Raw genomic sequence first — 72,089 nt, forward strand, 5'->3', positions numbered from 1 at the left:
TTCACCTGGTCTACCATCTGAATTTGCTTTCTCCAGCATTATGAATGAACGGTCCGCGATAATGTGACTTCAGCACATATGCACAGGAGTCATCATCAGGGCACAACAGTCTGCCTTAATGGCACACTCAGAAACATCTCAGAGCATCACTGTGCATGTGTAGTGACATCATCAGCTAGAGACGATGTGAATATCATCTAAATGCAAGTTTAGGAGATATTCACCTTAACTACAGGTAAGACTTACTATAAGCTTACCTCTAACTATAAATTGTAAATCAGAGTATACTATCACTGTAATTATTTTTGAATTTATGGTTCTAAGAATTGTGTACATCTATTCTCAAAGCTCTAGATTTTTATTTTACAATTTATTACAATTATAATGGGCAGATTGGTTCATGAAACAAGGAATCTAGCTTTTTGTTTATGAACTGCTGACTTACCGATTCTTATATACACACATTTCAGAAAAAGGATACTTTCCTAATATGAAGTTTAAGTACTGACATCCCACAGATAAAGCCATAAACTAAATAGAATTGAGAGGCTGTAATTTCAGTGCTAACACCAAACATAAATATATCACCCAAAAATCCTACAATTTTAAAATCAATAATTCATATAACATGCATAAAAGATAATTAAAGTAAACATGTTCCAAATAAGTTGTAATACTGCATGTGGACATATGTATGGCAAAATGTAAATACAAGACCAACAATATTATTGCATAATGGTATGCTAATAGAGTAACGCAGGCATACAGGTCTGTAGGCTTTGCAATCTCAACCAACTTCTCTAAGACTTTTATATGATAGGGCAACTAATAATGAATTCCATTGACAGTGGTTATCAATCCTATTCATAAATCTGCAGTAAGTCAGATAAATTAGCATTAACTCCTCCACTTAACCTCTTCTTTTGCACTCACACAGTGCACACAGTCCTCCACTCACACCGATGGGAACACCCTGGACCTCGTTTTCTCCCATTTCTGCACCCCCCACAACCTCACTAACACCCCTTTCCCTCTCTCTGACCACAACCTCATTACGTTCTCCATCTTCCCATCCTCTAACACCTCCCCCCGCAAACGTCAAACCATCATCAGCCATAACCTCCACAACCTGAACCCAGCCCCTCTCCATTCTGCAGCTGACCGTCTGTACTACAGTATCCTTCCACTGTCATGCCCTGACCTGGCCACTGCTGCGTATAACAACTCGCTATCAGCTGCCTTAGACTCTTTAGCACTCCTAACCACACATAGCATTAGACCCCGACTGCTTCAACCCTGGCAGAACGACCACACTAAAAATCTTAAACTACGCAGTCGCGCGCTGGAGCGACTATGGCGCAAAACCAGATTCCCTCAAGCGTTCTCCCTCTACAAATCCGCCTTCCTCACCTATGCCTCCTCCCTCCATGCCGCCAAACAAGCCTACTTCGTAACCCTCATCAACACCCTCTCCTCCAGTCCTTGCCGGTTCTCCCACTTTCAACTCCCTACTCTCTCCCCCCCACCCAGTACCTCACTCACCTCCCACGAGATTGCCAATCACTTCCAAAATAAGATCGACACAATCCATCAGGACATCGCCGATGCTCAACCTACCTCCCCACCTAGCCTCCCTCCCACCATAACCCCACCAACTCTCCCCTCCTCTGACCTCGGAACCGCCCTGCCCCCCACCACATCTAACATCCCACACACTATAACCTCCACCACTGAGGAGGTCACCAAGGTCTTCTCAGAAGCCCACCTCACCACTTGCCCCCTTGACCTTGTCCCCACACAACTCCTCCGGGCACCCTCCTCCTCCATCCTACGCTCCCTCACCCACATCTTCAATCTCTCCCTCTCTACTCATGCATTCCCCTCCCCCCCTAAAGCACACGCATATCACCCCCATACTCAAAAAACCCTCCCTGGACCCCACCAACCTGAACAACCTTAGACCCATCTCCCTGCTGCCATTTACTTCCAAGCTCCTTGAGCGCTTAGTCTACAATCGCCTAAGCGCCCACCTCACTGACAACAACCTCCTCGATCCACTACAGTCTGGCTTCCGTTCCCTACATTCCACCGAAACTGCCCTACTCAAAATCACTAATGACCTGCTAACCGCCAAAGCTAATGGCCACTACTCAGTCCTTTTACTCCTTTTACGGACACAGTTGACCACCCCCTCCTCCTTAATAAACTACATTCCCTCGGCATCAGAGACTCCGCTCTCTCCTGGCTCTCCTCCTATCTATCCCAACGCTCCTTCAGCGTTACCTATAACGCTACCACCTCCCCCTCTCTCCCCCTCTCTGTTGGAGTCCCCCAAGGCTCTGTCCTCGGGCCCCTTCTCTTCTCCATCTACATCTCCTTCCTCTGCAAACTGATACACTCCCACGGCTTCAACTATCACCTCTACGCCGATGACACGCAAATTTACCTCTCCACCCCTCACCTCACCCCTTCAGTCTCCGCCCGTATCACCCACCTGCTGAACGACATATCAGACTGGATGTTGCTCCATTTCCTCAAACTGGATCTTTCCAAAACCGAGCTCCTAATCTCCCCCCCCAGCCTGCCCCCCCCCCTCTCCATCATGACCAACAACGCCACAATCAGTCCCACCCTGCAAGCCAAAGTCCTAGGTGTCACTCTAGACTCAAACCTGTCCTTCCAACCCCATGTCCAATCGTTGGCAAACTCATGTAGTCTCCACCTCCGCAACATCTCCAAAATACTTATGTTCCTAACCCCAGACACTACTAAACAACTCGTTCAGTCCCTCATTATTTCACGTCTGGACTACTGCAACTCCCTTCTCACCAGCCTACCTCATCACAGACTATCCCCACTTCAGCCTATCCTGAACTCAGCGGCCAGACTCATCCACCTTACCAACCGCTCCTCTTCTGCCACCCCCCTCTGTCATTCCCTCCACTGGCTCCCGATTGCCCAAAGCATTAAATTCAAACTACTAACACTGACATACAAAGCCATTCACAACGCTGCCCCAAACGACCTCACCGACCTGATACCCAAATACCACCCAACCCACAATCTTCGCTCCTCACAAGACCTCCTACTTTCTAGCTCTCTGGTCTCCACCTCCCATGCCAGACTGCAGGACTTCTCCAGGACTTCCCCCATCCTCTGGAACTCCCTACCCCAATCCATCAGACTGTCACCTACCCTCCTCACCTTTAGGTGCACCCTGAAAACCCATCTCTTCAGGGAAGCCTACCCCACCCTCACCTAACAGCCGATCTCCTCCACTCCGCCTACCACTCCATCCCCCACAGCTACTTTCTCCTGTACCACTTTCCCCTCCCTCAAACCCCTCGTGTATTGTTTTGTTACTGTATTGTCTCTTGTTCTGTCCCCCACTATAATGTACAGCGCTGAGCAAACCTTTCTGGCGCTATATAAATACTGTATAATAATAATTAATACATAATAAACCATAATAAAGAATCCGTTTCCATTAATTGCAAATAATCATCATATGTACTCATTGGAGTTGATGTACTAAAGGTAAATAGTCTGTGCACTGCAAGTGCAGTTGCTTTAGATCCGAGGGGAAGCTCTGAAATGAGGAAAATCTTTGCTGCTTTCTTGAATTAAATCATATGCAAGCAAAAATGCTTTTTTATTTTCCTTACATGCTCCCCTCAAATCTAGAACAACTGTACTTTCAGTGCGCTTGCAGTGCAAAGCCTATTTGCCTTTAGTAAATCAACCCCATAGCGTTAGTCCAATGTGACCGGTTTCCCTGAAACAATAAGTAACAATTACAGCACAGATGTGCCCCAGGCTATAGCAGCATGGACATCCCACCACATGTACCTGGGAAAATGTAGACAGCAAAGGAACCCCACAGGCATAAGGGACAAAAAAAAATAATTGGCAAGGCATATACTGTATACTTCCTGGCAACTACAGCTACATGTGTGGGCCACCGAGTATGCAGTCTCATGCTCCACTCCAAACATGTCCTACAGGAGACTCCACCTCCTGACTTTGCCTAATCTCTCTCTCATACTTTACTGTGCCCACCCCAATTGATATATACTGTACACTATATTGCCAAAAGTATTAGGACGCCTACCTGTACACGCACATGAACTTTAATAGCATCCCAATCTAAGTCTGTAGGGTTCAATATTGAGTTGGCCCACCCTTTGCATATAACAGCTTCAACTGTTCTGGGAAGGCTGTCCACAAGGTTTAGGAGTGTGTCTATGAGAATGTTTGACCATTCTTCCTGAAACGCATTTGTGAGGTCAGGCACTGATGTCGGATGAGAAGGCCTGGCTGGCAATCTCTGCTCTAATTCATTACAAATGTGTTCTAGCGGGTTGAGGTCAGGACTCTGTGCAGGCCAGTCAAATTCCTCCACCCCAAACTTGCTCACCCATGTCTTTATGGACCTTGCTTTGTGCACTGGTGCGCAAAGCAAGATCTGCAAAGCTGGTGTGTAAAACAAGGTGTTGGAGTGTTGGCCATCCCCAAATTGTTCCCACAAAGTTTGAAGCATGAATTTGTCCAAAATGTCTTGGTATGCTGACGCCTTTAGAGTTCCCTTCACTGGAACTAAGGGGCCAAGCCCAACCCCTGAAACACAACCTCACACCAACAAACTTTACACTTGGCACAATGCAGTCAGACAATTACCGTTCTCAAAACCCAGCCGCCAAACCTCACTCCAGAGAATACATCTCCACTAGATTCCAGTGGAGGCAAGCTTTACACCATTGTGTTTGATGCATTGCATTGCACTTGGTGATTTAAGGCTTTTGATACAGCTGCTTTGCCATGGAAACCCATTCCATTAAGTTCTCTACTCACTGTTGTGCTAATCTGAAGACCACATGAAGTTTGGAGGTCTTTAGCTACTGATTCTGCAGACAGTTGGAGACTTCTGCGCACTGTGCACTTCAGCATGCGCTGACCCCGCTCTGTAATTTTACATAACCTACTGCTTCGTGGCTGAGTTGTTGTTGTTCCACTTTATTATAATACCAACCTAACAGTTGACAGTGGAATATTTAGTAGCAATGAAATTTCATGGATGGACTTGCACAGATGGCAACCTATCACGGTACCACACTTGAATTCACTGAGCTCCTGAGAGCGGCCCTCCCGGCAAAATCCCCCCAAACCCCCCTCCCAGCACAAATCCCACCCCAATCCCTCCTCCCAGCACAAATCCCCCCAAAATCTCCCCTCCCAGCCCAAATCCCCCCAATCCTCCCTCCCAGCACAAATCCCCTCTAACACCTCCCCAGCACAAATCCCACCCCAATCCCTCCTCCTAGCACAAATCCCACGCAATCCCTCCTCTTAGCACAAATCCCCCCCAATCCTCCCTCTCAGCACAAATCCCCCCAATCCCTCCTCCTAGCACAAATCCCACCCCAATCCCCCCTCCCAGCACAAGTCCCCCCCAAATCCCTCCTCCTAGCACATATCCCCCCAATCCCCCTCCCAGCACAAATCCCCCCCAATCCCCCTCCCAGCACAAATCCCCTCAAACCTCCTCCTATCACAAATTCCCCCCAATCCCTCCTCCTAGCATAAAAATTCCCCCATCCCTCCAAAAATCCACAGCCCCTCCCAATTAACCTTCCTAGTACAAATTATTCCTTTCTACTCTAATCCCCTTTTTCAGTACAAATCCCCCCAATGCCCCCTCTTTGCACAAATCCTCCACTCCACTTCTAGCACAAACATTCCTCCCAATCCCCCTCCTGGCTCAAATTCCCCAAACCTGCCTACTAGCACATATTCCCCTCATTCTTCATAGAAAAATACCACCCCCCCAAATCCCCATTTCACTTCCCAGAAATGATGGAAAGGAAATAACCAGAAGGAGGTGCACTGCGTTGTGCTCGCCGGGCTCTCCCTCCTGTCAGAACAGTGCTCGTCCAACACACAGAGTATAATTACCACCCCCTACCTCCTCCAAGGGCTGCTCATCTCCCGACAGCAGGAAATGTCTGTAGGGAGCGGTAATCATATTGTGTGTGTGTGTGTGTGTGTGTGTGTTTGTGTGTATAGTCTGATATGATCTAACAGCAATCCTGTCTCATGTGCTGAATGGATGAGTGCTGTTGTAACAGTGATCCTGTCTCATGTGCTGCATGGACAAGTGCTGTTCTGACAGGATGAAGATCATGGAGAGCACAACACAGCACACCTCCTCCTGGCTTTTTCCTCTCTGCCATTTATCCTCTCCCTGCTCCAGGCTGTCCCCTTGTGCTGGCTCTAAGTGGGGGCAGAGGAACGAGCTCAGTGGCCACTCAGGAACAACAGGGCATTCCCTCAATCTGGCCAGGTCTGTCTCTCCCTCCAGGAAGGGAGAGGGGGAGAAACCAGCTTTCAGCTGCTGGAGGGAGAGATACACACTGCATCGCTCTGCAATTGACCTCCCTCACCGATCCTTCTGCTGTCCAGGCCCCCTGTGTGCCCGGGCCCCATAGAGGAGTACCCCCCTGATGGCGGCCCTGCATGGGTCAGTCTGCCCCTGCTCACCAGGTCCCTTCTTCCCCCCCACCCCCCTAAAAATTGCCGCCCTAGGCAAATGCCTCACTTGCCTTGTGGTATATAGACCGCTGCGCACAGCCATTCACTGGAAAGTTCAGAGTGCTGTTGTTTTTCCTTGCTGAGCTTCTTATGCAGCTATGCAGGTATGTAATTATCTATACACAAATGTTTTGCCCGTCATTTCAATTTTAAACTAAATGAGTTGTTTTAAAAGGTGAGGATTAGTAAGAGGTGAATTGCTTGAGGTTTTATTTTTTTACCACAATTCTTTGGAAAATGCAGTCATAAAATAAAATATGTTTCTTGATATTTTAACATAGTAAACAAGGTAAAAAACGAGCGCTAGGTATCAAGCTGCTTGCATCAAGGTGAAACCTCTTACCCTCTGAATAAATATGTAAACAAAAATGCAGCACTATAAAACTATAATAAGTAATAAAGTGAGATACATGCAAGCGCCTTATAGCGCTCTATGTGACACATTATAAAGTGGTTCGTCCAAATATGACGTATTGATATGGTGAATAAATACGTTAATAAAGTTCAAATGAAATCGAGTGACTTGGGTGGTTATTAATAAATATCATAAAGCCCAATAAAGGAGTAATTCGTATTGGTGAATTCCCTGACTAGGTGTCTGGGAGCTGGTAATATGATTGCACTCACTAGAAGGGGCGATCGTGCACAAGCACGCTGCTCTGGGATACAGGAGTGTAAACAAAGCGTTACAGCTCAACCTTGTGGAAGGCGATGGCGAGATTCTAGGGAGCCGGTGCTGAACTCAGAGAAGGGCTGTCTCAGCATACAATAGAGGACATTGGTTGTCCTGACACTGAAGGGGAGAGGTGACATCAGCTTTGTAGAAAGGTGCCCAGCATAATGGTGAAACTGTCTACAAAGTGCATAGTAGCCGTCCCCAAGGTGGAGTTCTTCATATGCCCACTGTGCTCCCATCCAATGGTCAACGATATCTGATGAGATGTCCCTGGAGATGGTGCGAGAGGTCTGCTAATCACCTTGTATGCTGACGTGTGCCAGATGATTTCCCACATCCCTATCCACATCCAGATGACCATGACGGGATAATTATATATGCAAGTGAGCTTTAATATTGCGCTTCTGGTGAGTGCATCATATTACCAGCTCCCAATCACCTAGTGACGGAATTCACCAATACGAATTACTCCTTTACTGGACTTTATGATATTTATTAATAACCACCCAAGTCACTTGATATCATTTGAACTTTATTAACGTATTTCTTCACCATATCAATATGTCATATTTGGTTGAACCACTTTATATTGTGTCACATAGAGTGCTATAAGGCGCTTGCACGTATCTCACTTTATTACTTATTATAGTTTTATAGTGCTGCATTTTTGATATTTTAACATGTTATTTCTCACAAACGGCATAGGCATACTTCCAGTTACACCCCAAAACACATTCCTCCTGAGCAAGAGGATACCAAATATGTGATACTCTTTCACGGCCTAGTCACATAGAGTGGCCCAAAATCTTAGAATGCATATAATTAAGTGACTACCTATTGCATTTTTGAAGGTCCTGGAGCACTAGGACAATGGAAACACCTACAAAATGACCACATTTTGAAAAGCAAACACCACAATGTATTTTCTAGGGGAATCATTGTTATCCATCACCATATCATATAAAATAAAAAGACAATGTTGTCTAGTCATCACAGGCAACTGTACAGCCAACAAACATCCATATACCACACGCAGCAACACACTATGAAAATATCCTACTACAAGGCCAAAGAGTGATAAGGCAATAAATAGTGTTCAGAGGGAGCAATAAACTCTGACTTAATCTTATATATTAAACATAGAAAAGTATCTATGAAAATAGTCTGCCTCAGTCATTCATTATGCTCCCTGGTGTGCACGTAGCAGTTGGTGCAGTAGATATAATAACCTGCATGTGTAAATGGATGTATAAATTCATAGTGTGTGGCTGCGTGCGGTGGTATGGATGTTTGTTGGCTGTACAGCTGCCTGTGATGACTAGACAATGTTGTCTTTTTATTTTATTTGATATGGTGATGGGTAACATTGATGCTCTTTAATATTTTTGTATGTTTTTGATATTAATAAAGCAATGGTTTTGTAAGCCGCTTGATATGCATAGTAACATCCTTCGGGGCTCTTTTTAGATCTTTTTATTAGAATTGTTATGAGTTACACGGATCTCACCATTTGTTATTTTGCAAGGAAAGTCAGCTGGTAATACGTGGTGGTTATTATGGTATTACTATACCACGCCACGCTACCAAGGCATTAGGTGGGTGTTGGTCCTTGGCATCTTTTTATTTTTAAATTGGTATTTTCTAGGAGGCATAATGAGTTTTTTGAACATGTTTTTTTCGCCACACGTTTTTGTAAAATGTGGAAAGAAAATGAAAACGTATATTTTTTAACATAAAGTTGTGCATGTAAAAAATATTTCTAACAAAAAAAATGAACATAATTAGAATTACACCCCAAAATACATTCTGCTATTCCTCCAGAGCATGGGGATACCACATGTGTAAGACCTTTTCAATGCCTGGACTGATTATGCACCCAACATTGCAACCTGTGTAACACAAAAGTCTACAAACACTGTATAGAAAACAATGTGCTGTAATGGTCGCCTCTGTAAGAGCAATCAGGGAATATAGCATAGTGTAGCCTCACCTACAGCAAATCCTGATCTTAAAAGACAAACAAGCCTAACCTACTGTCCCCATAGCACAATACTATGTTCACTGGCCAGGAAGTACAGGAGGCTGAACAAGGGATAAAACAAAAGATTACCTGTGGTTTTAATAGTGCATTTGTCCACAGAGGTTCAGTGGGACATGTAGATGGGTCAGTACTGGTGCCAGGCAGAGACAGGCAGCAAACAGGCAAAGCATTGGTCCATGAAGCAGCTGCCTGTAACAGCCAAAGGAATTGTTAAGTCAGCAAGGATTGGTCCATGCAGCAGGCAGGAACATGATCCATAAACAGGCCATGGGCAGTACAGGCAGCAGGCTGACATCCAGGCAGCAGGCAGGAACATAATCCATGAACAGTCCAGAATCAGTACAGGCAGCAGGCAGCAGGAAGAGACATGGTCAGCACAACCAAAGTGTTGGTCCAGGCAGTAGGCAGGAACATGGTCCATAAACAGGCCAGGGTCAGTATAGACAGCAGGCAGAGGCTTGGTCAGTTCAGAGTCAGACAGCAGCATTCAGAAATGTCAGGATTAGGGCCTTGGGCAGGGAAGATCATGGAACAGGGGTAGAGTCTTCTTCACCAGACAACACTTTTCGAAGCCTCCAGACTCCAGATCCTGAATTACAAAACTTAGAGGAAAACAAAAACAGTTTTTCTCTACTCATAACACTACTCTGAACCCCCTCACATACGTGAGACCCCAATGTTATCTTGAACCCCACTACTGCAGTGGCAGGGCAAAAGATCAGTCTAGGAGGCAAATTAAAAACATGGTCGATTGACAGACCAATGTCAGTTCAGGTGGGAGGCAGAAACATGGTTGACAAGTAAGGAGGCAGGCAGAGGCATTATTGATAAACAGAGGCAGAGGCATGGTCAGTTCAGGTGGCAGAGAGAGGCATGATAAGTTCAGGTAGCAGACAGATGCATGATCAGTTCAGGTGGCAGACAGAGGCATGATCAGTATGATGGCAAATGGTCAGCACATTAGATGGACATTAGATGCAGGGAAATTGTAGGAATTCAGAATTACATTCACAATAATAATGTTTTTTGCATCTAACTCTCCCCCCGGAGCATACCTGACTTTTTTGGTGTTTTGGGACAGTTTCTCTGTGAAGGATTATATCTGGGAAATGTCTTTCATGGAGTCTGCTCACTGCATGTGAGTGAATGCTATCTGGTGGAAAGCCTTCCTGGTACACAAGGGCAGTGACAATATCCTCCTGATATCAGAGAAAGGATCCAGGTCTTTCAGTGCATTTCTGATACATAACATTGGAACTATACATAGCAAAATTGAAGTGTTGAATGGAAACCTGGTTGTACCTGTAGTAGGTTATTCTTGTTGCTAGATAAGGCTGTATCATCTGATCATTAATCTACACCCCCCATGAACAGATTACACTGATGTATACAGTTGGGTTTCTGAACTGGACCATTCTATCTTTGGATTTTCATGGAGGTGTCATTGTGGATGGAAGAAATCATATATATTGTACATCTTGTTTGTCCCTCCACTTCGTAGCAAACACTGACTCCCTTCTTTGTAGCTTTGTAATCACCAGCCTTTGTTGGAAGCCCTTCCTATTAGCTCTCACTGTGCCACATGCTTGTATTTGTTTTAGATAAACATTGCGGAAAATTGGCAGGCTGGTGTAATAGTTATCTACGTACAGATGATACCCCTTATTGAACAGTGGAAATGCAAGGCCTCAAATTACTTTTCCTCTGATCCCAATATAGTTTGGGCAGTCAGGGGGTTGCAGCTGGGTGTCCTTTCCTTCGTACACAGGGAATGGCTCTTTCACACAGCTTGTTCAGCTTCACCCCATATGTGGCCCTTTTACTGGGGATGAACTACTTGATGCCTACCAGTGAGATGGACAATGGCTCATCAACTCAGAAGTGTTTGTCTAAGAAATGCAACTGGGAAGATTTCTCAGTAAAACAAATTGTAAATGAATGAAGTTTATAAAGTTTATCATATCCAGGATGATTTTATGGAGTGCATCGTGTTTTATCCCTGAAATGGTTGAACACAGTGATCATTTCATATTGTGTTCTTGCCATAGAGGAAGAATACATGGAAGTGTGATGAATGGGGTGGATGGACCAGTTAGCATGTAGTTTTTCTTGAGCCCAATATTTAGTGTAAGGCCCAAAAAAATTTTGAACTCCCCACTGAATTTGGGTTATTGGTGATGTATTGTCAGCCATAAAGGTTGCACTGGTCCACAATTAAATGGAATAAATCAGATAAAAAAAATAAGTTTGTGAAAATTTTGTTGGCCTGAACACTTGGCTGTACAGTAAAAGTGGGGATATTAGCTGATCCTAAATTAGAGGAAGTCATACCTGGTGCACTGTTGGTGCTCATCACAGCACTACTGGTAGTTGCCTGTTCCTAGCCAGAATGCCTAATCCTTTTACGAGCACCCTTTCCTCCTCCTCTGATTCTGTTACTGGCCCACTACATTCTCAGATTCTTACTCTGAATCAGACAGAGAGAGCTCCTAGCTGCTCTTGTCTGTTATGCTGAGGATTTGAAATGCCTCCTTGCTATTGTAGATTTTTTTAAACATGGTGTACACCGGCTCGTGTGACACTCTACTGCTGTGATAGTTGACCAGGGCACTGATGTGCATTTATGAGGCTGCACTGATGGGCACTGATGATCAGGGCACAGATGAGGCTGTGGATGATTAGTGCACTGATGAGGCTGCGTTGATGCGGATGATCTGGGCACTGATGAGGCTGCACTTACATGCACTGATGAGGTTACACTTATGTGCACTGATTAGGCTGCATTGATGGGTATTGATGAGGCTGCACTGATGTGTGTTGTTGAGGCTGCACTGATGGGCACTGATAACCAGGGCACTGATGAGGCTGCCTCAATGATCTGGACAATGATAGGCACTGCTGTGTGACACTGTGAGGCACTGTGAAACACTGTGAAATCACTGTGAAGTAAACACTCAGTGCTTGCCTCACAAATCTTGGCTCTTCTTCCCTCACACATGGTCTCTGGCAAGGACTCTGGCAAGGACCTGTTTTGTTTACATTTGTGATTGAACATAGCCATCACATGGTAAAGGGCCACTGTAATTGGCCCTGTACACTGATCTGTGATCTGCTGTGTCTAAGGCACACAAAGTTTACAGAGCATTCTCAGTGCATGCTCCTAGGGGTGTGCGGGAGATGCGCACATGGGAAGATGCCCAGGGATGCCCATTCAGAAGCAGAGAGCCACCCTGAGGCTGTATAATTAATATACAGTGGGCAGCAAGTGGTTAAGCAGAAGAAGGGGCTAGTAAATTGCATAATTACTGGCCCCTTCCACTGCTCTCCATCCTGACACATCCCCTGCAACAGCTGACGGGAGAAGCCTGCAGCACTGAAGGGATGGAGAGAGGAAGAACAGGGGAGCACACAGGGGCCCTTGTTAGATAATGAGTTTATGTGAAATCTCCATTACCACTGTAAATAATATTGTAATTATGAATATATTTCAGTTAGAGCTGTATCAGTGTGGGTGTATAAATTATCTTCCCATAAATCGCTGTTCTACAGATAGTTGGGGAAGGTTTAAGTTGGCAGAGGGAATATTCTATAAATTACACCGTCTTTACTGTGTAACAGAAGTCTTGACACTCCTTTACTGAGAATGCTCTTTTAGATGGTTCAGTGCCAGAGTTAGTTTTTCTAACAATGGGACCCAAACCTGTTGGCTTCACAAATATCCACTTCAAAGGATCCCTCATTTAGCTATGCAATGAAGGTGGCCAGCCTTTCATGAATACTTAATTTCCCAGGAAAAGGTAATTAACTGGCATACTTAAATTCCATAAAGGGTGTGCCAAGATTTGCCTTAATGGGGGTTGGTGTATGCTAAATACAGGGGATTTGAAGTTAGTCAATTATGAAAGGAAATAGATGTGCCAACCAATCAGAGCTACTCCATGAAAACTAATGGAGGAGAGGCCTATAACAATGCACACTAGATGGAGTGAGAGTTTCTCTTTGGAACACCAGTTAAGAGAATGGAACAGTGGAGTTACATGGTAATTATTGTTAAGCTTTCTTAATAATGTTTCTTTTATGTAACTAGATAGATTGTTTGTATTAGTTTCGAGCTCCATACTATTCACCAATACATTTTGGTTGTTGTGTTAAACCTTTCACTTCGGGGTAAGAACTTATAATTTACCAAATCATATCAGAGAAATATTGTATTTCAGAATCTATAGATTTGGTCAACACCCTGGGGAGCAAGAGGAACAGGGATAAGAGGGTTGGTCAGAGCAGCATTTACGGCCCAATTAGCTGTATTTTCTTGCAGCAGCTGAGTGCCGGCCGGAGGAGGAGGAGAAACAAGCTTTCAGCTGCTGCAGAAAAATACAGCTGAAAATCTAGCAAATGACTCCCAGGCCACCCCTCCTGTCCCTGTTCCTCTTGCTGCCTGAGCCCCCTGAAGCGTGAGTAGGGTGACCATTGTGACCCCCATTGCTATGCCCATGACACCCCTGCTTTACATCAATATCCTAATTTCTGTCTGCATGCACTTTCGAAATGTTTTCCTGAAAGAACACTTCATACAGTAAATGTTTGCTTTCTTGGTGATTTTATAAAAAATACTAAATTCATATTCTAATACTGACTGTTCAGCCTTATCCCATTTAAAACCATATTCTAATATTTGCAACAATGTAATCAATTTTGGCAGGTTACAGACAGTTCACAGCATTAAACAAATAATAAATAAAAATAAACAAAATATCAGGGAGAGTGTGGAACTCCTTCAAAATAATCGTACCCATAAATATTGATTTAGAGGTTAAAGTGGAGCTCTAGTCTTTGGTGAAAAAAAGTTGTGAAAGGTCCCGCAGTCCTCTGGGACCTCTCTCATGTCCCAGAAGCGTGCAGGGCAGGTGGGACAGGGGGAGGAGAACTTCTTCTTCTGATCACCTAGGCGAAGTGGGAGCAGCTACCTGTCAAAATTGAGTACCCACTCCCCAAAGGTAACAATACCTGACTGGGAGCAGGGGACAAGGCCGCAAAGTGGAGCTTACTCTTTTGGGTGGAGCTCCACTTTAACTATCAATAATAATAGTCTAGGGAAAGTGGAAGTTGGATTCCAGGGAGATAAAGTATACATTATTCAGTCTAGTGTAAGACAGATCTACCAGTCTCACCTCAATTACTCTGTGTGCTGACACTTTGACTCTAAATAGTACACAAAAATACAGATTGTATTAAAGCTACTTAATCAGGTGTTGGGTATTCATCTAAATGTCCAATAGTATAATGTTTCGTTTGATTAAGGTATAGATTTTTTTTTTTCTCAAAATTTGGTGTTCTTGTACATACAGAATCCCACAACATTTCAGAAGATGTTTAAAATAATTGTACTAATCTAGAATTTAACAACAGAACACATTCAGCAAACTTGATAGCTTCAAATAATGATGCATCATTAGTTCTTACCTTCTGTCTCTATTTTGTTGTGTTTAGGGAGTTCAGTATCCAAAAAGGTAATTTGACAAGACTATAACTGAAATCATCCCCTAGATACTTAGAAGTGACAGAAGGTGAAGTACCTTCAGTTGAAATCTACTTTAATATGAACCATTAATAAATATTTACAATTCATATTCCGATGATGTCTATGTCCTTCACATAAATAATTCTGAGTACTTGAACTGAGTTTGTTTAAGGTCTTTACATGAATAATCTAAGGCAGCAATTTCTTATAAGAGCAATTTAAATAAACTTAATAATTTCCAGACTTTAGCAAGAAATTATATGAATAGTGGAAGAATGCTAAATTAATTCCTAATAAATATACAATATATAGGTACAAGTGATACTTTATTCCCAATTTAAGATAGTTTGATAGAAATAGATCTTCCACAGTACATTTTTTCATATTAAGACAATGGTTGTGCAATGTGCATGTCTTTAAATTGTGATCTTTAAGGATTAATAAACCCAAGAACAAAAACTTAATAAATTGCTGCTTACCTGCCCTTAGATGCAGTGCCTGCATTAATTTAACTTTTTCAGGCTAAAAGCATTTTCAGCAAGTAAAGTAAATATCTGTTGCTCTTTCCAGAAATTCAGTGTCCTTATCAATTCCTGTGAGCTGAACTGAAAGCAATTTTATCTTATATTCTTTCTATAAACTACTAATCTCCCCCCCCCCCCCCAAACAAAGGCAGACATGCTCAAAGATCAGCCTGGGTGGCACTCATGGGTTCCTCTGTAAATATATAGTGGAGGAGGAAGCATTGCTACTCAGAGAAAGGAGGTCGGTTGTTTACAGGATTACCAGTTAAAAATAAAAGCAAAACAGACTGGAAAATGGAAAATAATTTAGCTACCATATCTAAGAATTGGTAAGCTTCAATATATTAAATTTTTGCTCTGTTATTTAGAAAAGCTTTAACCATTTTACACCCAGTGCTTCCAAAATGCTTTATAAAGAAGCTTGTAAATATTTAATTGCATGACCCTTTCAAAAGCAAGTTGCAAACTCTATATTCTCCGGCATGTACTGTATGCAGATTTCTCCGTTTCCCAGGGAATTATATAATTCATTAGCTTCATTAGTTATTATTTCTGTGTGTGAAGGTTCTCATTTATCCCATTAGCTAGTAATATTCACATCTAACTAGATTTTTTTCTGTAATGTTGAAGACATTTTGTACCTTATTGCAGCCAAATCTTCAGTGTCATAATCATACCCCAGCTTAAATCCACACTGTTAGTGTAATCCAATCAACATGGAACATGTCAAGGTAGATGTTGACATTTCTAGAACAGAATTTCTGGGATTCCTAAACTGCTTGATCATCTGCAGCTCAGATAGATCTACAGGTAAATATTCAAGATAATCAAAGACATCATTTCTTTATCATTTTAACTCATTGCACTATATTATTGCTGTGATTAAATTGTCACTGAAATTACATGGTTGAGCGAACTCTTAGTAAAATCAATCAGTATAGCTCCATATACTGTTATAGCTGTTCTGAAAGCATTAATGATTTCAAACAAGGAATATTTTTTTTCTGAGGTAAACTAGCAACAGTGCTTAGATTAAAGATCAGGGTTAAGATATAGAGTTTTAGACTAGAGCTAAGGTTAGAGCTATGGTAAGGACTAATATTAGGACAGTATATGCTCGGTTTTTATTGGGGGGCATTCATTTTATTTTTGATAATTTAGCTAAATAAACCAATAATAGTACATTCAAATAAAATATTAAAAGAAAACTCCATCTCTGCTGTAACATATAATTCCAAGTATATGAAATATGTAAGATTTAATTTTAAGATTTTTTTTTAAGATTTGTTTTCTGTACTTGTATTAGGCTATCCATCTCCTATTAGTCATTGCAAAGCAATTATTTGGTAAGCCCTGGTCCAAAGCAATCCATTACAAGTAATGTAAAGTAACAACCGCAATTCATTTGTTTTAGTAATGCCCATGTTGAGGGTTAGGCCCAAAAAAAAGTTTAATTCGGAAACCGTAATGCGAATGGTGTGACAAGGTTTGAATTTGGGTCGGCGCATATGTTGTGCATATAAATTGATTTGATCCACAATCAATGCATGGAGATCTTCCATGAAAAACAGCTCCAAAAAATCAAGGGGAGTAGTTACATTTGCTGTTTCCACCTTAATTCTGGGTTGGGCAGTAAATGGGGGAATTACGGGTGCTGCAGAATTTGTGGGCTGCCAAAGGAAGGATACTAGGGGCTCTACGGGCCTGTGTTTGAATTCTTGATGGTTACGGGACAATACTTGTGCTTTCCACCACCAGCTTGTACTGCACTTATGGGACTCGCCACATCACCAAGTGATACTGCAGTGCTGGTATGTAAAAGACCAGGATGTACTAGGCCGCTGGTGCTCGCCAGTTCACCAAAAGGTAGAGCGACACTAGTACTGGCACTTTGCTGCATATGAGAGTCATCAAAATTTACTGACAAGTGCTAGTAGAGATCAGGCCTGATTCTGCAAACACTGTGGTTTTGTATGCAATGTATCAAGTGACAGTGACCTACTGATACTGCATTTGCTGTGGGAGAAGGGGGGGGGGGCTGATCCCGCTAATGCTGTGTTTTTTGGGGACACTATACTAATGTGAACGCTGGTATAGTGCTGATCTGATCAAAGATATTGATCCGGTCAGACACTATACTAGCAATGGAAGTTTATTGTGTATGAGCGTGTTCCTGGCAATCAAGGGGTTAAATGTGATTACTGGTGTACTAACGGGCAATCTGACGCTATCTGTGAGGGGCATGAAAACCACGGGAGAACGAATCACATATATATACGTGATTTTGCACACCCGTGCCACCCTGTAGCAGTATTTCTGCTATAGGGCGGTCAGGAAACAGTTAAAGAAGCAGTTTGCATTACGGCGCTGCGTTACTTTAAATGACAATTGCGCAGTCATGCAATGCTGCACCCAAATTAAATTTGCACCCTTTTTTTCCCACGAATTTAGATTTCTTTTGGCGGTATTTGATCACCTGTGCATTTTTTATTTTTTGCACTATAAAAATAGACCCACAATTTTGAGAATAAAACAATATTTTGGACTTTTTGCTATTAGACATGTCCAGTAAAAAAATTAAAAAATCTAATTTCATCATATATTTAGGCCAAAATGTATTCTGCGACATCTTTGCTGAAAAAAAAAATCCCAATACGTGTAAATTAATTGGTTTACGTGAAAGTTATAGCGTTTACAAGTGGTGGCATAGATACTGGAATTTTTTTTATACTAATAATGGCAGCAATCAGCAACTTATGGTGGCGATCAGCAACTTATGACAGCGATCAGCAACTTATAGCAGGAATGCGGGACTGTGGCGGCCATTCTGACACTGGGGGGAACTGACTTGGTGTCATTGACATCCCGAGTGACACCAATACAGTGATCAGTGCTAAAGAAAAGCACTGACACTGTACTAATGGCACTGGGCAGGAATGGGTTAACATGAGGGGCAATCAAAGGGTTAACTGTGTGATGGGATTGTTTTACTAGGGGGTGGGGGGGTGTAAGCACACTGCTCTGGATGGCTCTGCTCAGCCATCTAGAGCAGTGTGCCCAAACTGACAGGGAGGACGGCTGTTGGTAAACAATGCAGCCCTCCTCTCTGTCAGTGATTACCGATAATCATCGGGCGCCGGCGGGTAATCACCGGGGGCCGCGATGGGCGGTGCAAGTAGGGCGAGTGCCCCTTACCCGGAAATGCAGATTCAAGTATATATATATGTGATCCTGCACATAGGGGCCACCCTGTAGCAGTAAATATACTGTGGGCAGTCCTTAAGCGGTTAAATACATTATTATGTTTATAGTATTGCCTGCCAGGTGTAATTTTGTCCAGCCATGCTAAAGACATTTCTGCTAGAAAGTTGCTACTTCCTGGTTTAGCGTTACTGTTTGTTACATCAGCTCTCTGCTCATTTGCCAAAAGCAACGATGCTGACTCAACACCCAGTGAGGAGGATGGAGGTGAAGATATGACATAGGAAATTGATTTTCTAAAACACAAATAGGAATTGTTTAATTTGGAGCTCCATATGTCTTCTATCAGGTTTTGCAGTGGGGAAAATGTGTGTAAATCACAAGATTGGCTGTACATAATTTCAATCCTCTGGAAGATAAAACAGTTAACATACAAATCTATATTTAATCTCTGTGTGTAGGTGATTGCCTAGGGTTTTGTGGTAATGTCATTATAATTACCCAGGAATACCATAAGAAAATAAGAGCTTTAACAAGAATTTAGGTAAATTGGATCATGAAAATGAAACTCTAAATTATTTTGATACAGTGTATTAAGAATGTTCAGCTAAATATAGTTTATTAAATAAATTGCTTTCCAACTATAATTTTCCTTTCCACTCAAATACAAAGAGGCACCTGTGAATGGATTAAAGATATTAGCAAAATACTGCAGGCAATAGAAACAAGAAATATTTTCCTTGACAACAAGCTGAAAATGAATGAGCTGCATCCTGACGGCATCCTTCTCATTTTTTATCCTCAATTTTCAGCTTTATTTGAGCCACAGGTACCTGCATTTAGTAATTTATTTTGTACTTTATTGTTGGACCTTGCATTACCTTTAGAACTTTACCACATCACCAGTGAAAACTATACTAACCAGTGCCATTTATATAGTATACTGTATAGCAGGGCTTGAAAAAGCCACTCGCCCACTCACCAAATGCGAGGAGAAATTCTTGTGTGGCGAGCGGCGAGGACAGATGATGGATGGAGCGGCTGCACCTGCACTCCAAGCCTCATTGTGAAGCCGAGTTCCAGTTTCCAACTTCCGGTTTCTGGCTTCTTCAGCACCGCTATTACACTGGCAGCACCGCTGAGGGGACAGGTGCAGGAGAGGTCCGCTCTCCTCCGCTGAGAGGAGACACCCTCTCCACCGCCGCGGGGGACTCGAGGAGAGGTCCGCTCTCCACCGCCGCGGGGGACACAAGGAGTGGCTCGCTCTCCACCGCCTTGGGGGTCCTTGAAGTATTTTTGGGTATGGTCTGTGGAAATTTTGTTCAGTTTATGTATGGTTATTTGTACATTCTTTGTGTACGGTTAGAGGTCCATCCTCTACTCCTACAGTTTTTATAAAGTTTAATCTTTTATTAAACACCCTATTGTACATGTTGTATAGCTTTTAGTAGTACCTGAAAACTTGCATACTGCTTTCTCTTGGTGTCTGTACTCAATACGGTAATAATAATATGCCACGTTAGCCATAGATAGTAGAAAGGATGTGAAAATGTAAGCAACACCTTTTTGCTAGCTAACCTAATATAATTTAATGCAAGCTTTTTAGAATACTGAGTTGTCTTCACCAGACATGGTGTCATACCTTTACACATCAGTGACATGAACATACACATAGTATATGTAACAAATGGTCACCAGGGGATGCCTCTGGCAGTTTGCCAGGATTCGGTGACAATTTTCCTATGTCTATGGATAGACCTTACATCCAGTTATTAACACGTTGTGTCCTTTTTTAATACTTTAATGGCAGAAAATGTGTTATGTGAATTTCTAATATAATAACAGAGATGCTGTGAATACACATACATGTTTACATAGGTTTCATAAATTAGGTTCTAGGCTCAGTCTGGCCTCTTATCCACTATGAGACTTGATTATGTAAACCAGCTTTCTATTAGACTCTATTCTAAAGAAAAATGTAATTTCATAAGCTTTAAGTGGCTGTGGTTGGGGGCAGGGCTGGGGTGGGGTTGGGGGCGGGCCAGGGGTGGGGTTGGAGATGGACCTGGGCAAGGTTGGGTGGGGCAACTGGTGGAGAGTAAGGTTTGTGCATGGCTAGTAGGTCTAGACTCGAAATTTTAAGCCCTGCTGTATAGAGAAAAAAAGTGAAATTTACAATCATTTTATCACACTCTAAACTATGACACATTGCACGGTTTGACAGATCATTAAATCTAAAACACAAATTACTTTGCTTCCTAAAACTAACAACAAAACAAAGTGTAGTGCTATTGAAGACAGTGCAGTTGATTTAGTAAGAAATCACTTTTTAAAGTAAATGTTCACTGAGCTAAGTAAATAAAATGAAGATCTGTTCACTTCATTTGATTATGTGCAAGAAAATATCTGGGTTTTTCCCTTGGTTATGATTGGGTAAATGAGCATAGCGTATTTATTAAGCACAAGACACATTCACTTTACAAAGTGAACAATCAATTTTAAAGTGAACAGGATTTTTGAGTAAATCAACCCCAATGAAGACTCTCTGCCAGCACTCCTTCTTCTTCAAGGTCCCTCAAAAGTGTCCACCAGAAAATAAGTAACACCCACTGGATAAGACGTCATGCAATAAAACACCAATCAGTTTCATGAGATAAATACCATACATTTTGAAGGAATAATGCATGCCTCATTTGTGTTTTTCGATGAAAGGTAAACATTTTTTGAAAAAACAATATACGCTGTTTTTTTTTCAAAATTTTTGGTCTTTTTTTTTGTTAATTTAGCAAAAGATAAAAAAAAAACAAAAGTGGTGATTAAATACCACCAAAAAAAGAAAGCTCTAGTTATGTGAACAAAATTATAAAAATTTAGTTTGGGTACAGCATTGTATGACCACGTAATTGTCATTCAAAGTGCAAGAGCGCTGAAAGCTGAAAATTGGCCTGGGCAGGAAGGGGGTATAAGTGCCTGGTGTAAGTGGTTAAATACACTACTCAAAAACAATTAATGGAACACATTTTAATCAAAGCATAGCATCAAGTCAATTAAAATCCTGGGATATTGATCTGGTCAGTTAAGTAGCAGAGGGGGTTGTTAATCAGTTTCAGTTGCGTTGGTGTTAATGAAATTAACAACAGGTGCACTGGATGGGAGACAATGAGACGATCCCCAAAACAGGAATGATTTTACAGTTGGAGGCCACTGACATTTTTTTCCCTACTCATCTTTTCTGACTGTTTTTCACTAGTTTTGCATTGGACTAGGGTTAGTGTCACTACTGGTAGCATGAGGCGATACCTGGACCCTACAGAGGTTGCACAAGCAGTCCAATTCCTCCAGGATGGCACATCAATACGTGCCATTGCCAGGAGGTTTTTTTTGTGTCTCCCAGCACAGTCTCAAGAGCATAGAGGAGATTCCAGGAGACAGGCAGTTACTCTAGGAGAGCTGGGCAAGGCCGTATAAGGTCCTTAACCCATCAGCAGGACCAGAACCTGCTCCTTTGTGCAAGGATGAACAGGATGACCACTGCCAGAGCATACAAAATGACCTCCAGCAGGCCACTGGTATGAATGACTCTGACCAAACAATCAGAAACAGACTTCATGAGGGTGGCCTGAGGGCCCGACATCCTCTTGTGGGCCCTGTGCTTACTGCCTATCACCATAGAGCTCCATTGGCATTTGCCATTGAACACCAGAATTGGCAGGTCTGCCACTGGTGCGTTGTGCTTCTCAAAGATGAGAGCAGATTCACCCTGAGCACATGACATGAAAGGGTCTAGAGAAGCTGTGGAGAACATTATGCTGCATGTAACATTGTTCAGCTTGACTGTTTTGGTGGTGGGTCAGTGGTGGTCTGGGGAGGCATATCCATGGAAGGACACACAGACCTCTACAGGCTAGACAATGGCACTGCCATTAGGTATTGGGATGAAATTCTTGAACCCATTGTCAGACCATACACTGGTGCAGTGGGTCCTGGGTTCCGCCTGGTGCATGACAATACCCGACATCATGTGGCAAGAGTATGCAGGCAGTTCCTTGAGGATGAAGGATACCATTGAATGGCCCCCATGCTCGCCTGACCTAAATCAAATAGAACACCTCTGGAATATCATGTTTCGGTCCATCCAATGTCGCCAGGCTGCACTTCAGACTGTCCAGGAGCTCAGTGATGCCCTGGTCCAGATCTGGGAGGAAATACCCCAGGACACCATCCGTTGTCTCATTAGGAGCATGCCCCGACGTTTTCAGGCATGCATACAAGCACACGGGGGCCATACAAACTACCGAGTACCATTTTGAGTTTCTGTAATGAAATTTCAGCAAAATGGACTAGCCTGCTGCATCATTTTTTCACTTTGATTTGTTGGATGTCTTTGAATTCAGTCCTCTGTAGTTTGATCATTTTCATTTCCTTAGCCTTACTTTTGCAACGCATTACCCAGTCCATATCAGTAAGACATCCAGTATGATATTTTTCCCCATTGAGATCTGATCTGTTTTCAAAGTGTTCCTTTAATTTTTTTGAGCAGTGTAATATGTTTGGGAGATGCTTTAAAGTGTATTTACACTTCTGCATTAAAAATTGAGAAACCCCCACAATATGTTTGTTATGTGTTCCGATTCACACAGCATGCCTAAAAATAATTTTTAAAAATGCTTACCTTTCTAGTTCTTTCTTCGGAGCAGGAATATACACAGCTATTCTGAACAAGTTCACAGTGACAAGGTGTGGATAGAGTTTCCCCTCATTAACATACAATGCAGAATCCAAGCCTCAAAATCTATATTTCTTTGTCAGGACAGACAGTACTGAAAATCTAATTTATACATTAACTGATAATGAGTTCTGCCAGCACAGTACACAAAGGGTTAATTATGGTAAACATTAACTTCAGGGCCCCCTCCTTTACATTATAAAGGGGAAAGCTAGGTAGCTAGTTCAAGCAAGTAAAACACTTCTAAAAAATTAAGTTGCAATAAAAAAACATTTTATAGTTATGCTGTATAAAGTTAACCATTTAAGAAAAATAAAGTATTTTGATGCAAAATTACAAAAACACTTTTGGTCTGCACCTGAAGTTGCAAACCTGTATGATGTACTCCAGCAAAGAAGAAAACAAAACTTTTCACTAAATTACCTTTCCTATCCAGCTTTGGAAGATCTATCCTCTTTTCAAAAAGTTACAAATATAGCATGCATGCATGCAGGCTCGGGGACGGCCATGAGCTGACTGAGAACATATTAACTGCAAATAGCAACAAGAGGGCTGGGCAACCGGACCTCACGATGCAGCCGAGGGCAACAGGTCGGTCCAAAAAAGAAGCCCTATCAGCCTGGGAATCAGTTCTGGTTCGTGCGGCCTTCCCCTGGGCAGACTCACTCTCTCAAGATGGTGCTGAGAGGGAAAGAGATGAGCAGCAGCCTCATGACCTCGCAGCCATGATCACCTTACATGGGGCAGAAGGAGCCAGAGGGAATCCTTTCTCCTCACAATCACAGGGAAATCAAGAGGACACTATCCAGGATGAGCAGTCTCCCTATGTCCCTTCTCAAGCTTCTCCCTTGGGTGTTTTAGAGTCATGGGGGTCCCCAGCATCCTCAATGGACAGACATATGACAGAGCTAGCATATGACCCACCAGCCCAGCAGAAAAGTGATCTATTCGGTTGACTCAGTGCTTATCTCCCATTTCTCAGCCCTCTTACAGCAGAAACTGTCAAAGGCATGCACAACAATTACTTCTGACCTTAAGCAGGACTTTCAGAGCATTGGGGAGAGACTAAACACCATTGAATCTAAAATGGACGGTACAGTCTCCAGGGTTAATCAAAACTCCACAATGATATGTGAACTTTAAGACAGATTGGAGGAGGCGTATGCTAAAATAGAAGATTTGGAGAACAGGTTATGCAGGTATAATGTACATATATGGGGACTTCCAGAATCCACCACCTACCTGGAGGGCGTGGTCCACACACCAATGAAAGATCTGATTCCCGATATATCACCACATCAGATGGAAGTGGACAGGATCCACTGGGCCTTAACGGCTCCCTGATTAGATGGTCTCCCATGAGATGTCATAGTCAAGCCACATTTGTACAGAATCAAAGAAAAGCTGATGATGATGGTTCAAATTCGATCTGAGCTATCCTTACAGGGTTTAACCATTCAGTCTTTAGCAGACCTGGTGCCATCCACGATCCAGAAATGAAGAAACCTGAAACCACTTCTCCAGCCACTGATGAATCAACAGATCAAGTATTGGTGGTCCTTCCCTTTGTGCCTTTTTTTTTCACTTATAGGGGCAGATCTTATTCGTTCTCACCGTGCATGCCAGGTGGCTGTTGTGTGCCAACCTCTAGATGGGGATCTCTGGGCGGATGGGGAGTTGGCAAACATGCCGCTTGGTGGGAGTGGTGCACCTTTGTGCCCTTCCCCATGGCAACACTTATAGTGGTGGGATAGTAGGCGGGTGCTGCTTTCTGGTGCTCACCCCCTCCCCTCACCTTTACGGTGTGTCCTATGGGCCAGCAGTGGTGTGTGCTGGTGGACTCAGGGCATGTGATGCCCCTCTGCAGCTTCGGTGTGATGACGCAATCATGTCGGATATTGGGGTGGGGCGACAACCCATGCATGAGCCCAAGGGGCCATCTTGGATATCAGGCAGCAGCAGACTCCGCAGCAAACATTAGTTTCAGGTGTTGGCAATTCTTAATTGACTCCCTTTTACTTAAGTGGTACAGCCAGGCAGTAAATTGTACCTGTTGTTTGGAGAGGCTGCAGAGGCTACTTTATGCTCCATTCTATGCCATGTTTTTGCATTCATAGGTAAGATAAACTCATGAGCTATAATATCATTGATTGAATGCTTTGACATGACACAAGCTCAACAAGTGTAATTATGATGAATCTAGTTGCGAGATCTTTGTGTTTTTTCCACCTTATTTACACATAAAAGATTTTTAATGCAATCTATCTCATATTTATCAGTATGTGGCATAATGGGGTTTGTGCTATTCTTTGGAACACTGTACTTTGCAGTTCCTTTGATGTCTATAATCACCTAAGCTCCCACCTCAACGACAACAACCTCCTTGATCCCCTGCAGTCTGGCTTCCATCCCCTACACTCCACCAAAACGGCCCTACTCAAACTCACCAACGACCTGCTAACCGCCAAAGCTAATGGCCACTACTCAGTCCTCCTACTCCTTGACCTCTCCGCAGCCTTCGACAAAGTTGACCACCCCCTCCACCTTAATAAACTATACTCCCTTGGCATCAGAGACTCTGCTCTCTCCTGGCTCTCCTCCTATCTATCCCAGCACTCCTTCAGTGTTACCTATAATGTTGCCACCTCCCCCTCTCTCCCCCTCTCTGTTGGGGTCCCCCAAGGCTCTGTCCTCGGGCCCCTTCTCTTCTCCATCTACACCTCCTCCTTTGGCCAACTGATACACTCCCATGGCTTCAACTACCACCTCTACGCCGATGACACGCAAATCTACCTCTCTACCCCTCGCCTCACCCCTCCAGTCTCCGCCCGAATCACCTGCCTACTGAATGACATATCAGACTGGATGTCACTCCACTTCCTCAAATTAAACCTTTCCAAAACCGAGCTCCTAGTTTTCCCCCCAGCCCACACCCCCCCCCTCCCCATCCTCTCCATCACGACCAATAACGCCACCATCAGTCCCACCGTGCAAGCCAAAGTTCTAGGCGTCACTCTAGACTCCAATCTGTCCTTCCAACCCCATGTCCAATCGCTGGCAAATTCATGCAGGCTCCACCTCTGCAACATCTCCAAAATACGTTCGTTCCTACCCCCAGAGACTACTAAACAACTCATTCACTTCCTTATTATCTCACGACTCGACTACTGTAACTCCCTCCTCACCGGTTTACCTCATCACAGACTATCCCCACTTCAGTCTATCCTGAACTCAGCTACCAGACTCATCCACCTTACCTACCACTCCGTATCCGCCACCCCCCTCTGTCATTCCATCCACTGGCTTCCGATTGCCCAACGCATAAAATTCGAACTACTAACATTGATGTACAAAGCCATTCATAATACTGCCCCAAACTACCTCACCAACCTGATATCCAAATACCACCCAACACGCACTCTTCGCTCCTCACAAGACCTCCTACGCTCTAGCTCCCTGGTCTCCTCCTCCCATGCCTGACTCCAGCACTTCTCCAGGTCTTCCCCCATCCTCTGGAACTCACTACCCCAATCCATCAGACTATCACCTACCCTCCTCCCCTTTAGGCGCACCCTGAAAACCCATCTCTTCAGGGAAGCCTACCCCGCCCTCACCTAACAGCCGATCTCCTCCACCCCTTCTACCACTCCATCCCCCACAGCCATTTCCTCCTGTACCACTCTCCCCTCCCTCCTAGATTGTAAGCTCAAAGGAGCAGGGCCCTCGAACCCCTTGTGTATTGTATTGTTACTGTATTGTCTCATGTACTGTCTCCCACTATAATGTACAGCGCTGAGCAAACTTTTTAGCGCTATATAAATACTGTATAATAATAATAATAATGTAAACTGATTCAAATTTTTTTCTATTTTTTAAAGACAATTATGCCATGCTTGGCGATGATTTTCAGTGCTGAAACATACACTTTTTGATAATGCAAATGTATGCAAACATATAATGCTGAAGCTTGAAAAAAGTTTATAAACACACCTTAAGGAGTTTTTATTTTATTTGATTGTTTGTGCTGCTGGGAGTTTAGTGAACTAATAGGACTATCCCCCCCTTTCTTTCAAGTAGTATGGCAATCTGATTAGAAATTACCATTTTGTTTTACTATAGGACATCCTCTAGGCCCCAGTGGTCTTTGGGTGCCTCTTATCCCTCCATGCTGTTCATGAGCCCTGGTCATCTATACACCTCTTGGTCCACACAGCTTAATTAGTGATGTCTATACTTGTTTTTATATATTACAGCTTTCTTCATATGCAATAACTCATTTTTGTGAGTAGCACATAAATACAATTCATCGTATTATGTATAAAATAAAATATATATTTTTGTGTTTTCAATGTGTAAAATTGTATTGTAGAGATGTGGAATTCCTGATACCCCTGAGGAAGGAGTTGTGTATCTCAGAAACCCTTCGGGTGAATGGAAACACATCACAATTACCATATCTGCTATGACAAGCTATGATGTACACTCTTTGTAATGGCGCTATGTAAAAGCCATATATTTGTGTCCTTCATTCTTTTAAACTTGTATAAATAAAATGTATACCATATTTTTATTATAAGTTGTGATATTGAGTGAGTTGAAAGTCCCATAAGGTGATTTAGCAATATATTCGATTTAGCAAACAGGGACGTGACATTTTTTGTAGTGCACCCACAAATCTTCCATGGACTTTTGCTGATATGTTAAGATTTTCATTGCATTAGGATTTCTAAATTTAGTAGCCCGGATGGATTGTACCTTGATTTATGTCCATTGAACCATTTGTATAGGCCATTACAAATTTCTCTGGTCCTTTTGATCCTTCTCGAATGGGCTAATGGGAGTGATTTAGGGCCTAGATGTCACCTTTATGTTTCCACATGATAGTTTTCTAGCCCAACCTCTTAGACATGAGCAATATGGATATGAGCTACGACCTGTGACCTTGCCATCATCATTTTGATGGTGCCAACATCACTCATTTAGATAGGGGATTGTTTCCCTTCTTGGATGCAGGTCTGTTCCTACATACAGTAGATGTAGTAAATACATACCTAAATTTTATATTTGGCCTTTGGCCACATTGTTGGTTATTACTGAACCTTATTTTTCTCTTCTTTTACCATTTTACTTTTTTATCTATTTTTCTGCTCTAACTCTTCTAGCCCAGATGAGGGAAGAGGGAATACTGGGATCCTTCTGGTGGGATTCTCGGGATGGATGAAGCCAACCACAGGTGAGTATATTCTTGCAAATCATGATGCATAATACTCCATTGACTAGACATAATGCTCTATTGCCACGCATAATGTGCAAGGACTCAGTTTCCCCGTGAAGCGCAACAAAGCATTCCAGTATTATTATAAACAGGGCATAGATATTCTGATGCTACAGGAAACTCATTTCACCTGAGCATCAGCCCCCAAACATCTTCATGCCAGATACCCTGACTGTTATATGTCTAATGGCTTGCTAAAGAAATGAGGGTTGGAAATCTGCTTTTTGAAACAAATACGGTATCTTTTACACCTTCCCAGTGGTTAAAGGTAAGGAGGGCAGGTATCTAATGGTGGTAGGTAAGATAAACAATCAATCTGTTACCTTTATATCATATTATGCTCCAAATTCGGGTAAATTAGACTTTTTTAGACACATGTTGGCAATACTGCTGCCTTGAGTGTTGGATCATGTGGTGATGGGGGGAGACAGCAATATTCCACTTGAATGTGTTTTAGATAAATCAAATGCTCATAAAGCAGTTCTTAAAAATATCCCCAAACAAAGATATGAAAATTGGCGATGCTATTCCATCAATGATTTAATTGACACTTGGGGGGAACTTAATCCACCAACCTGTGACTTTACGCATTACTCGCATATACATGGCACATACCCAGGGATAGATCATATCCTGGCCCTTGATCTTCTGCTGCCATTTGCAACCTCAGCCAAGATCCTCCCCACACCAAGGTCAGACCATTTCCCTGTTAGATTGACTCTGATAGACTTATGGACTAAACCTCCACCTTCTACATGGCATCTAAATGCTTCGCTACTTAATGATCCAGTTATATTTAAAGAAATAAAGGTAGAATTGCATAATTTTTTCAAGAGAACACAGTATTGGCAAAACAGCTGGCAGAAGTGTGATGGCTGCAGCAGGAGTAAATGGAGGAACCCCCAGATAGACCTTATATATAGAATTGACCAGCATTGAATCTGAGTTTTACCACTCCGGCAGAAAAATATCTTCGCTGGTAGTGTCATCGATATTATACTATGGTGCACAAGCCTACCACTCTCCTTGTGAGAAAGCTCTCTCCTTGTGTTTTTACCCCTGCACTACTGAGACTACATTAGAAAAACTAATTCAAAATCCACAACATGTTTGTGCAAATTATTTTATCTCTTTTCTACGCTATACGCTAAACCAGCCCCATTTCAAAGAGCTGTGGCGGATACATTTTTTCATGTATTACTTTGCTGACATTTAAACCGACACATAGTTGTACAAAGAGTTCATGAAAGTGGAGGTTCAGAGAGCCATTAAAAGTCTGAATCCATCCAAAGCACCAGGCCCGGATGGCTTTACCAGACACTATTATAGAAAATACCATGAAATTCTGACTTCTCATCTCTGCTCTTTCTGTAATGCGTTACAGCAGGGTATATACCCCTTCCAGCTCAGGAGAATATGGCATTTGTACATGCTATACTGAAGGACCATGGAGACTGTGCTAATTATAGACCAATCTCGTTAATCTATGTGGACTTGAAAATATTGATGAAAGTTCTTGCTATTAGGCTAAACTTTTTCCTTGCCCTATATGTACACCCTGATCAAGCTGGCTTTGTCCCTAATAGACAAGCCTCAGACCAAACACGACGAGTCATAGATATAATTTCAGTCCTCCACTCAGACTGAGATATGAAAGGGGTCAGGACAAGGCATGCTTTTGTCACTGGACATGCATAAAGCTTTGATTTCCTTTCATGAGACTATTTTTTATACGTTATGACTTGCTATGGGTTTGGTCTGCGGTTTCTATAGACACTTTATGATTCTCCCACAGCAACCGTGATGATTAAGAACTATAGATCTCAAGGGATAACAATACACAGGGGCACTAGTCAGGGTTGCCCCCTGTCCTCCATATTGTTTATCTTAGCTCTACAGCTTCTGGATTTCAAAATTTGAGATTGCGTAGACATATGGGCATAGAATGCAGGGACAGGGAACACTAATGCGGTCTCTTTGCGGATGACATTTTGATGTTGCTGTCTTTCCCAGTCACCTCTATTCCAAATTTACAGGTGAAATTGTAACTATTTGCATTAATATCAGGACTCAGGGTAAACTTAGCTAAATCGCAAGCCTTAAATTTATGATTGGAAGATCACGCAGTGACCACCCTTAAGCAAACCTACGTTTTCAGTGGCAATCCGAGGCCCCTCCGTACTTCGGTATCTTCCTTAAGCCCTCTCTACATACTTTCCACATGAGGAATTACCCACCATTATATAAAAAACTCTCCGAAGAGCTGACTAAATGGCAAAATAATCCCCCTTCCTGGTCTGTCAGACTATATTCATTGAAGAAGAACATTCTTCCAAGGCTATTATATTTGTTCCATACAGTTCCTGTAGCAATTAGCATGAGCGATCTATATACATTCCAAAAGAAAATGTTGTCCTTCATTTGGGAGGCCAAAAGGCCTAGGGTGAACAAGTGTACCCTATAAACCCCTAGAAAGAGGGATGGATTGGGAACTCCAGATCTAGCTAAATATTTTTATGCTGCCCAAATAGCACAATTGATTACATTCAATACTATGAGGCCCTACGCCATATGGATGCGGGAAGAGTCCTGTTCCTTTCCGGAGAGGCCCATACCTCACCTGATGTGGCTATTGCTTAAAGATAGGCCTACTATCTTATGCCCGTCCCTGTCATTCTCTCTCGGAGTGGGGGATAGACTAATAAGGGCACACAATTTTAAATTCCCGTACAATCCCTTGGCACCCCTCTTGGGGAAATTGGACTTCAAGCCAGGGCTTCCACTCTGAACCTTTGAATGGTGGACCAATAAAGGAGTAAAACATATTGCAGATCTATGCGACTCTATCAAAGCAAGTATTAAAGGAAAAGTACGAGACGCCAGAGGCTGAAAGTTTTTGTTATAGCCAAATATCTCATGACTTTAATACTTTAAAGAGTACATCTGATCTTGGGACCATGACATCTATAGAATACCTGTGTAATAAATATGATAAGTTAAAAGGCTTCGTATCTAAAATATATCCTATCCTGACCTCTGTGAATACAAAACAGTTTTATATGCATCAATAGAAAAAATATTGGATTTGTATGATTGGTATAAGATGGTTCACTCTACATCTAAGTCTTTATTAAATACCTCCATAATCATAGCTAATTTAAAAGGCCTTTTTTGACGGTATATGGTCCCAACTAGGCTTGCCTCTTATGTCCCGGAAGCTTCCCCATTCTGTTTCAGGGACTGCAGAGAGAAAGGGACCTCATATCACATTGGTACAATGTCCCGAAGTGAAAAGTTTCAGGATTAGACTCTATAATTTTTATGATTCTCTTACTCAAATTAATCTAAAAAAAATCACCAACAAAAGCTCTACTGTGTTGTCCCATGGAGAGCACTCAGAGACATTCACGCAGGCAAATTTTATTTGTTTTTGTGGCTGTGAAAATTGCAAAAGCTAGATCACAGAGGTCGGCCGTGCTACCTCTAGACTTGGTTAAGACCAAACTGGCATGCCTCATGATTAATATGCACTTATCTGCTATATTGAATGACAACCTTAAGCTCTTTGAAAAAACTAGAATCCCTGGATCCAATATCTGTCAGAGGACACTTGGACCCTTTTCAACACAACAAACACTTTTCTCCTGCGCTAGGAAAGGACTCAGTAGACCCAATAGGAATGTTCTGGAATTTTCTGGAATATGCACTGCTTGCTGCCCTCAACAGACCGGGGTGGTCCAAATACACTAGATGCAAATCGATGCATACGATGGAACCCTGGATGACCAACTGGCTAACGCGTTTCGAGGACACAACCTCTGCCTCAGAGACTGGCTAACGCGTTTCGAGGACACAACCTCTTCCTCAGAGCCTGGCTCAGATGCTGTTTGGATCATACATCTTGTTCAGTTTGAAATGCCTGTGTTTTTATGTCTATTGTAAGTATGATACTTACTTTGTTTCTTCAATAAATATTTTAAACGATAATGCATTAGGTCGGTGTGCCCTTTTTCTGTTTCTCCATTTGCAGCTTGGACCCTTTTAACTTAGATGAAAATCTGGACCCAGGCAGTTGGCACCTATCCATCCATCCTTTTTTTTCTTCCTTTTTCCTTCCTATTTGTCTCCTGCCCCTTATTTTACCCCAGTTCTTAACAATCAATTTATTTTTTGGGGAGAGTAACATTCCCATGCCAGAGTTTTGGGAGACCCACTCTCACTCAGAGAGGCGAGGTCATTCCATTCACAGAGTATAAGATGCGAAGCAAGCACTTTGCTAGTGCACTGTGTTTCTCGTCTATGGTTTAACTATTTTCTATTGTAATTCTTTTGCACAGGATGCAATGTGCCTGAGTCATTTACAACGGGCGGAGCAGGAGTTCTGATCACGAGAACACCAATATTGCATTGAACCGGGCGCTATGATATCACTACCTTTGTGAACAGGGTTAGACTCAGCGCACTTGTGTCTGTTAGTAGTCTTGATCTTTCATACCACGTCATGTTGTTTCTTGATCTCACATGTTTATGCTGATGTATGACTTGGCAATTTTATCTTACAGGGAAGATAACAATCTACTTCTACCTTTTTACCTAATAGCAATAATTCACCTTTGACTTTGAAAACTGCTCTGAACTCTTCTTGCAATACTATCTTGCTTGAAATAGAGGCCAATAATCTTTTGCTCTGTTAGCAACATGACAGAGAAGCTGACAATTAGGTTTAAGATTTAGGTTCAGTTCGAATTTAGATTTGAGATAAATCCAACCCATTTGCAGTTTTCTGAAACACCAACCTTATGGGCAATTTTGCCATCATAGCAACAGATTACTAATAACATACTTTCTGGCCAATTAGTCAGTCAAATAACTGGTGTTTTGTACTCTTTTTTTTTTTTGCATCCTTACCTAGCTGACTAAAAGAATTGTGGCATTTTCTTACATTTTGCTAGTATTTGCTGGGAAGTATTTGCAGGTCCCCTGCACTTTTTTAGGGGTAATTGGGACAATTCTGAATATTTAAAGGCATTATAAACCACCCTATCTGCACCTTGTGTTTTTCACTACGTAAGATATGCATCGATCATGTGTTTCATTTATCATAGTTTCATGGTGTAAGCCCATAGTAGTGTAAATTTCCACATTCTTGTGTCAGGAGTTTTTTTGTGTTCAAAAGTGAGGCATTCTGCACAGGTTATGGAATGGGCACTGCCCGTAGTGTGAGAACCAACTTTTCCTGAAGAAACTACATTATCTCCAGATCTCTCAGTCTAGTGCTCGGCAGTTGAGAGCTAAACATTCATTCAGTCTGAAACAAAAACAAACATGCAGATAAATTAACAAAAGGAATGCTATGCAGTGTTTTATATAATGTGAACTCTAAAATTTGTGATCCAACTCTGAGAAAATTATGAGCAATGAAATGGATGCTATGTGACCTGGAACAGCCAGTTGTCTGTCCCTCTAGTTAATAGGGACAGGGTAGCTCCAGCAATACATAGACATAAAGGAATTGATTAGTCATGATCAGGGGCGGACTGACAACTCATGGGGCCCCCGGGCAATAGGGGATCATGGGGCCTCTGTGTCCCTGCCCAAACTCAAAAAAGCCTATGAAAAATGTACCAGGGCATCTCATGGGGCCCCCTACTGACCCCGGGCCCTCGGGCAGTGCCCGAGTTTCCAAATGGTCAGTCCACCCCTGGTCATGACACTATACATGTGAGCTTATCATTACAAGGTATGGCAAACAAACAACACAGGGAATATAACTACATTATTACCTAGTTAAACAACAAAAACATTTGAAAATATGTAATGCCTTTATTTAAACCCAAACCCTTTTTTCAGTTTTAGATTTAGATTTAGACTGACCATTTGGGAACACGAGCACTGCCTGAGGGCCCGGGGTCAGTAGGGGGCCTTTGTCCTTCTAGAAAGATTCCATTTTCTGCCCATGCGTGGTAGTTAGCCAAAAATGCCAAGCTCAAAAAAAAGAGTAGGCAAATATGTCAGCAGTATCTACAGAGCTACCAGAGCTGAATGCTGACTTAGGAGCATAAATATTGCTGCTCTCTATTAAAAAAATTTAAAAAAATAACTGAAATCCACAACATGTAGCAATTTATGAATATGGCAAATATAGCTGCAATTTTTGTTGAACTAGAAAAGTTATTTTAAATATATATATTTTTATTTACTTTATATATATTATACAGTATTTTTTACATTATTATGTTTATATATATATATATATATATATAAAGTTTTTTTTCAACATCAAAAAATCATATATCTATATATCTTTTAATATTTACAGATCATAAATGTTATTATTATTATTATTATTATTATAAATAAAGGTATAAAGACTCACTGTTATTTACCTAGCATTACAATCTCATACTGATAGTAAGCTAAATTTACAGAATTGCCTCTGAGAACTAATGAGAATGATTTCCCAGGGGAATCTTTATCCAAAGCTCTTGGAGTGCACCTTGGGGACTCATTCCATGTCTGTCACCTTTCTTGTCTCATTGACACTCTTCTTTTTTACCACCATTACAGTGTGCAACCATGTCACTTTACACCTCACGATTAGAATAATAAAAGGAAAGAATACCACACTAGCTGGCCTTCATATTAGACTTGTTTTTGACACTTACCATATAAATTGCCACTAGAATATCACAAAGACAGGAGTTCTTCCATTTGAGGAGCACATTTTATTTTACTGCTAATGAAATTCTCTCAAAAAACATTCTCCATGGCACATGATTCATTTAGAGCAAAGTATTTTGAAGTAATAATTCTTGATGAATATGCCTTGGTAACCATTGAACTCTTTCTCAGCTATTAAACAATTTACATTTTCCTTTGATTCACTAATCTTGCTCTCATGGTAAATGAATGGCGATATTTAATAACTGCAGACAATTAATCTCTTTTATACCGGAGTGGTAGAGAGGTGTATTATAATAAAGCAATGTGTTCCAAGTCTTTTAAAATCAAACAGGTGAGCCTCTGGTGATGATTATTATTAAAAATAAAATAACCTTTTCCCTTTTTAAGAAGTATTATGGAACATAGATTTAACGGGTTTTCTTTAAAGCCTCTCATCCTGTTAGTCTTATTTCATTGACTACAGTTGATGCAAATTTGTTAGACAGAGATATGTGTCATTTGTATTAGAAGCCATAATCTAGGACAATTAATACAGAGTCTTGGGACTTTTAAATGCTGAATACAAGTTCCATCAGAGAAATGACTGATCTATCTGGTGCATTCTGGTGTCAATATAGCAGACACTATTACTGATGATGCGTGTAATGTCATTAAAGTTAAACTCCAGGCAAACAGCTACACAATTTATATACGTACATGAACTGCCTTACTTACCAAAGGTTTTGTAATTCTGTTGTTTATCCAGTCTTGCAGTTAAGTAAAACATCCTGATGCACTACATGTTTCAGCCTATGATAGGAGAGTGATAAAGTAGGAGCACACTGATGAGGTCATGCTTGGCTTGTAAGAGTGCTTCCCGGAAGGTACTATGCAAACCAATAGAGAACCTGTTTGAGGCAGAGTGTTGAGCTGCCTTTTTGCCATCTGATTGTATCTGACCATATATATATATATATATATATATATTTTTTTTTTTTAAATATATTTTTTTTAAATATATTCTTCAAACTTTTTTTAACATATAAAAAAGTCATTACAACATATATTTTTACATATATTTGTATGCAGTCCAAAAATGTAGATTTGTATTTTTAACCAATTCAATACCGGGCAATTGTACACCTTCCTGCCCAGGCCATTTTTCAGGTTTCAGCGCTCTCACACTTTGAATGACAATTGCGCGGTCATACAACATTGTACCCAAACTAAAATTTTATCATTTTCTTCACACAACTAAAGCTTTCTTTTGGTGGTATTTAATCACCGCCGGGGTTTTATTTTTTGCTAAATTAACAAAAAAAGACCCAAAATTTTGAAAAAAAAACACGTTTTTCTTCGTTTCTGTTATAAAAGTTTACAAATAAATAAGTGTTCTTCATAAATTTAGGCCAAGATGTATTCTGCTACATGTCTTTGGTGAAAATAACCCAAATTAGGATGTATTTTTTAGTTTGTAGGAAAGTTATAGAGTTCACAAACTATGGTATAGATCTGAATATTGATCAATCCTGAAGTACTGACAGCCAATCTAATTTCTTGAGGTCCAAGAATGTCAGAAAAGTACAGATATCCCCCAAATGACCCCTTTTTGCAAAGTAGACAGTCCGACGTACTTCATAAGAGGCATGGCGAGTTTTTTGAAGTTGTATTTTTTTTGTCATCATTTTTCTGAAAATGAAAAAATAAAAAAAAATTATTTTTACAATTTTTTTTAACATACTGTCACCAGTGCAGTACAGCATCATCATATAACTGGCATGGCGGTGATCAGGGACACTGACTGGTGACAGTGTGAAAAAAAAAAAATATATATATTTTTTTTATTATTTAAAATTTTTTATTACATTTTCTTTCTTTTTTTAAGATTTTTTTTTAATATTTCACTATGTCCAAAGTAGTACAATGTTACCATAGTAACATCGTACTACTTTGGGGAAGTGATCAGTATTTTTTTTTTTTTTTACACAATTTGCTTATAGCAAAGAATTACTTTGCTATAAGCAAGCATTTACCTGAATGACATCGATTCATTCAGGGTTTTCTTTTGTTTTTTTTTTGTGCTTAGCTGTGATTTGGCCACAGCTAATCAGATGACATGTGCATGTGATTAGCTGTGACCATTCACAGCTAGACACTAGTATACAATGGATGGCATTGTATACTAGTGTCCATTGTATACAACTGTCATGTGACCTGCTGTGATTGGTCACAGCAGGTCACATGGTACCGGCAACGGGGCCGATACTCAGATCTGTCATCTGCCATGTCCAAGGTACACGGCCGGTGACAGATCGCAAGCACGCGAACTGCGCATGTGCGGGAGTACGCCATATGGCGGCCTCCCAGAAAGCTGGTGCATTTTTCTGGACGTCATACGGCTATTGGCCGGGCGTCACATGGTTAAAGACATACAGTACATTTGAAATGTATTTTTAAAAATATGTTTCATATATTTTGTTATAAAAACGCATTTCAACATGCAGTGTATATATAAAACACACAGCCGCAGGCTTTGTTTGGTGAATGGCCAGGAGGAGAGGGACTGTAGAGCTGCAGCCTATAAAAACTGCAGTGCTCACATCTGAGTGTCCCAGAAGAAATTTGATATACAAGTTGGACTGTAAAAAAAAAAAAAAAATGTTTGCTTACCTATACACTAGCTGCTGTTGTCATCTTCAAAGTAGTCCCCTTGTGAAGCAATGCACTTTTCTAGACGATTGTGCCACTGCTGAAAAATTACTGGAATTTGTTTTACAGAATGCTGCATAGTATCGTTGTTGTAGCGCACTGAATGTCTGGAATGTCAAAGTCCTTTTAAGGCAGTTTTAAATTTTGGAAACAGCTAAAAGTCGGAGGATGCTATGTCAGGGAAATAAGGTGGTTAATCAAGTTTAAGAATGTATTTCTTGGCTAGGAACTTGCAAACACTTAATGCATTGTGTGCAGGAGCATTGTCATGGTGAATAATTTACCAGTGCCAGTCTTATCCTCGGAACAGATTCCCATTCGCACTCTGTCCACGTTTGCACCTGTCCTTTGCATTTTTGGCTTCCCAATTATTGTGTCATTACGGACATCTTCCCGCCCCTCCTTAAACTGCCTATGCCATTAAAAAATACTTGAATTCTTCATGGAATGTTCGCGATAAGCCTATTGTAACAGAGCTAAAGCTTCACCCACATTTGTTCCAATTTTCACACCAAATCTGATGTTCCAGATTCCTGTCACTTCCACCAACAGCGCAACACACACATGTATTATTTGTTATACTGCTCCATAAAAACTGAGTCAACTGGTCTGAAACCCAGGTGAGTACAAATTAGAATATGTCAGAACATACTCGTGTGTGAATAGCTGTGTGACTCACATTCTGGCATTCTGGGAATTAAATTGTCACACCTATTTAATGGAAGATGATGATAGGACCTATTTCCATTCACATTTTATAGGTACTACAGAAAGTCTTGACTAGACTGAATATTCATTCTGTCTAGCAAGAAATTTATGAAGTTAGGCATCTTCAATGTCTTGATAACATGTAGTTAGATGTAGTTAGCTATACCCATAGTTCAATTCATTAGACCATCAGTTTCTTTTGTCTAATACTCTCAACCATGGTCTTATCTCTCAGAATAACATTACTACCCAACACCTTATGTGCATTTTATTAGCCCAGTACCTAAGGTCTTCAGCCACTACACTAAAAGGCTTCAGGCTTCCACTTGTTCCAGTTTTATCTTATGTGCTTTTTGTAGCTTTAGTCAACTGCTGCAGTATATTTTCCTATGGAAACAACTATAGCAATCCAATATACCAAGGGAAATATTTAGTGGTCAGCAAAATCTCAGGATACAGGTTTACTGAAGTAAGGAATAATGATAATAATAATAATAGGGTATTGCCTTACACAATTTAAATGGTTTATATGCAGCAAACAAAGTCATTAACAGCAAAAGAAAACTCGAAATGCTCCTTGCCAGTAGGAATGAGCTAAGGTGTGTTTAGATGCTAGTATGAACCCACCTGAGCAAACCTGTGCCAATCATCTGCGTCTCAGGCATTCCCTGCCCTGCAGCTGCATAAAACCAAAGAACATGTATACAACCTGTTCTAGCAAACACATGAAACAGTTCTCTGGCAATCGTTTTGGACAAGGATTTCCTTATAGGTAGTGTTGGGCTCAATGTTCGAGTCGAACATTGGCTGCTTGTGTGTTTGCCACACATTGGCACCTGACAATGCACTGCGTTCTAACAGTGCATTGCAAGAGCCTTGATTGGCCAAAGTAATGCTCAGCAGGTGAGGACGGATCAGCAGACATTGGGTCGTTTCTATTATGTTGAGTTTGTGGTGTTCTGACAACACTGGACACCATGATTGATGATGGATTACAACCATTTTTTGGCTTCTTTTTTAATAAACGACTTGTTAAAAGCTTTTGTTTTGTTTTTTGTTCAATAAAGGAATTTTTCAAAAGACTGGTTTCTTTATTTTTTACAAAATTTTACCCTTTAGTGAATGGGTAGTGGTACCCCTTACTCATTCAAAAAGAGGGCAGCATCAGGGTGCCCCATAATTTAAAGGGGCACTCTGATGCTAATGAGCTCCCCTACCTGCCGAACCCCATAACCACTGGGCCAGGGTTGTGAAAAAGAAGCCCTTGTCCCCTTCAGCTTGGGGACACTGTTCCAATGCTGAGGGTATGTGGCCTGGTAAGCAGCATGGAGGAGGGGGTGCTCATCCCCCCCCCTTTCTTGCCCTGCCAGGTCTGTTCTCGGATCTAGGGTCTGGTAGTAATCTAAGGGGGACCCCATGCCCCCCCATTTTTTGAGGGTGGGGTTCCCCTTTAAAGTCCTACCAAGCCTAAAGAGCCTGGAATAGCTTTTAGTGGGAACCCCACGCACTTTTCCCCCATTTGTGTGAGGTGGGGTTCCCCTTAAAAGTCCTACCAGGCCTAAAACATGAGATCAACGGCACCAGGTTAAGAGCAATATCATCAGCTATTTTAGGAGAAATCATAATACCCAAAGATTTAAAGTGGGAAACAACCTTAATGTGAGCAAGTAGGCCTGTTAAGATAGCTGGAAGGGGATCTAAAGGAAAAAGAGTAAACGTCTTCCAATTAAAAACCTCCAAATTCAGTAAAAAAAATGCTTAAGGTGCCTTTTAATTTTTAGGGTATCAGTCCAAAAGGAGATGGAAGCAAAGATACACTATATTTCCAAAAGTATTGGGATGCCTGCCTTTGCACGCACATGATCTTTAATGGCATCCCAGTCTTAGTCTGAAGGGTTCAATATTGAGTTAGCCCACCCTTCGCAGCTATAACAGCTTCAACTCTTCTGGGAAGGTTGTCCACAAGGTTTAGAAGTGTGTCTATGGGGATGTTTGACCATTCTTCCAGAAGCGCATTTGTAAGGTCAGGCAAGATGTTCTTGTTCGTAGTCTCTACTCTAATTCATCCCAAAGGTGTTCTATTGGTGTCACGTACCTTGTTAGGGAGCCTGACTTGTAGAAGAAGGCCTCTCATACAGCTCCGTCTCAGGGGCCACTGAAGGTGAAACAGCAACCACAAGAGCACGGCAGGGTATGAGTGCCTGATCAGTCCAGGAGTCTGTACAGAGGAATAGCTGATGACTCGCTGAATGGATGCCAGGCGTGAATCAGCAGGCTATTGTAGGCAGATTTCATTGCAGATCAGGCTGGCCGCAGGTGGTAACATTATACTACTTTGGGCATAGTGTAATATGAAAAAAAAAATCTTAAAAAAAAGAAAAACATTTAATAAAAATAAAAAAAATTCTAAAAGAATTGAAAAAAATTATAAAAAGTTTTTTTTTTCGTACTGTCACCAGTCAGTGTCCCTGATCACCGCCACATCAGTTATATGATGATGCTGTACTGCACTGGTGACAGCATGTAAAAAAAAAATTGTGAAAATAATTTTTTTAATTTCTTCATTTTCCAAATAATTATGACAAAAAATGTCTCTTATGAAATACGTAGGACTGTCTACTTTGCAAAAAGGGGACATTTGGGGGATATCTGTACTGTTCTGCCATTTTTGGACCTCAAGAAATTAGATTGGCTGTCAATACTTTAGGATTGATCAATTTTCAGTTTGTGAACTTTCCTACAGACTAAATAATAAATACTGATTTGATTTATTTTCACCAAAGAAATTTAGCAAAATACATCTTGGCCTAAATTTATGAAGAACAATTATTTATTTGCAAACTTTTATAACACAAAAGAAAACGTGTCTTTTTTCAAAAATGTTTGACTTTTTTGTTAATTTAGCTAAAAATAAAAACCCCAGTGGTGATTAAATACCACCAAAGGAAAGCTCTAGTTGTGTGAACAAAATTATACAAATTTAGTTTGGGTACAGTGTTATATGACCATTTGAATGTCATTGAAAATGTGAGAGCACTGAAGCACTCTAGAAAACAACTTTTGAACAAGCTGCAAATTCTGCGAGATTAAGCAGGCATTTATCATCCTTAAACAAATATTAGCGTCTTTGTTTTGGACACTTATGATGGAAATAGTGTACAGGTTTGCACCACAGCTAAAAAGCATGTTTGGACAGGCTACACTTTCTGAATGATTAAGCAGGCATTTATAATCAGGAAATAAACAATTTGTGTGTTTTGCACACTGAGAATGGAAAAAGTATACATCTAAAAAATTGGTGTGGATTGTCTGCAATTTTTTTTTTATGACAAAACAATTTATATCTAAAATCTGCAACACACTGGCCAATGATGCCTTTGGCAAAGCATTATAAATGTTCAGTGGAGTAATTCCCACCGAACGCCATTTTCCAGATTGCAGTGGGAGGCATAGAGAGCTGTGAGATAAAGTAAAACTAAACTCAATAATAAAAATTATATATATGGCAATTACCATTTATTAGAAGTGATGGTTGTAGTAGTTTTTATTTTCAGTCTAAGCACATTTTTAAACCTGTTGAACTTGCCAGAAATGCAGTGTCCTTCTCTGTTCCTGGGACATAAACTGAAAGAAAAGCAATGTTATTATCCTTGTGTAACCTACTTATCCCATCTCTCCCCATGTAATGGAGATTAAATATTTAAACTCCAGTATGGGTGACAACCATAGCTTCCTCTGCAAATACAGTGGAATAAGTGTGCATAAGTAGATAATGTGGTGTAGTGCTAATACCATGTGATAATTGACATAAAAATTGTATAAAGGACTCAATATAAAATGGGTGAATACACAAATTATACGAATAAATATAGGTGTACAGTAGTGCACCTAATGTGTATCCCAAAAACATGCTATCAAGAATGTGACTAAATATAAGTGATAGGTGATTTAAGTGAAACAACTATTAACGAAATATAAATACCGTATTTTCCAGCGTATAAGGCGACTGGGTGTATAAGACGACCCCCCTAATTTTCCAGTTAAAACATGGGCTATACTCATCATATAAGACTACCCCCCTTCTGAGGCAACACCATTTAACCCCTAGCCTACAGGGCACTTATACCCCCTTCCCCCCAGGCCAATTTTCAGCTTTCAGAGCTGTCACACTTTGAATGACAATTGCGCGGTCATGCAACACTGTACCCATATGAAATAGGTGGCACTGATGGGCACTGATGAGGAGGCACTGGTAGGTGGCACTGATGGGCATTGACAGGCATCACTGATGGGCACTGAAAGGCAGCACTGATACATGGCACTGATAGGCAGCACTGATAGGCAGCACTGACTGGCACTGTTAGGTGGCACTGACTGGAACTGATAGGTGGCACCGACTGGCACTGATAGGCAGCACTGATGCACACTGATAGGCGGAACTGACTTGCACTGATAGGCGGCACTGATGCGCACTGATAGGCGGCACTGACTGGCACTGATAGGTGGCACTGATTGGCAGCACTGATAGGTGGCACTGATGGGCATTGACAGGCATCACTGATGGGCACTGAAAGGCAGCACTGATACATGGCACTAATATGCGGCACTGACTGGCACTAATAGGTGGCACTGATTGGCAGCACTGATAGGTAGCATTGATTGGCATTGATAGGTAGCATTGACTGGCACTGATGGGTGACACTGAAAGGCAGCTCAGATGTACACTGATGATCAGTGTACATGTCCCCTCCGCGGAAAGCCGATTACCGGCTCTCCTCTGTCAGCATGACAGCTCGAGAGAAGAGACCGAGCAGACATTTTCAGCTCTTTCCGTGATCGGTGATCCGCATGCGCGGAGAATGGGAGGACGTCATATGAGCCAATCACGGCAAGTGATGTATTCTATTAATGAATACAGAGCCTGCTCAGATTGGCTGCGTCAGGGAGGCGGGCTGATGATGTCACAACTTCAGCCAATCCGAGCAGGCTCTGTATTCATTAATAGAATACATCGCTCGCCGTGATTGGCTCAGCGTGGTACACTGTATGTAGCTGAAGCGGTTCTATACCCGGCGTATAAGACGACCCCCAATTGTTCGGGTATGTTTTTCAGTAAAAAAAAGTTGTCTTATACGCCGGAAAATATGGTACATGCGATCATAAATGAACAATATTCATAAATCATATAGCACAAAGTCCCTAACGTATAACTAGGATGAATCAATCTTCGACCGTGAAAATTAATACGTGCTCAAGTGCATCAGACCATCTGTCACCGTCTAGCGTGCACACTTACCTCCAATCTTTGACCCTCGAGGAGTCATAAGGCATAACAAATCACCAGTTAGTCTCAGGTGGGATGAATCTCACTCTCTGGATGGCCACAGGATTAGCTTATTTTTGACATAATGAAGTGGTATCACCAATCGCTTCCAACTTTTAAAACAAAATAAATATAAGCTTGCGCCACAGAAAAATATATAAAACTTGAAAAAATTAAAAGCTGCTGTTCTAAAAATCAATCAAATAAAATTATAAACACTCCACAGAGCAAATAATTTATATATAAAAATTAAATTACTATATAAAAAAGTCCAAAAAAATATAAATATAAAGGCCACACAAAAAAAATATTTTTTTCCAAAAATATATGAAATGTGCTCAATCCCAAAAAAAACATGCTCCAAAATTCTTCAATCAAATGTGCTCACACCATCCATGATTAATGCTCATGAGATGGAATGAACTCTTTGCTGATATAGCAAAAGAGTCAAACAAACTTAAAGTGACTGGGCTTGTCCTCCCAGATAACTCTGTACTCAATATCCTCCAAAAACTCTCACGATTGGATGACAATGGAAAACAAAAAAAAAACAGCAAATAGTGCAATACTGTAAAAAAATCTTTAATTTAAAAAAAAGGCTGCCTTATATGCACTCACATGTTTAAAAATATACTCAGGCTTTCATAATAGGCACAAAGGCTCATATACTGTAATAAGGCTTATTTCCATTTGTAGAAGTGGACTGGCAAATATAGAGAGAAATCCCTTCCAAATAGCAGGAAGTCACTCTTGAATACCACAAATCAACGTGCGTTCCACTCACCGGAAGTGCCGTTACCACGCACCCACTGGAACCGGAAATACGTCTTTCGCCACTCCTGCAGGGCGTTATCTAAGCCTTTTTTTAAAATTAAAGATTTTTACAGTATTGCACTATTTGTTGTTTTTGTTTTGTTTTCCATTGTCATCCAATCGTGGGAGTCGCTTCTGGAGGATATTGAGTACAGAGTTATCTGGGAGGACAAGCCCAGTCACTTTAAGCTTCCAACTTTTAGCTATCATAATTGTGGCAGCCAGGAGGCTGTAAAGAATCAGTTTGACTGATTTCTTGAGGATACCCGAGGGTATCTTCTGAAAAAGGGCAACCTCTGGGTACCTATGCATATTTACTCCTGTCGCTGAATAAATAAAATTAACTATATGAAGCCAAAATCTAATTACCAGTGTGTAGGGAACAAGTACCAGCGCAGGAGCATTTTATAATTAGATTCAATAAGTATAGTATTAATAGAAATTTTGGACAAAGCGTAAGCTGTATCTTGCCAATCAGTTAGTTCTAAGGGGACATGTAAGTCCCTTTCCCACTGCGTCATATATATTGATTTGATTTAGATTTGTCTTCTGTTTGCTCACTTTGCATTTTGTAAATTAATTAAAATAAACACTTAAAAAAAAATATATATATATATATAATTTTTTTTTTTTTGTAAAGCATTCATACTTTACAACAGTTCTTCACACCTGCCTAGACCTATTGCACATTACTGTGAACCCCATGCTGTAGGGCTCTTTCTCTTTGCTGCCTTTTCAAGTGCTCACATAATGTCTTGATGTTAGCCAAACCCATAACTGAAGTCTGTATTTTGAATATTTTGGGGAAAAATGGGGAAACAGTGATGGGAGGGGGTTTGGGGAATGTGGGGTTATGGTTTTTGAAGTGTTTTTGTGTTCTCTGAAGTTCACAAACTGTACTATTAAACTGTTGTGTCACTGCCAATTTGTACAATGTTGGAGGCTTTAGCTTTCTTTTCTTAGAGCAATATTTCCCATAGATTTTAGATATGTTGTGGCTGCCACATCCACGATTCAAATCAGACTTTTTATTACTGGATTAAATATTAATAAGTCACAACAATATTTTTAAGTCTTTTTATTCAAATTGCAATAGATCGTTTTGGGATGATACTGCTGTATATTTAAGCCAAATTAGAAGTAAAATTCTAACTATCAACTCCACATCCAAAATATGTGATGCCAGAATATAGTGTGGTTGACACCATATTCCACATCCATGAATATTATACTGTACCATAACACCACCTACAGCCTAAAGGCATATTCCAAGCATATAATTGAAAGGATTGGTATTTTTCCCATAATGTCCTCAAAATCACATAAAAAAGAGGACCCTCTCCCCTATCTATGGTATTTTTTTTATATTAGTACATTCTCCCCTCCATCCTGTTTGGCAGTATCCATCCCTGGGTCCCTTTTTTGGCAGTCAATTGCATAGTAGCCTTGAAAATGCCCAAAATAATTATCAAGAATTTGCTCCCTATAGACTTCAGCATTTTTTGTTTTGCATGTCTATAATTTTTTTGGACTTTACACAGAGTTCAATGAACCCCCAGCAAGCTGGATTCAAACACAGTCACTCATTCCTAGTGTTAATAGGACAGGAGACCATATTTGTATGCGATTTAAAGTTTAGGGTTATCATTGTTACTGAAATATTATATAAATGATGTCAGTTGGAATCAAAGACATGGAAGTCAGTGAAGCTTACAAGTAACATTTCTACAATTAAGATGACTGGCTGAGTGAAAATACTATCCTTCCCGCAATTCTCTGCCTATTACAGCTAGATATACTTGTCAATTAGTATGTATTTATTTAATAAATAATACAAGACTGCACCAGTCACCACCCATTTAAATTACTTGCTATTCAATGACAGTATACATTATTGCTAATATGTGCATGAAACCAAGTTCTTTAAAGAGTTTGCCAGGATTTGAGTTATTAAGAGCTTGTTAAGTAAGACAGTGAGCAATGTGCAAAGTATAGTAACCTGTAACACAAAATTAGAATTGTCTTTTACTGTCCTGTCTTCATTAGGCTAGAATATGGTTGTTGAATGGTTTCCATTATTTTAATACATGTCAGTGTCCCTGTACTATTCCACTATGACAGACTTTGGCTATTGTAATGGATCAATTCTCCACTGGATTGTAATGTCGGAAGAAGTTTTAAATATATGTCAAAATTGGAGACAAAAAACTCCCTTCTTGACTATTTGGAATAAATGAAATTGAGAGTTTTTGCTTCAGCAAAATTTTATTCCAAATCTTGACATTTCAGCAAAATTTCATCTTTTGTAGCCACCTGCATTGAAAACAATTGGGAAGGTAAAAATGATCTGTTGATCTCAATGGCCATTAAATGGCTCTCATGTAATAGTCAAACTTCTTTTACCTGCCATGGATTTGCTCTTGTGGCAAAAAATTGCTTTTCATTAGCTGAAAATAGGATTTTTTATAATAATTAAAATTAACATAGGGTATTATATTGAGTGCTTTATTTTGTTTGTGTATTGTTACAATTGCTCATTTGTTGCCTTCATGAACTGTTAAAATTTCCTGTATTCATTTGTTGGCTGTATGATGTAACAACTGCCTATATCTTACATGCATATTGTAACGGTTATCCATTTACTTCCCATACTGTATTATTACAACTGCTTGTTGATGATCCACATAATAAACAATTGTCTACGCCTTGCCTGTGTCATGTTACAAAAGCCCATTTATTGACCATGTATTGTGACAATTCCCTGTTTATTGCCCATGTATTGCCAGTGTTAACTGTTTGTTTCTGGGGTATTGAAACAATTTGTGGCTTGTTACCTGTGTATTGTAAATGTTGTTGCCCGAATATTGTCAAGAATGTTCATTTGCTATCTCATGATTTTTCCTGTATTTCAATAATTGCCCATTTCTTGCCTGTGCATTGTCAAGATTGATCATTGCTACCTGTGTATTGTATAGGATAAACTAACATATTTGCAATAATAAAATAGTTTGTGCCTGTGTAATAGTTTGTGTAATAAATCTGTTTTTGTGTGTGTAATAAAACTGTAACAGCTTTGGTAAAAAGTGCAAGTGCATTTGCATTCGTTTTCTCCAGAGCTTAGTGAATGTGGTCAAGCTTCGCTTTGTAAACAATACCCAATCAGGTGCAAGGAAAATAAAATTTAAAAAAACATAATTTTGCCTGCACATTATTGGATGATGGAAATCAGTAGAGCTTTATCACATTCACTAAGCTCTGGGGAAAATGAATCCAACTGCATTTGCATAGTGCACAGTCTATTTGCATTTTGCATTAAAGAGCTAGTAAACTCTAGGAAAAAAAATTGTTTTTTCCTGCAAGGCGAAGAAGCCCTCAAGCAGCGTGCTGTCACCACTGCAGAATATAAAACAATTCTCTCTGTCTTTTGGGACTATTATTGTCAAAAACTGTATATAAACCATACAAAATGTCATTAATACAAAAACATCTGATAAAAGATTAAGAGAGTTTGCAGCTAATCATCACATATATATAAGACACAGCTTCAAACACAGTACAATAACTCTCATATATCTGTCAACAACAAAGTTGATCTGAAGACAGAAGTACCCAATGTGTTTTAAAGCTGGATTATTTACTTCTCCCTCAGGGCTGTGAATATAAAGGATGAGGGTATTCTATAATGAAAAAATACCATTGAATATGATTATTCAATTCATTTCTACACATATATTTTATATATGCATTTATTACTAAACCTACTGTACAAAATAAATATATATATATATATATATATATATATATGTATAGCCACTAATTGTTAAAACACAGAACTTGCTGCTACTTTCTTCAAAACACTCCTCAACAGGATCGCCAAGACCAGGCCATGACACTCATAGGCCACTGAGACATTATCTAAAATCAGAGCAAAATAGATACCACCCAGCAGTGGTGTATTTAGGTTTTGTGCTCCCCCTCCCCAGTAGAAAGAGCCTGCCACCAACCAACACAAGACCCCCCCCCCCGCCAATAGAGAGAGCCTGACAGTGACCAACAACACCCCTGCCCCATCCCCCCCACCCGAAAGAACATTCTACTAATACCCCCAACCCCCCCTAGCAACAGAAAGAGAGACACTCACATTCACAGCTCTGGACATCCCCAGGAACGACAGTTGGGCTCTGTATACACCATCAAGCAGCCCACAGCCTCTCTCAGATCCAGGGGCGGACTGACCATTTGGAAACTCGGGCACTGCCCGAGGGCCCGGCATCAGTAGGGGGCCCCATGACATGCCCCTGGTACACTTTTCATAGGCTTTTTTGAGTTTGGGCAAAGACACAGGGGCCCCATGATCCCCTATTGCCCGGGGGGTCAGTAGGGGGCCCCATGAGATGCCCCTGGTACCTTTTTCATAGGCTTTTTTGAGTTTGGGCAAGGGCACAGGGGCCTGATGATCCCCTATTGCCCGGGGGCCCCATGAGTTGTCAGTCCGCCCCTGCTCAGATCCCATCTGGTCCCCATGTCTCTCCTTTCGGGTGGCAGTGCTGCCCTCCCCTGAAAAAATGCCACCTTAGGCAAATGTCTTGTTTTCCTTGTTGTAAATGCACCCCTGCCACCCAGCATACTCCCAAGCTAGCCAACACTAGGGGTGAGCAAATGTACCCAGGTTCAATTCACAGGACATGCTGCTTTCTATCTCTCTGCACAGCAGGGATCTAGAAAGCAGCAGGTCTGCTTAGTAAAACAGCACACAGTACACAATAAAAACACTTCCTAATACACAGTTAACCCTTTGATTGCACCAGATGTTAACTCCTTCCTGCCCAGTATCTTTAGTACAGTGCCGGTGCTTTTTATTAGCACTGATCACTGTATTAGCGTCACTGGAGAGGTCAGTGGCAGTTAGTCAGTTCCCACCCAGTGTCATAATGCCGCCTCAGTCGCTGATCGCCGCCATTACTAGTATAAACAAATAAATAAATAAAAATTCCAGTATACATACTGCCGTTTGTAGATATAATAACTTTCACATAAACCAATTACTATACACTTATTAGGATTTTCTTTTTAGCAAAGACATGTAGCAGAATACATTTTGGCCTACATTTATGAAGAATTTTTTTTTATTGGCTATGATTTATAGCAAAAAATCAAAAACATTGTATTTTTTCAAAATTATCAGTATTTTTTTGTTTATATCGCAAAAAATAAAAAATGCAGAGGTGATCAAATACCACTGAAAGAAAGCTTTATTTATAGGGACAAAAATGACATTTATGTACAGTTTCATGACCGCACATATGTCAGTTAAAGTAACGCAGCGCCACATCACAATAAATGGGCTGGTCAGGAACGGGGGTAAATCTTCTGAAGGGCAAGTGGTTACTAAAATAACACTAAAGTGCTCAAATTTGTACAAATTGATCAGTGGCACAACAGTTCAGTAGTAGAGCTTGTGGGTTTCTGTTTTTCCAGTAACACCATATTGTCTGAAATGTTTTTTTTATAAAAGTTTTCATTATTTAAAGCTTATACCATTTTACAATGCAAGGAAGACATATATAAGCATATTCAATAGGAACGATAACATACGAATAAATGAACAAGTAAAAAAAAACAAAAATTCCCTGTATTAACCACTTGCCTACTGGGCACTTTCACCCACTTCCCATCCAGGCCAATTTTAAGCTTTCAGTACTGTCACATTTTGTGCAGTCATGCAACACTGTACCCATATGAAATTTTTATCATTTGTTCCACACAAATAGACCTTTATTTTGGTGGCATTTATTCACCACTGTTTTTTTTACTTTTTGCACTATAAATAAAAAAAGACCAAACATTTTGAAAAAAAAAGTTTTTCTTTGTTTCTATTACAAAATTTTGCAAAGATGTAATTTTTCTCCTTCACTGATGTGCATTGATGAGAATGCACTGATAAGCACTGATAGGCAGCACTGATGGGTACCAACAGGCTGTACTGATGAGGCTGCACTGATGAGGCTGCACTGATATGCGGCACTGATGGGCACTGATAGATGGTGCTGTTGGGCACAGACTGCTGTCAATGACTGACAAAACTGACTGGTGGCACTGACAGGCACAGATTGGCAGCACTGATGGACAAAGATTGACAGCACTGCTGGACACTGGTGAGCAGCACTGTTGAGCACTGACGGGCAGCACTGATGGGCACTTTTGGGGCTGCACTGATAATCAGGGCACTGATTATCAGTGTACATGTCTCCTTTCACAGTTGCCAGTTATCAGCAATACCTTCCTCACACTGTGACAGCATGAGGAAAGTGCTGCCGATAACCGGCAAGTGTATTTACATGGTAATCAGCTGTGATTGGACACAGCTGATCACGTGGTAAAAGGCTGATGTGATTGGCCCTTTTCTGTGTCATGTGATCACCTGTGTCTAAAGGACGCAGGTGTGAGTGTGCGAGCGTTGACCCTGTGCTGGTATGTAAACAGCGGTTGCACCATGCATGTGAGGTATTGACGTGAACGTCAGATCAAGGGCAGTAATTCTAACACTAGACCTCCTCTGTAAATCTAAAATGGTAGCTTGTAAAGGCTTTTAAAGCGTTGCCTATAGATATTAAAATGTATGCAGTTTGTCGCCATTGCACGGAGCAAGCGCAGTTTTAAAGCATGTCATGTTTGGTATCTATTTACTCGGCATACCATCATCTTTTATATATTACCAAATAATTGGCCAATATATTGTGTTTTTTTGCATTGAAAGTAAAAAAATATATTTTTTTTATTTGCTTTTGAAAAATCGCTGTGAAAATACAATGTGACATACAAAATTGCAGCACCCACCATTTTATTCACTAAGGTGTTTGATTTAAAAAAATATATAATGTTTGGGGGTTTAAACTAATTTCCTATAAAAAAAATACAGATTTTTTTTATGTGAACAAAAAGTGTCAGTGTCATTTCAGGGCCTCTGTGATAGGTAGTAAGTAAGTGAAATTAGGAAGTTACGCACCTTCAGGCTTTCAAAGTGGTCATTAGCTTTCAGGCTCCTGTATGTGGCTAGGCTCCACAAAAGTCTCACACATGTGGTATCCCCATACTCGGTAGAAGTAGCAGAATGTATTTTGGAGTGTAATTCCACATATACCCATGGCTTGTGTGAGAAATATATCATTTAAATGACAACTTTGTGTAAAAAGAAAAAAAAATGTTTTTGTCATTTTCCAGAAACGTGGAAAAAAATAAATATTCCATGGACTCAATATGCCTCCCAGCAGATAGCTTAGAGTGTCTACTTTCCAAAAAGGGGTCATTTGTGGGTGTTTGTGCTATCCTGGTATTTTAGCACCTCAAGAAATGTGATGGTAGTCAGAAAGTAAAAGCTGTATAAATTCCATTATCTATACCATAGTTTGTAGATGCTATAACTTTCACACAGAGCAATCAATATACACTTATTGGGATTTTTTAACCAAAAACATGTAGCAGAATTCATTTTGGCCTAAATTTATAACTAACTTTGAGTTTACTATATATTTCTACCACTGAAAGAAAGCTCTATTTGTGTGAAAAAAGGACATAAATTTAGTTTGGGTACAGCATTGCATTGCCGCGCAATTAACAGTTGAATTAGTGCAGTAGTAGCAAAAAGAGGCCTGGTCATTAAGTGGGGTAAATCCTCTGGAGGGCAAGTGGTTAATACAAGAGAGGATTTTGCTTGCTTTAGAAACCGCAGCTTGGCATTGCCTGTCATTATTACTCCCAGATCCTTCTCCACCATTGATTCCCCCAGTTGTACTCCTCCTAGTATGTATGATGCATGCATATTCCTAGCCCCCAAGTGCATAACCTTACATTTATCAACATTAAACCTCATTTGCCACATAGTTGCCCAATTAAACAGTGCATTGAGGTCAGCTTGTAGGCTGAAGACATCCTGTATAGACGTTATTCCACTGCACAGCTTGGTGTCATCTGCAAAGACTGAAACAATGAAACAACTGAAACGACAAAACCACTGTCGTATGGCGGGAGACGAAGAGGATTTTCAAATAACTGGGATGCAGGATCAAGCTGCCTTTACCAAATTAATAATGACTGAATTTTTTGTATGTCATTATGATGTAGAAGGAAAAAACTTGGATCTTTAGTAATATTATGATTGGTGAATTTTGGAGTAACAATATGTACATTGTCCAGAAATCATTAACACAGGGACAAGTCCAGAAAATATGTAACAGATCTGCCTGTTGATTGTTGCAAGTAATCGATACCAAGAATCTGGATATAAATTGTCTTAAAAGTTTAATAAACTGTCAAAACAGTGTGCACAAAAAGACTTCAAATCCCTGAATCCAAATTCCCTCCTATCCATAGTTATTTACCAAAATTTCAAAATATAGACTTCAGGTTTGTAATTAGTAGAAACTTAATAGCATCTGGAAAGTTTAGAGCACTTTAAATGGTCAACAGCAAATAGAAAAAGAGTTTTTCTTGAAATAAACATTAGAAGGTGCATGTGAGCAGCTCAGCTGAGCCGAGTGCTCTGCACTACTCCAGGGATTAACGCGGCATAACAGAACCCTGCTTGCCTGACATTAGCTGTTTTAACAGAGATACAGTTGCCACACTTGCAGGGCAAGTCGCTATGGTCTCAGTGGGCTCAAAACATGGGCCTAAGACAAGAACAATCCGTGAAGGTCTGGAGTGAGCTACATCCAAGATGGTTCCTTCTCCAGCTAGATCATGGGCACAGCCAGCACCAGACACCATGAAAGATGATTACACCACTTCCCAAGTAAGTCAGCACTCAATCTGCCCCTGACTGGGCTCTCACGACATGATTTTTTCGAGTAGATTGAAAAAATGTTGCAAACAGCCCTGCACTCCACCTCAGAGCATATTACTGACAGCTTGTCATGGGAAATTAGAGAGGTGTGTAGAAAACAGCTGATTTAGAAACCCGCATGGATGATATAGAGCTAAATTACTGAGAACATGCTCAGGATCCAGACCAGATGGCTTCATCTCATACTCCACGGCAAACTTCTTCAACCCAGATCGCATCCTCAACTTACCTCCAAGCTGGCACCTGGATGAAGACCTAGATCCTAGTAAGGAGGATCCAGCTCTTTGTCACACTAGGTTACTCTCTTACTGAAATACCTGTTCTCAGTAACGTCAAACAAAGTTTATTGCATTTTCTTTTTTTTTCATTCTTTTCTAAATTGTTGAACTTATTGAGGACATAAGCATACCTGTGCTAGTAGGTTTGTGGCTGTTTTAGCCCTCTTGGCCTGCTCAGCAGTTGAGTTTGCCTAGGAGAATAACAGCCAACTGTAATGGCTGTATACATTCCAGGTATATGTTATTATCTAATTGCAATTGTTTGGTTTAAAGTAACTAAGTGGTAGACTTCATTTTTGAACCTTTTGGCTCAAGATTCCTGTTAGTCGAACACAAAGAGTGTTACATTGAATCCAGTAGTTACCTTACTCTATCTGTGGCTTTAAGAGATCACTGCATTGGTTCCCTCATGGTCCTTTAGAGACATAGAGAGTAGTTCAGGTCCAATGCACTGAGACACTGGGGTACTTGATTGGCCCTGATTTCCCTTGCATATCGGGCGTACTCACCTCATTGGTCTGTTTCAGGCTTATAATTCCCAGACCCAGATCTTTATCCACTAGTCAGATTATCCACTGACTAGTTATCCACTAGTCAGATCTGCCATGATATACTGTATGACTTATGGTGTATCCCTGCAAATGTTTATAGGGACCCACCCATACTATCATTACTGGTTTCACCTCCTTAAGACATGAGTGTTTTTTATTTGTTTTTTTAAGACACCTTAACCCTTCCTATCCTCACACATACTTCCTCCCCCCTTTTTTTATCTACCCCCTCCTTCCTCCCCTCCTTCTGCGGAGGGCCTCTCTTCTGGCCTATATATAACATCATTGTTGTATACCCGCATTTTTCCTATCATTGTGTTTGCAAAAAGCATTCAACATGTTGTCATGGTCCTACTTGGATGACATCCTTGAGAGATGGGGCTTCAGCCCAAATTTCCTAGCTTTGATCTCCTCACTCTACTCTACACATCCAAAGGCGTATGTTAAACATGCGGAATAGAAGTTTTATCAATTTGCTATCTCAAAGCAGGGTTGCCCCCTTCTCCATTGCATCCAATGCTTTGCATTGCACTTGGTGATGCAAGGCTTGGATGCAACTGCTAGGCCAGGGGTGGGCAAACTTTTTGACTTGAGGGCCGCAATGGGTTCATATATTGGACCCGGGGGCCGGACCAAGAGTAGATGAATGATGTGTATGTGTCATCCATAGTAAGTATAGTAATATTCCCCCATAGTAAGCATAGTAATTAATCCTCCATATAGTAATTCATCCCCCATAGTAATTCATCCCCCATAGTAATTAATCCCCCATATAGTAATTCATCCCCCATAGTAATTCATCCCCCATAGTAATTCATCCCCCATATAGTAATTCATCACCCATAGTAATTAATCCCCCATATAGTAATTCATCCCCCATAGTAATTCATCCCCCATATAGTAATTCATCCCCCATAGTAATTCATCCCCCCTATAGTAATTCATCCCCCATAGTAATTCATCCCCCATATAGTAATTCATCCCCCCTATAGTAATTCATCCCCCATATAGTAATTCATCCCCCATAGTAATTCATCCCCCATATAGTAATTCATCCCCCATAGTAATTCATCCCCCATATAGTAATTCATCCCCCCTATAGTAATTCATCCCCCCTATAGTAATTCATCCCCCATAGTAATTCATCCCCCATAGTAATTCATCCCCCATATAGTAATTCATCCCCCATAGTAATTCATCCCCCATAGTAATTCATCCCCCATATAGTAATTCATCCCCCATATAGTAATTCATCCCCCATAGTAATTCATCCCCCATAGTAATTCATCCCCCATATAGTAATTCATCCCCCATAGTAATTAATCCCCCATATAGTAATTCATCCCCCATAGTAATTCATCCCCCATATAGTAATTCATCCCCCATAGTAATTCATCCCCCATATAGTAATTCATCCCCCCTATAGTAATTCATCCCCCGTAGTAATTCATCCCCCATATAGTAAATCATCCCCCATAGTAATTCATCCCCAATATAGTAATTCATCCCCCCTATAGTAATTCATCCCCCCTATAGTAATTCATCCCCCCTATAGTAATTCATCCCCCATATAGTAATTCATCCCCCATAGTAATTCATCCCCCATATAGTAATTCATCCCCCATATAGTAATTCATCCCCCCTATAGTAATTCATCCCCCATAGTAATTCATCCCCCATATAGCAATTCATCCCCCATAGTAATTCATCCCCCCTATAGTAATTCACCCCCCATAGTAATTCATCCCCCATAGTAATTCATCCCCCCTATAGTAATTCATTCCCCATATTAAGTCCCCAAGTCCCCCCTGTGTCAATTCACTTACCTTTGCTCCTCGCGTTCCTCTAGCCGTGTTCCCACGCCATTCAGGTGTAGCATGAAAATCTGTCTCCTATGAGGATCTGTCCCCCTCGATGTATCTGCGCATGTGCCAGTTTCAGGCATTAGCAGCCGAACGGCGATCTCCGGCACATGCGCAGATACGTCGAGGGGGACAGATCCTCATAGGAGACAGATTTTCATGCTACACGGCGTACGCGGGCCGTAGTTTGCCCATTGCTGTGCTAGGCCATGGAGACCAATTCCATAAAGCTCTCTACAAACTGTTATTGTGCTAATCTGAAGGCCACACCACATTTGGAGGTCTTGCTATTGATTCTGCAGACAGTTGGTGACTTCTGCACACTGTGCACTTCAGCATGCACTGACCCTGTCATTTTACATGGCCTACCACTTCCTGGCTGAGTTATTGTTGTTCCCAGTTGCTTCCACTTTGTTATAACACCATTAACTGGTGTTATAACAAAGTGGAAGCAACTGGGAACTGTGGAATATTCAGTAGCAAGGAAATTTCACGGATGAACTTTTTGCACAGGTGGAAACCTATCACAGTACCATGCTTGAATTCACTGATTCACAAATGCCAAAGACCTACTCACACATTAAAATCGGGTCATAGACCCACCAGGCAGCAACTGTATAACCCATAGTCAGGTTTCTTGCATAGGGAGTCCAAAGATCCCTGGAGAAGTCATGTGTTATCGTGACGCAACATGTCGGACTAGAGCGTGGTGACATAATTACGCAGGACGGCAGCCATCTTTGGACTCCCTATGCAAGCACCCTGACTGTGGGTTATCCAGTTCATGCCTGGTGGGTCTATGACCCGATTTTAATGTGTGAGTAGGTCTTTGGCATTTGTGTATGGTATTATAAATTTTACTCTATTACATTATGGTGGCTTTTTCTCTGATTCCCTGTTTATGAGCCATTGGGAGAGTGGAGGAGTTTTGTAAAGGTGCCTTACCATTGTATTGGTTGATTAACTGTGGGCTGTGTGGAAGCTGATCCTGTGTCCATCCAGAGAGTGAGATTCATCCCACCTGGGACTAACTGATGTTTTGTTATGCCTTATGACTCCTTGAGGGTCAAAGATTGGAGGTAAGCGGGCACGCTAGACGGTGACAGATGGTCTGATGCACTTGAGCACGTATTTATTTTCGCGGTGGAAGATTGTTTCATCACAGTTATATGTTTGGGACTTTGTGCTATATGATGTATGAATATTGTTAATTTATGGTCACATGTATTTATATTTGGTTAATAGTTGTTTCACTTATATCACCTATCACTTATATTTAGTCACATTCTTGATGGCATATTTTTGGGATACACATTAGGTGCACCACTGTACACCTACAGTATATATTTATTCATATAATTTGTGTATTCACCCATTTAACATTGAGTCCTTTATTTATTTTTTATGTCAATTATCACATGGTATTAGCGCTACACCACCTTATCTACTTATGTTTCATCCATTCTAGTCTAGTTAGGTGTCAGCAGCTTCTTTGTTTTTTTATCTTTGGCAGCACATGAGTCCACCTCCCTTTATTGTGTATCTTTCATGTTTATATCAACTGTTGAGGTTGAAAAAAACAGCTTTACACTTGCTTGACAGGAAGTAAACTCATTCTGGAGAATTGCTGTTACTTGCTGTCCAATACATTTGTACCTTTTCTCTTTTTCAGTATGAAATTTTTTTTTATTGTATATTTATTTCTTTTTTTTACATTTCCCTTGTAAGGCTATACTTGCTCTGGTTCAGAAGATACATGCAATGCAATGTAGGTACTACCTTAGGCAAGAGGGATGTTTTAGGCATCAACAACATCTTGCCTGTATGCAAAAGTGAAAATGAGCTCCTTGGTAGATAAATATGCGAGCCCAGACACTTGTCTCGCAGCAGTGATGACTGCAAGAAATCCAACTTTGTAGGTACAAATAGAGAGTTAAATATCTCTAACTGCTTACAAAATAGGAAATTTGGGTCCAAATTCACTAGAGACAAAGAGCACAAGCTGGGTTTTACACTCACCTGTTCATACTCCAGCACTACATAATTCCTTCTGTGTGCAGTTGCTCACTTTTTCCAATCACAGAGAGGGTGCAGTCTTAAAGGGCTAGCGTGTTAGTTGCTCATTATCATGAAATGAGTTTAGAAGCTAGCAGCTGTAACTCCTGTGTTTCCTAGTGCCTTCTTGCTTTGTATCAGTGACCAAAGTATTCCCCAGTGTTACAAAATAGAGAAAAAAAGACAACCACAATGGCATAGCGAATTTTCACGACACTACTCAAAATTAGAATTAAAATAAAAAAGTTTATTTTAGATCAAAAAAGTTTTCTTTAAAACCATGTAAATTGTCTTTACATATACAGTAGACATTTTCAAAGCTTAAAATGGCTTCTCTCTTGCAGGTTTCTCTCCACTAGCAATTCTGGTAAAGACAGGAGGCCCTTAGTCTATTCCTATTTGCCCTTCTCTATATAGAGACATTTTATACAGTGCTCAGGGCTGTGAACAACTCACATATGGAGCTTTTGGATATCAACTTGTGATTGACAATCACACAGTACGGAGAGTCTAAATGGTAGGTCTTTGACTTATCAATTGGATGCTATGCTATTTTAAAGGCTAATCCCTCCCTTTCTCTGTTGAGGATAGTTTGACAATTAATTTAATGGCCTTCATGTTTTTGGATCATTGGAGAATGACTTGTAGGCTGTAATAGACATAATTTTTGCTTTATTTGCTAGCATAATTTAAAATAGCACTCTTTCACTTATATATAATTAGCTGCTGTTCACTCCAAAATTAAACAGCTCGAATAAAAGGAGTGAAAAGGAGTGATGTGAGTCAGGAGGCCTGGCTGTAAACACAGCTGTGGCCACCAGATGTCCATCTACAACCTCTTATCTGCCTCTGGAACCTCTTCTGAATGACGTCCCTATGTACCCATGCCTGCACTTAGTCTGGCGCCCCTTTCTCTCCTCTTATCTTCCACTACAGAGTCCAGCTTAACTCTATAGGGTACTGCCTCATGACTGTGCTATCCTAATAGCTGAATACCTCCCTACTACCTATGGGACTGTAATATCTAACCCCATCACTTCAGTGCCAATATATCACCTATTACAGTGCTTGAAATTTCCACTCGCCTGCTCGCCAATGGCGAGTGGAAATTATGGTGGGGGCGAGTGTGTCTCCCTGGGCCGTCTTGCTGAACAGGTTCGGAGCTCAGGCCGGATCTCTCATTGGCACTGGGAGCCATCAGACTGCTCAATAGCTGAGAGCAGTGCAAGCAAAGCAAGGAGTGTGTGCTGTGCTCTCTGCCTCCCTCTAGAGTGCAGTACCCGGATCTGTCAGTGAACAAAGAAGTACTGCAACTTTTGTATGGTGTGTGTGTGTGTACACATGTGTGTGTGTTTGTGTGTGTCTGTGTATGCATGTACAATTGTACATGTGTCTGTGTGTATGTACATGTGTGTGTGTGTACATGTGTCTGTGTGTGCATGTACATGTGCATGTGTGTGTGTGTTTGTGTCTATGTACGTACATGTGTCTGTGTGTACATGTGTCTGTGTATGTATGTACATGTATCTGTCTACGTATGTACATGTGTCTGTGTGTATGTACATGTGTTTGTGCGTGTGTATTTCTGTGTATGTACATGTATCTGTGTGTATGCGTGCCTGTATGTGTGTGTGTGTGTACATGTGTCTCTGTGCGTGTGTGTACATGTTTCTGTGTTGTTATGTGTGTGTATGTACATGTCTGTTTGTGTGTTTGTTGGTGGCGAGTAACTCTAAGGCCTGGCTAGTAGCTCAGGACTTGAAATTTTAAGCTCTATTATTTATTTAACTAATGTACTTCTTATATTAACTAGTTGTTCCATATTAGAATTTCTTAGATGTGCAAAAATAGATATCTAAAATATGGGATCACTATCTACTTATATTTTTATCTTTACAGACACGGCGCCTCTCTAATAAATTTTAGATGTCTTCGCCAGTTTAATACCATAACTGGCCCTCTCCATGCGTGGTTTTGTCCTTACCATTGATTTTATTGTGGGATTTGTTTCTTTGTCTCCTCAAATGGAATACGGATCAGATTTCTCTGGTGTTGCTCCACATTTGGGTAGCTATATGTACGTGGTCATAGGCATGCATAAGCAATCTGCTGAAACTCTGTATATTTAATAATCTTGTTTTTTTCATATTTAGACATTATTCACCTATTCCTCTCCTGATGAAGTGGGGATTTTAGCAAGAAACGTGTTGAGATTTGGGAATAGATCATTTTATATGTGGAAATCGTGTATAGCTGAAAATCGTCTTAGCAAGAGAGAACCCATTTTGAGCATTGGAAATGTCTATTGTATATGTAAAGACAATTTATATGGTTTTAAAGAAAACTTTTTTGATATAATATAAACTTTTTGTAATTTTGTGTATTGCCATGAAAATCCCGTTATGCCCTTGCGGTTGTAATTTTTCTCTATTTTGTAAATTTATGGGGATGTGGCATAACTAGGCCAAACTTCCAGGTTTTCCTGTTCCCCAGTGTTATCAGTTATTCCAGCCTAGTGGTCCCTGTATATTCCAGCTTGCATCCTGCCTTGTAATCCCTGTGTATGCCAGGCTTTACCTTGTGACCTGTGACCAAGACTGCTCCTGTGATCCTTGCATTGCCTAGTCTGTATCCTGCTTCGGGGACCCCATAAATTCATGCCAGTATTCAGTTTTCCCTCACCACTGTGTCTATCTCTGCACTACAGTAGGCTACCTGCTTCTCTTCACTAGTGTATTTCCCTGTAAGTTCCTGCAGGTTCTCATTACTAACATATGTGCAATTCCAATCTGTATCTTTCCCCGTGCCTCTATCTGTTCCTGTGCACTCTTATCATTTGAGACTGTGCTACGTATAGCCTTGTGAATCCAATAACCCAGCGATGCAGGTGATTTTCAACTGCTATTAGTAGCTGCCTGCTCAGGTGGGTCAGAGGACTACAACCTGGGAATTCCCTGCAACATAATATCTCCACCTCTAGCTACTCTGGTAAAGACAAGGAGGCCCTTAGTATATTTCTATTTGCCCTTCTTAGGGCTTCTCTCATCACTGATTGAGCAGCACACTTGATTCTCTGTGTTTACTCTGTGGTTTTCACCACTGTCTGCCCAGCTGCTATAACCATGTCCGTGTCAGCCAATCGGCATCTAGTGTGAACAGATTCCCAATTAATGAGGCTGGGTATTCTGGGGATTTACAGAAAAAAATAAGATAATGCAGAGGATACAGCAATATCAGATTGCAAAGCAGTAGAACATTGTTAAATGGGAATTTTTGGCTCAATTAACTAAAGACAAAGGTAAGAGACTGGGGCTTTACTATAAGAATTAAGATACAACAGAGGATACAGAAGGGTACAATTGGCCAGCAGCAGGAAAGTTTACTCAGCAGAATTGTTCAAAATGTACCAGCTACAAAAAGTATAGACATGTTTAACTATAAAAAGCACAGATGACAATGTAAAACTGGGCAGCAGTAGGTGGTTCAATAGCAGTGGTTAAACATACATCGAAAGGTAAAACCTAATCCGCTATTGGCAACAACCTGACATTTGTCATTTTCTTTTCACTGGTATTACTAAAGCAGACCCAAAGTTTGCATCAAAAAGCAAAATCTATCAACAAAAATTATTTTGCTACAGCATTTCCATATTCATTTAAAAATGGTAAAACAAAGAAGAGGGTTTTCTCAGCACAGGTTTATACTGTAAATAGGTGACTTGACAGAATTGATGTCTTAAATGGAAACATTGTAAAATATCAATTCTGACCTTTCATAAATAGGCCCTGCAGTGATATGGGTATATAAAACTGCAACACCAGTAAATTATGGATTATAGAATAATCTAGCAAATAAAACTAAACTCATAGTCATATAATGTGTATTGTGAAAATACTGTACAACATGTTTCTCATTTAGAATTGGAATGTTTAAATTATTACTTTAATATTATGCCACAACAAATATGTGCTAAAGAGAGATTATTTTTATAGGTTCAGATGTGTGTGTTTTAGAGCAGTTTAGAGTCAAAAGAAATGGTAGGATTTATAAACATGTGGAATGATTCAGAAAATACTTACAACATTTAATTTGTTCTTTTATTTTTTCCAAACAATTTACATATTTATTTATATGATTTGACAGTTTTAACTCATGTTTCTGTATTAACCTAAAGAACATGTTGCAGGTTTAACATTCTTCTGTTATAAAAAAAAATAAAAGTGGAAAACATCAAACATTTTCACAAAGAAATTTTGTTAAAGTAGGATAAAACATGCTTCGTGCATTTGGCTTTAGACAAAAACATTTTTTTGAAAGGAAGCAGAATGTGTGACTTTCCATTTTCCTGCATTAGTTGCTTATTTATATGTGTTCAGAAAGATACCATTTATTCAGGATTACATATTTTTCACAATTGACACCTCAGTCAGCTCCAATGAACTGAAAAAAATTTCCACAAATACTATATAGCTTTCGATATAGCAACAAATGCATAATGATCTAAGGAACTAATCCATCATAATCTCTGCATTTGTCCCAATATAAATAACTAATACATCCAGATAACCAGTCTAATATTTTGTATTGCTGTCTCTACTCTATCAGCATGTGCAATTTACAGGGAGAATTTGGTAATCAATTTTCGAATTTTAAAATTGGCTCATTTACCATCTGTCTGCAGATTAGACAAATTTAGACCTTATAGATGACTGGTGTAATATGGAGAGTCTGGGATCACCAGCCAGCTGCTTGTAAAAGTAAAACAGTTTTTATTGGTTTCAAAATTAAACAAACAAAACAGCTTTCTTCAACCAAAAGAAATCCCAACAGTCCACAATTCTGGTGTATTAAAAACAACACAGTGGCTCACTGCCAATAAGTCCCACACCAGAGTTTAGGGTTCCAGTCTGCTTTGGGGTGCCACCAGGGCTATGGGGGTCCTGCAAACAATACCTCAGTCTCCTGATAGCCCACACTTTCTCACAGCTGCTCCACATAACAGACATATGCTGACTGCTTCCTGATCTTTTTCAAGCTTTTCTTGCAGTTGGGTTAACCTTTTTAGGACCAAAGTCCCTGTAATCATGGTTTGGAGGTTCTTTCCAACCAAAAGTCCCTCTAAGTCTAAGTCTCCAAATTCTGGGTCCCAAATGAGGACTTACATTCCTGAGAGAACTGCCAATAAGTCCCCTTTTTCCAATGGGACTACCCCAAAACCCTGTATGGGTGAGAACCCCTTAGTACTCAAAAAAGTCTCCTATCATCACCTTAAAGGGACCACAACCCAAATAATAGGGACACTGCAGCGCTACTTTCTACATCAATAATAAATTACAAAAAAAGTAAATACCTCTTTATGTAAAAAAAAAAATCAATACATATACAAATATTTCATTTCCTACACATGTGAATAAAGCAGCATTTGTATAATAAAAAAAAAAATAAAGTGCTTCAATAATCATATTCGTGTATAATCCAGAACAATATACAGCATCCAAAAGTGTACATATACAAACACAACAAACAACAGTCCCTGGTTCACAATATCTTTTTCTATCCATACCAGTGAAAAAGCAAAAATACTTACCAGTGCACAGCCCTTGTGCTTTCCAAATATGTCATCACCTATTTGGATAGCCATAGTGTTCTGCTGTAGGGATACCCCACACAAAAAAAGGAAAAAGCATAGAGTCCCCCAAAAATACAAGTGTGTCAACCCTCCAGAACCATACCAGGCCACATACCCTCAACATGGGACAAGGGCCTCTTCCACACAATCATGGCCTGGTGGTTGTGAGGGTCTTCAGGCTTATTGGACTCTAAAAAAACCCCTTTAGGAGTAAGGGTACCCCAGACACTGCTCCTCCATGATAAAGAATGGCCATATGGTGGCTAATGACAATGGATCAACCTCATTGACCAAATATAGCCTTGGACATATATCAACTATGGTTGTGGCGATATTAGGGCAGTAGAGTCAGTCACTATTCCTACGCCTTTATTTACTTTCATCTGTTGGCTGGGATTCCCCAGCTGGCAGCTGAATGGCTGGCTCTCTAACAACCAACCTGAAAGGGAAGCTGTCACAATTTGCAGCAGTAGTAACACTGCTGCTAAATGTATCACTTCCTGTTGCAGCAGAGGCTTGACATTTGGCATTCTGTAAGAGAGCACACACCCTATTTAGTTCAGCCATTCACCTGGCAGTATTCAGACTGAATTCAAGTTCAGTTCGAACCCGAAGCTGATCTCTAGTCAGAAGCAAGAATTAAATTATTTTTTATTGTAAGCAATATGTCTAATTTTCAGGCATTAAAATAGAAACAGATCTCTAAATGAAAAGAACCACACACAGGGAATGGTTTCTTTTATAGTGAGTTTTGGTATGAAAACATTGAATTCAGCTGTCAATGAAATCTTTTAGATACTGGAAGATTTAAGAAGACTTAAGAAGTAATTTGATAAATCTATCTGCAAAATAGGAAACACTTTAACAGGAAACTGTAATGGTTTCTGGTCTTTTTTATCTTTTTCTAAAATTTGCAGACTTAAAAGCTATTTTATATTATTCTTATTATTATTATTTATTTGTTTACTTAAAAAAATCATATTCAGAACATGTCCACAATACTCAGTTTGAACCTACAAAAAAAGTCCTTGTATTTTGGAAACCTCTGCAGACTGACTAATTAGGATGTTCCTATCTACTGAGAGAGAGGGGAGATCAACTCCTCCCAGGGGCGGACTGACCATTTGGAAACTCGGGCCTTGCCCGAGGGCCCGGGGTCCCCATGAGTTGTCAGTCCGCCTTTTTCATAGGCTTTTTTGAGTTTGGGCAAGGACACAGGGGCCCCATGATCCCCTATTGCCCGGGGGCCCCATGAGTTGTCAGTCCACCCCTGACTCCACCTCTAATTCATTCAGCCTTTTTTAATAGAACGGCTGTGAGAAAGAACCTTCAGAGAGCTTATATGACACTCACTGAGTGGCATATGAAAATGTAATACATTACATATTATTTTTGCAATGGAGACCAGATTTACATACATCCCTGGACACTAAGGGCGCAGGTGTCTTAAGCCCAATCAATAAACAGGCCATACCCAAAGCAACACCTTTGTTGTGCTGCTTAACCTCCCTAGCGGTATGATTATTTCAGATTTTTGGTGCTGAAAGCGGTACCATTATTTTCCATGGAAATATGTAGTTTTTTTATTGTAGGCTGTAATATTTAGGAATAACTCACTGAAATCTGTCCGAACAAGAGTCTATTAAACATCCCGGGTATGATAAAATTTGAAACACAAAATCATAAATTATAATTTAATAAATAATCCTAAAAAATAATAATATAATAATAATACATTTAATTCAATAATATAATCAAACCAAAAACACTGAAATTTGAAATATAGCGCCAAGTTCGCACATTGCTGAGCGAAGTCGCAAAATTGTTTTCAGTGTCTGATGACGAATTTCCCCATGAATCATTATCACTCAATTCTGCAAGTGGTTCTGATTTACTATCGCTGTTCTCTAGCTGATCTAAACCCGCTTTTGACCTAAAGGGACACTTTTTGGACGCCATGGACTTTTCTAAGTTTCCAGGCAGAAAGAACAGTCAAAATGCAGACAGGGGACAGGACAGAGCACTAGGGACATAATGTATGTGAAATGGGTTGAAACAGCAATGTTTTACTATGTAAAATCTTTTTGAAAAAAATGAATTTTTTTTTAAATTTTCAAATTTCCCACCGCCGCCGCCGCCCGTACGTCCCGACGTCACAGGGACTGGAACACAGGAGCCGGATGCCGGCATCAGCCGGAGGAGATGGCCGGGGACACTGCAGGGGACACATCGCGGGAGCGAAGGACAAGGTAAGTGCTGCAGGGACTCCCTATGCAGCGCCGCATGGTAAGCCCGAGTGTAGCTCGGGGTTACCGCTTCTGGTACAGACATTTTACCCCGAGCTACACTCAGGAATACTGTTAGGGAGCTTAAAAGGAATGTGTTCTGAGAAATTAATGCAGGCCATCATAGTACATGATGCTTTCACTTCAATGATGTCCCCAGCCCATAGCTATCCATAGCTGGGTTTTTTTCTATAAGTAGGTTCCTTATTTAAGTGGGAGCACATCGGCTCTGCACTTCAGCGACTGCACAAAATGAAAATGCACAGCAATCCACTTTGAAGAACACCAATCAGACTGAAGGTGACTTTGTTTCCCCATTCAGCTCTCCTTCCTCTCTGTAACATGCACTCTCTACCACTCTTTCTGACAGTTGTGTCCTCTTTCCTTAAACTATCTGTATCTTCAACCCTCTTCTCCACCCCGCAGTATATATATATATATATATACCATATATCACCCTCACTTCTGCACTCTCCTTATCACTACAACTCCTGCTAATTCTAAAGCCACATGATAATAAAACCTCCAGGATACTGGGGCATGTCCCTTTGTATAAATCACACTCCCATATTACCTCCCTCACCTTTCTGCTTCTCCTAACTTCTGGAAATATATCCCCAAACCCTGGTCCTCCTTCATTTAACTGTTCTCAACTCTCTCATCCCCCCTTCAAATATACAATTCCTGTCTCCACACTGCCAAGCGAACCTATTTTATCACTCTCATTAACAACTTCTCATCCAATCTCCATCAACTCTTCTCTACCTTCAATTCTCTACTTCATCCTCCACTGCCACAACTCACTAAGTCACCACTTCCTCAAATTCAATCTATCCAAAACCAAGCTTATAATGTTACCTCCCCCAGATGCCTCTTCCCCTGATGTCACTGTAAAGATTGATGCCTAATAGAAACAAAGAAAAACATTTTTTTTTCAAATGTTTTGCATTTTTTTGTTTATAGCGCACACACTAAAACAGCCAGTGGCAATTAAATAACACCAAAAGAAAGCTCCATCTGTCTCAAAAAAATGATAAAAGTTTCATATGAGTACAGTGTTGCATGACTGCGCAATTGTCATTCAAAGTGTGACAGCGCTGAAAGCTGAAAATTGGCCTGGGCAGGAAGAGGGTATAAGTGCCCGGTAGGCAAGTGGTTAAAAGGTCTTACCTCCTGGCAAATATTTACCTATTACTCAGAATGAGTGAGCCACAATTGCATTTTTCTGATGATTCTAAAAAAAATCTTACAACCTTACATCATTAATAGTTTTTGTCTGGCATTCTACCCCTCAACCTGAAGTCTGTGCTTTCTCTTTTATTGAAACCAAGACAATGGGGCTAATTTACTAAAGGAGTAGAGAATGTTAACTTAATATAACAGTGTGATCCAGTGTGAATTCCCAATTATGGGTGACAAGGGAATGGAAATCAGGATTTTGCCTTGTGCATGATTAGATGCTTGAAGTTAACCCAGCTATAGTTTATTCACTAAGAATTATTATTATTATGAAGTATTTATATAGCGCTAAAAGGTTTGCTCAGCGCTGTACATTATAGTGGGGGATAGAACATGAGACAATACAGTAACAAAACAAAACACAAGGGGGTCAAGGGCCCTGCTCTTTCGAGTTTACAATCTAGGAACATTACCTACTCCTTTAGCAACTCAATCTCCCTATTAGTTAAAGATCTGATTTTCAGTTCCTTGCATTGCCCCCAGTGGTAAACGTTTGGATTGCTTCATTAAACATTACCACTTTAAGTTTTATGTTATGCACATATTTCATTGGCCAATATACAGTTGTAGCCCCAAAAAAATCTAGTTGGATTTCTGTTCTCTCCAGACACCTAATTTCTTTCACATATCTTTAAAACCCGGGATTCTGATTTAGTGCTTAAACAAGAATACTCATTCTAGTACTGCAGCTGTTGGGAATGACTTAGAATATTATGGCTTAAACAAATTTTAGACTCTAGAATGGAACAAGGTAAACTTTAGCACCTCCTTCAGTTGAAGCACTACAGCTTAATGGACAGAGCCTGTATTCTAAAACAAAATACCCTTTAGTTTGTCAAGATGTGTCATGGGGAAAACTTTGTGGGGAAGTATGTATGTCCGTGGTAGCAAGGCAACAAGAAAGTCAACTCCTCCATGAATATACCATCTTGTGTGCTCTTCAGCAGAAGTTGCTTTAAGATTTTGCTCAGAACATCAGATTCGTGCCAGTAAATTTGTGAGCAAATTTACCAAATCAAGTAGTTTCCAGCATGAGTATCCTATTCACTATTGTGAATACTGAACCTGGTCAAAATGCCACTTCCTAATATACTGTACATCCCCTATACTAAAACATTCCTTTACTTGAACAGTTAATAAACCATCTCTAAAAATCGGATACAATACAAAACAATACAACATTTTACAAACTTCTTTCCAACTTTGTTTTGTATTGTTATAAATTGATAGGAGTGGTTACCATTTTTGTTTTGCCAGCTTGGTTTGGTACAAATAAATACTGGTGGTGCCTTTAACTGCTGTTACACTGTATTGGGCTTCTGGTGTGTTGCTGTAACTTTTAGGATAAATGATCTACCTACAGGCATACCTGCTCTTAGTTTGTTTATTGGTATACATTTCCCAAGTTGGGAGCTCTGTTTGATGGAAGTTATGGACCATACTTCACAGAGGGACCTTGAAACAGTAATATGTCTTCCCATACATTTGCATGCAAAAATTATCTACCCTGTTGTGCTCGGCCCTGAAAGACCAACACCGCAACCACCTCACAATCATGCTTGAAAAGTGGTGGTGTGGGATTTTAGGGGCAAAACAGGTGAGGTAATGCAAATAAATGGATATGCAGCGCTGAATAGTAAGAGAAACTTAGATAGATAAATTGTTGTGGGAGCGCTAATTTGAGCGCAACAGTAAGTGCAGTGAAATTATGTCTATGGGTGATGGAATTATACCAACATGACAGTACTAGAAATCAAATCTTAAGATAATAACGTCCATAGGATGTGATAATCCGTGCTTCGTGACTGGTAATATCCGTGCCAGAATCTGGTAAAGTGATGCACTTACCAGAAGTACATATAATATGTGGCTTATATGTATATCCTTAATGGTGGAATCATCAGGGTCTGGTCTAGGGCTGTATGGTCATCGGGCTCAGCAGTGGACACAAAAGATGATGGCTCACACTCGGGGGTCTCACTCTGCTCACAGACTCATCAGGCAGCACTTAAGTACTGGCTTGCGTTCCCAGATGGCTCCACCTTATAAGGCTCTCAATAATCAAGCCAAAGGACAAAAATGGTTCTCATAGTGTAGTAGGTTTATTTGATATTGAAGTAAATCCAGGTAAATAGAGGGTAGAAAAACTCACATGAAGTTGTAAGTGGCCTTCCTGCTGGCCATACACATCAAAGCGTCGTTCTGGAGGGCTCCCTGACGCGTTTCATGCAATAGGCACTTTGTCAAAGGTGAGGTAATGAAGTGTGATGAAATAATATGTAATAATGCTCTTTAGAAGGCTAATGCCAAAGTGGCACTATGAGTGGTGAGCACAAGAATCTTCAAACATTTTGCTTACAATGCAGGGATTTCCTTCATTAATTATTTTTCTAGTTAAAAGTTCTCGCCAATTGTCATCTCTGAGTATCATTTGCATTTCTTTTGTAACATTTTGCATTTCATCAATAAACGTTTTATGGGGAAAAAGAAAAAGTTCTCAGCCAATATTGTTAGACTATTTTCTCTAGTGGTCAAATGTTCTTTACCCCTAATGGTCATATGTTCTTAAGGCTGTTTTCTTGTAGGATCAAATGTTAGGGAATGTTACATTAACCTTGTGAAAGGCAACAAATAGAAAATAGAAAATACACACATTACAGGTAGTATTATGACTTTTTCATAAAAGCTGAGACATTCGCATAGCAATTTTCTTGTAAATAGACCCCTTAAAGTGAGCCCTTAACACCTAACCCACCTACCCCTTAATAGTTAAAACATAAAAAACTTAAATAAGTTAACATTAATGTACCCTGACACATTCTGTATTAATCTCTGTTCTTCATCTATTACACACATTAACCTCATCCTGCATTGAGATCACCCCTGCACCAAAAGCATACAGTGCCAAAACTCCACATTACCAAGATTCTGGTGCCAAAAGAAACAGATACAGGCTTGTGTTAATGGACACATTTCTTCTGCACAACCTGTAGAACAAATGAGATAGTTCTGATAAATTGTATTGCTAATCTATAATAAAACTAGCAGGGGATTGCCACCACCAGACCTTTAATTAAAAAGGGAGTCCAATGTTTTAGGGCCTCCCTCTGCTGGAATCAGCATGTCAGGAATATTGTATGTGGTCTTTAAATGATCTTCTGTTGGTATCAGCCTGTATGCTTGATTGCCAAGCAGTTTAAAATATGGTTCCATTTTAGTTTCCTGCAGGCTGCTCCAAAAACTATGTGTGCCAGCTGAAATAGGACTTGTCATATTCTCCTTCGATACAACTTTCTTCAAAACACAGTACAGCAGTGTCAATCGTGTAAATTAGTAAAAGTAAAAGTAAATTAGTAAAAGTAAATTAGTAAAAGTAAATTTATTGCATGTCAATGGAAATAATCACCCTGCCATGCTCCTCCACTATGATACGTTTTGCTCCACCTAAGGCCTTAATCTTAGTAGATTGATTGTCAGGCTGGTATTGTTTTGGGGGGACCTGCTTTTTTATATTTTGACTACAGAAAGTAAAGAAAATCACTAAAACTTGAGTATTGAAATTTTAATATTGGGGATTTTAGACTTGTAGATGGGGGTCACAAAGTCTTACAAACTATCCCATTATTTTAATTGTATTTAACTTGTTTATAATGTTATATACAATTTTTAGTATACCTGTATTTTTAAGTAAAAACAATACTCAAAACTAGAATTTATATTCCTACATTTATCGCAGAAATACCAGTAGTCAATCCTTTAAATACAGCAAAAAATAGACTTTTTATTGAATTCTTGGAAGTACTTTCTTTTTTATTATTATTTTTTAAATAACACATTGCAAGGCACTGATACAGAAGAAACTAAGAGCAACCAATCTAAATGATCAACTTACTCATTTGGCATTAGCAAACTAAAATCTTTTCAGTTACTGCACTTTTGACACCACTGCATACTCTTGGTACTCACTGGGAAAGTGAAGAGTGTGTGAGTAGGAAGTAAACTAAAGAGGAATGTGTTGTAGTATTGTAACTCCAATATTGCTGCATTAAGATACTATTGGAGTTGTGATATGAGTTTAAAATATTCTGTATCTGCCCCTAGCTCATGCTCTACATGTTAACAATTTAATTTGAATACCAACATAGTCATAAAATAAACAATTGCTTCCCGCCAGGGGTATCTGTAAAAAACACACATTGAAATAAAACATTGTCTTTTCAGCACATTGTGTCTCTAATTAGAGTGGAAAGAGGCAGAAGCTTGCTGGTGTCAGTCCGTGTTTAGCATGCCCTGGAGCTTTAAGCTAGTCCTGTGGGTATCAAAGCGCACTAATTAAATGAGGGGTCCACAATGCAGCACTAAACATCAGAGTGACAGAAAGAGTCCAGTGTCCTCAGTGCCTTTGAGAATCTATGGCCCACGCTAATTACCCATTGTTGAATTGACTTCCCATTTCACAAGCAATGAATGGCTCCTTCTTAACCCCCTCCCCCTTTTTCTATTTTACCATCTTTGCTTTGGCCGTCTAATTAATCTTATGGAAATCTCCCGAAGCCAGATTCCAGCAAGGTTGCCCCTAT

The sequence above is a fragment of the Staurois parvus genome, unplaced genomic scaffold, assembly GCF_062004578.1.
Source record: "Staurois parvus isolate SC_StPar_1 unplaced genomic scaffold, SC_StPar_1.0 ptg000120l, whole genome shotgun sequence".
Taxonomy (NCBI): domain Eukaryota; kingdom Metazoa; phylum Chordata; class Amphibia; order Anura; family Ranidae; genus Staurois; species Staurois parvus.